At 39.0% G+C, this 72,089-nt stretch overlaps 2 protein-coding genes across 2 annotated transcripts; both read left to right on the forward strand.

Moving 5' to 3' along the window:
- The first annotated feature begins 206 nt into the window (after positions 1 to 206).
- On the forward strand, positions 207 to 1,476 carry LOC149382885 (L10-interacting MYB domain-containing protein-like). The gene is made up of 3 exons (XM_089628874.1): positions 207 to 474; positions 547 to 1,167; positions 1,381 to 1,476. Exons 1-3 carry the CDS (start codon positions 286 to 288, stop codon positions 1,474 to 1,476), a joined length of 906 nt encoding a protein of 301 aa, XP_089485000.1. The 5' UTR covers positions 207 to 285.
- A 27,364-nt stretch (positions 1,477 to 28,840) lies between these two features.
- Positions 28,841 to 29,482, forward strand: LOC149382886 (uncharacterized). Its single transcript, XM_089628875.1, has 3 exons — positions 28,841 to 28,958; positions 29,039 to 29,427; positions 29,477 to 29,482. The coding sequence occupies exons 1-3, from the start codon at positions 28,862 to 28,864 to the stop codon at positions 29,480 to 29,482; spliced, it is 492 nt and encodes a 163-aa protein (XP_089485001.1). The 5' UTR covers positions 28,841 to 28,861.
- The last annotated feature ends 42,607 nt before the right edge of the window (positions 29,483 to 72,089 follow it).

Here is a 72,089-nt window from a genome sequence, read left to right on the forward strand (position 1 = left end):
TACTTATTTTCAATATAGGTATGATTTTTAGCTTTTGAAAATTTTTTCAATACTTATTTTATATAGTACAAATAATTCCTGTTTTAAAGATTATTTCATTATTTTTGTAAAAATTTATATAAATTCAATGTATACTTGTAAATGCCTGAAAATTAAGAATCACGTCCTCGAACAAAAGCAGTCTGGGATAATGATGCGGTTGAAATTTTATGCGACGTATGTATTGCGGAGATTGAAGCTGGAAATCGACCGGGAACAAGCTTCACCAAAATAGGATGGGAGAATATGGTGAAAAATATTTCCGAGAAAACACAAAGAGGTTACGATAAAGCTCAATTGAAAAATAAGCTGGAGTTATTGAAAGGTGAATGGAAACTCTGGAAGCAATTGATCGGAAAAGAAACTGGCCTTGGATGGAATGGTAACAATAATACCGTTGACGCAAGTGAAGAGTGGTGGCGTAGTAAAATAAAGGTTTGTATCGATAATCAAATAAATTTACAAACTTCAAATTTAAATTATAACAAAGAAAAAACTTTTTTGTAGGAGAATAAAAAATTCGGAAAATTTCGCAAAGAAGGCATTTCTCCGGAGTTCGAAGATAAACTGGATACGATGTTCAAGGATATAGTTGCAACTGGAGCGTATGCATTTTCTTCTACAACTAACCCTCGCCATTACGGTGGTAGTGAGGCATTTCCTAGTGCTGACAACTTAGAAGAAAGAAGTGATGAATCGGAGGATCCGGTATGTCAGCCGAATCCTCAAAAGAGTTTGAATAACAACAACAAAAATCCCCTAGACATCAATAATTTTCCAAAGTTTAAAAAGGCTGGTGGACGGAGCAAAGTTAGTGGAGCGGCTAAATTATCTTCTCAAATCGAGCGTCTTGTGAAGGCAACAGAAGAGCGTAGCGACACCGTATACGTAGTACGCAAAGAGATGCCTGGTACTAGTATCGCTGAAGTAATGGAAGTTGTTTTGTCACTGCCTGGTATTGTAATCGGAGATCCAACGTGGCTTTTTGCGACCCAACTATTTCAGAGTCGCGAGAAGAGAGAGATGTTTGCAACGATGAAAGATCCACATATTCAAAGTTGTTGGCTCACTTACGAGTATGGTCTACTTTATGGCTCTAATCCAGGAGCAGCTCCAAATATTTTGCGCGTTTGAATTTTTAATCAATTGTATTGAATAAGTGTTCTTATATGAGAACACCATTCATTGTTTTGCATTTGTTGTTTATTTTGTTTTACTATAATAATCAAACAATACGAGAATGTTAGTCTCGTTTATATTCCTTGGTTACTTTTTTTTTAGCATAAATAATGTTTACATTGAATGTTATTTAATCTTATGATATCACATATTCGTTTTCAGGAACAAATGGATACCACATCAGATGATGAGTTCGACATTGTTGCCAAAAAGAAACATAACGAACGCAATGTTCTTATACGGAAATTGCTCATTTGATGCAAATTTATTATGATACATACATACATAAAGTTCCGTGTATGGATTAAAAAAAACGGGGCATATTTTTCTCAAGAGATGTTGAGGGGAAACAGAATTCGGTGCCAAAGAATGTTCAGAATGGAAAAAGAAGTTTTCATAAGTTTGTGCAATAACTTGGAAACAAGTTACGGATTCAAAGGTTCAAGACATATGACTGCATCGGAGATTTTAGGAATGACTCTAATTATTCTGGGACATGGTCTAGGAAACCGGTTAGTGCAAGAGATGTTTCAACATTCTGGTGAGATGATAAGTCGATATTTTTCGGAGACGTTGGATATATTATGTCTCATGGGAGCCGATGTCATAAAACCTGCTGATCCAGAATTTAAGAGTACTCCCAAAGAAATAGCAAACGATCCAAGATATATGCCACATTTTAAGGTATTATACTCATATTTTTGTTATTTATTTTCATCGATACTTTGTATAAATTAATTGAGATATTTGTTTTCTTTTTTAAGGATTGCATTGGTGCTATAGATGGTGTTCATGTTCCAGCTTCTTTACCTCAAGCAGATCAAATACTGTTTATCGATAGAAAGAAGATTCCTACTCAAAATGTTATGGCTGTATGTGATTTCAATATGAAATTCACTTTTGCGTATGCTGGTTGGGAAGGTAGCGCTCATGATTCAAGGGTATTCTCTGCCGCTCTTCGTGATACTGAGATTAACTTTCCAAAACCTTCAGAAGGTATGACTTAAATTTTTTTTGCTATAGCTTTGTCTTGTATACAGTTTAAACTAAATCATTATATTCAACTTGATATGTCACATGAAAGTATTATCTGGTTGACGCTGGTTATCCTAATTTTCCTGGATATCTTGGTCCGTATAAAGGTCAAACATACCATCTGGAGCATTTTCGTGCAAGAAGAACTCAACCTACTACAAGCAAAGAAATCTTCAATCGTGCACATTCTTCTCTGAGAAGCGTCATCGAGCGGAGCTTTGGAGTGTGGAAAAGAAGATGGAGAATCCTGAATGTCATGCCGAGTTATCCATTCAAAAATCAAGTAAAAATAGTTATCGCAACTATGGCACTGCATAACTATATTCGAATGCATGCAAGACAAGAGATGGATTTTGAAATATTCGACGAGACAGAGGGCGATGTCGAGGGGGATGAAAACGACACAACTGAAGATCAAGATGAAGATTGTCAGACTTCTTCGAGTAGTATGGACAAGTTAAGAGATGAGATTGCTGCAAGTTTAGTAGAAATGATAAATTTGTAGTTTACATTTTTGTCAATAATTAAAAAACTTTATATTAAAAATAAAATAAATTTGTTTCGTCCATATTTTTCTAGTTTGTAATTATAATTCATATATATGCATATGAATAAGCATATAAATAATTATTATTTAATTTATAAGACCATGTCTATTTTAGTCTTTTGACCATAATATATTTATTTTACCAAACGCTAAATCAGCTTTTGTTACCAGCAACAACTGTTTTATAAACAGTTTACCAAACACCTGTCAGTTTAAAAAAAAAACAGTTTTTTTAAAAAACAGAAACTAAAAGCACTTTTAAAAAAAATAAATCTGTGTCAAACGGTGCCTAAATTAGTACTCCAGGTACTAAGAAGTGTCTACCATATAAATAATATTCTCGTATACAAAATCACGTCAAAATCAAGTCTTTGTGTTCACAATACAGTTTAGCACGAGACATAACTATTCTCTTGAAACACCTTCATCATTAATTGATAATTGAAAAATCTCGCGAGAAGAAGAGCGAACGGTGTGGGGCGACACAAAAATCGCGAGATAAAAGGGCAAATCGCCAAGAATGGACTCAATTGGAGAGGTTTTATTTATTCTTTAGCGGCACTCGATGAACGAGCGCCACTAAATGTCTTCCGCGATGATTTAGAGGATCTTCTTTAATACACCACGAAAAAATGATTTTTGTAATAGTGCATGCTTTTCATTATCTTACCATTCGAGTTAGCATCTATTAATGTTGAAGATATAGAAGGCATAATTGTAAATCAGATTAACATTAAATTATAGTACATAGAAAGCTAGAAATCCGTGACTTCCAAAATCTTATGTTTTGTTTTCTTCAGAGTTTATGTAACTATTAAACTTGTTCAGCTATTGTAATTTTTTTTTTGTTTAGTCTAAACTAATGCGAGCTATATAAAAAAAATATATGAATTTAGCGCACAGGTAAACAACATGTGCAAAGTAATTTTGGAGCCACATATAGGTAAAAAAAAAAAAAAAAAAATACAGCTAGTAATGTATAAGCTCAATGATAGGGATAAAGATACATATATATATATATATATATGTATATAAATGTAATGGAAGATGTGTAAATTAAAAAAGTGAAAGGAAGTGAAATTATAGACTTTTCGGCCGTAAGTCATAAAAAATTCAAATTATGGTTCTTTAACAATGAACTGCAATCCATACGTTAAGTGAAACAATTACATGATAAGGGCAAATTAAACAGTACGTAGTTAATAATACAGCTCTTATAATGACCATAATTGTGGTACCTAACATAGTCTAATTGATATTTTAACACCACTTATAAAGTGAAGGTTGTGGATTCAATTCCGACTTTAAGCAAAGCTGCTTTTTAAAAAAATATAATGATCATTGATGATTAATACGAGCTCCTTACGTATAATATGTTAAAAATATTACTTCAAAATATTTATTTTTCGGGAAAAATAAAACCGACAGCTTAGAATAAAGAAAATCAAAATTACAACACAACAATATTATGAACGAGAAAAATAAACAAGATGGAAAAGCAAAGGCCGAGGACCGTTCGACGGTCTCCTTAAAGTAATATTGCCCTCCCCGTGGGTGCCGGAAATGACGAGCAATTTACCTCCCAGGATACAACGGCGGAAGCGAGAAGAGGTTTGCACCAAACGGACTTCTCCGGCGAACTAAACCTGTAACAGAACTGAGCACCGACTACAAAAGGAAAAAACAATTTCTGGGAGAGAGAAGAAGTTGAGAGAAGCAGTGGAAAACCCTGTATTTTCGAATGAGATGAGCAAGCCTCTATTTATAAAGGCCAAGGCTACGTCGGTTGAAGTTCAACAACGTCCAGCCTTAAAAAAAACATTTAACGCAGGTCATTACAACCATTTAACACACCGTTGTTGAAGTTCAAAGCCATGCGAACAGTCCAAGGTTTTTCCAACCTTAATGGCATTATTACACAGCCATAATGCGCACTTAAAGCTCAAAACCATTGAACTGAAGAATACAAACCGTTGGCTTCAAGTCTCAGACTTATACTTCGTCACTTCGTCCGGTCGAGCTCGTCCAGTCGAACTGGAATGACTTCGTCACTTCGTCCAGTCGACCTAGCCCAGTCGAGCTGGAATGACTTCGTCACTTCGTCCAGTCGACCTCGCCCAAGTCGAGCTGGAATGACTTCGTCACTTCGTCCAGTCGACCTCGCCCAGTCGAGCTGGAATGACTTAGTCACTTTGTCCAGTCGACCTCGCCCAGTCGAGCTGGAATGACATAGTCATTTTGTCCAGTCGGTCACTTTCTCAGTGTGTCATAAAGCATACTTCAAACATCAATTTCTCATTCATTCTATCTCCGATTTTGGAAAAATTATAATCGTTATTATACCCCATTCCGCAAGGAAGAATAATACGAAAGAATTATCAAATTCCGTTGAGTGGACCCCACTCAAACCTTTGCCTAAAGTCAGCAGCTTAATAGACAATAAATACTCAATATTGTCCATTTTCCTCTCTAATATTCCAACAATCCCCCACATGAATGAAATTGCATGACGACAACAAAAAGACTCGACACGACTCAATATGGTGATCAGTTCTACGGTCAATACCAGTATAAGATAGGTAGACAAAGTCCTTGAACCTTCCCTTGTAGAAGTATGTCATGTTTACGGACTACTCAGTAGACACGATGTCCTTGAACTGTTAGTTGTTTGTATATAAACGATGAGCATATATCTCGCTGATATCTTCCTGCCACAGGTTTTAGTTCTCATGGTTATGTTCATTTCGGCCCTGAACATGCGCCTGATTCTGTAAGAGTTTCTAAAGAATTACGCCCCTTTAATTCTCTTTCGAAGCGGCCTCACTTCTCTCTCACATAGGTGATCCTTACGCCAAAGAGTAATCCCGCATTACTCGTTCGGAATCTCAAAGATCCGATTTCAAAGATTCATTAAAAGCACAATGCTTAGCCTCGTACGGGTGTCACCGTTTTTATCATAGGAATAGGACCGGGGTTTTTCCCCACAGTGACCTCACTTCATTCTAGCAGTTAGGTTGTCCCTTTGAACCAAGTTCTTGGGATCTCCAGTCATCATGGTTGGGTTTCCTTTGCTAAAACTTTTATATCATGGGCTTTAGTCTCATTCCTATTGACATCTTCTCTACTTGGTCCCTATTTAACCCCTTGGTTAGCGGATCCACAATATTGTCTTTGGACCTTACATAGTCAACACTTATGACTCCAGACGAGAGAAGTTGTCTAATGGTATTATGTCGTCGACGGATATGTCTAGACTTACCATTATACATAACACTTTGTGCTCTACCAATTGCAGATTGGTTATCACAATATATACATATTGCAGGCACAGGTGTTGTCCAATTTGGAATATCCTCTACGAAGTTTCTTAGCCACTCAGCTTCTTCACCACACTTATCCAAAGCAACAAACTCAGATTCCATCGTGGATCTAGTTATCACGGTTTGTTTTGAGGATTTCCAAGACACAGCTGCACCACCTAAAGTGAATACATATCCACTTGTGGCTTTAGAGTCTTGTATATCCAACTCGCGTCAGTGAAACCTTCAATGACTTCGGGATGTCTAGTATAGTGTAGACCATAATTACGAGTAAATCGTAAATACCTCAGTACTTTCACGATTGCTTTCCAGTGCTCAGAACTTGGATTACTCGTGTATCTCGCAAGTCTACTTACAGAGTAAGCTAAGTCAGGTCTAGTACAATTCATCAAGTACATTAGACTTCCTATTATTCTAGCATACTCGTTTTGAGACTCTCTATCTCCTTTATTCTTAGACAAATGGTAACTAGTGTCGATTGGAGTTCTAGAGACTCCACTATCATCCTTTGCAAATTTGTCTAGAATTTTATCAACATAGTGTGATTGACTCAAAACAAGTCCATTAGATGTTCTTTTAATCTTGATCCCCAAGATAACATCGGCTAATCCCAAATCTTATATCTTTTGTGGATTTAATCATGCTTTCATTGCTCCCAACAATAAGCATATCATCTACATATAGACACAAAATCACATAACCGCGTTCGGTCGTTTTAATGTAGACACACTTGTCACACTCATTGATCTTGAAGCCATTTGACATCATGACATTGTCAAATTTTTCATGCCATTGTTTTGGGGCTTGTTTGAGTCCATACAATGACTTAATCAGTTTACATACTTTCCTCTCTTGCCCATGTGCAACACATCCCTCGGGTTGGTCCATGTAGATCTCTTCTTCGAGATCACCATTTAGGAAAGCAGTTTTGACATCCATTTGATGGATTTCAAGGTTGCGCAAAGTGGCAATGGCTATAATCAATCTTATAGATGTTATTCCCGTCACAGGAGAATAAGTATCAAAATAGCAAGACCTTCTTTTTGTCTATAACCCTTAATTACAAGTCTCGCCTTGTATTTATCAATTGAGCCATCCACTTTCATCTTCCTTGAGAAGATCCACTTAGAACCAAGAGTTTTACTTCCAGGAGGAAGGTCAACTAGTTCCCACGTGTGGTTATGCATTATCGAGTCAATTTCACTTCTTATGGCATCCTTCCATAAGTGACCCTCGACTGAATTTACAGCCTCTTTATAACTTAGAGGTTCGGCCTCTAACATATAGGTAAGAAAATCAGATCCAAATGACTTCTCCACCCTAGCTCGCTTACTTCTTCGAGGTTGTTCAGATTCTATCTCATCCTCGGATTCCTCATCAAAATCTTGAGATATTTCTTCTATATTCTCAAATTGTTGATTTGACGAACTCGGTTCATCTTTCTTAGTCTTATACGGAAATACATGTTCAAAAAACGATGCATTTTTAGACTCAATAATAGAACCTTTGTGTATATCAGGATTCTTATATTCGTGCACAATAAAGCGATAAGCATTGCTATGATGTGCATAACCAATGAATACACAATCTACGGTCTTCGGACCGATCCTCATCCTTTTAGGTGCGGGAGCCAAAACCTTGGCCAAGCACCCCCACATTCGCAAGTATTTATAGGAAGGCTTCGTTCCTCTAAATAATTCAGACGGGGATTTATCCTCTTTCTTTCGAGGTATCTTATTCAAAAGATAATTCGCAGCCAAAATGGCTTCCCCCCACATTTCTTGTGGTAACCCCGAGCTTAGCAACATCGCATTCATCATCTCTTTGAGAGTACGGTTCTTTCGTTCGGCAACGCCATTCGATTGAGGAGAATATGGTGGAGTGACTTCATGAATAATTCCATGTTGAGCACAAAACGCATCAAATGGTTCCACATATTCACCTCCACGATCACTACGCGCCATTTTAATCTTTTTACCAAGTTGATTCTCAACTTCCAATTTGTACATGGTAAATTTCTCAATTGCCTCATCTTTGTTTTTAAGCAAATACACATAACAATACTTCGTACTAGCGTCAATAAAAGTCACAAAGTATTTGTTGCCGCCTATCGTAGGCATGAATTTCAAATCACATAGATCGGTATGGATTAATTCAAGTGACCCACTTTTCCTTTCAACACTATGAAAAGATGTTCTCGTTAATTTGGCTTCAACACATATCTCACATTTGTGTTTAGAATCAATATTAAATTTTGGTATACAATCCAAATTAATTAATTTGCGCAAAGTATCATAATTCACATGACCAAGTCTACCATGCCACAAATTAGATGACTCAAGCATATAAGCAGAAGAGGAAGCATTCTCATTATTATTCTTGCCAGTAATGGCGATTACATTCATCTTCCACATATTATCTTTGATATAGCCTTTACCCACACACTACTACAAATGTTGGATTCCACAACGGATATTCCACAACGAAACGCTGTCCCGTTGTGGAATCATGACGTTTCCACAACGGGACAAGAGTCCCGTTGTGGAATCTTGACGTTTCCACAACGGGACAACTGTCCCGTTGTGGAATTTTGATGATTCCACAACGGGACTCTTGTCCCGTTGTGGAATCCTGCTGATTCCACAACGGGACTCTTGTCCCGTTGTGGAATTTTAAAAAAAAATTAAGGTTAAAACAACGGGATGGTGACCCGTTGTGGGATCTCGCCGCGGCGAACTGTTTCCACAACGGTACGATAAACCGTTGTGGGAACATGTGTAACCACGACATTTAGCCGCGGCGAGATGTTTCCACAATGGTACAATTACCCATTGTGGAAACATCTCGCCGCGGCCAAGTATTTCACTCGCCGCGGCGAAATGTCGTAAAAAAATTTAGGTCAACACTATAAAAGCCTCATTTCGATTTCTTTCTCCATTTTTTTTACTTCCTCTCGCCTCAGACCTTTATTTCGGCCGTTTCTATGCAATTTCCTCTCCTAAACCTACCTTGAAACTTCGCCGCTTTCTCGCCGACGCCAAATCTCGCCGCGCCTCCTCGCCGAAGCAAGTTCTCGCCGCCATCTCTTTCTCTCTCTCGGTCTAGCCTCCCTTGCTCCTTCTCCCACCAACCTAGATGTATGTTTGTAACTCAATTTCATATCAAAATCTTAAATGTCATGAATGTTTTGTGTGATTTATAAACTAATTTAGGATTTTGGTTGATTTTGGTTGTAATTTATGATATTGGATTGTAGATTTTGCCGAAATTAGGGTTTTTATTTTTGGGTTTTATTTTGTAGTTTATGATTTTATGTAGAATGTTATTTTTAGGTTGAATATAATGTGTTTAGTGTTGAATTTTGATATTTAGTGTTGAATTGAGTTTAATTTTGTGTTGAAAATGATTTATTGTTTGAAAATGTTGTTGAATTTGAGTTTGGATTCATATGTTCAATTAGAAAATTGGCCGATCAAAAACTCCCACCGGTTACAAAGAAGCCGCCCCTAGCACTTCTAGGCCTCCCACTAAAAAAAGTAAGAGGCCTCATCAATCCGAACCCGAACCCGAAGTGAACTATAATAGTCGGATATTCACTAGTAAGGCCGCGGAAGATCGATATAACATTCTCGTTCAACGAAGTCCGATCTTTGAATGAGGGTTGAAGGTGAACTCAAGCACGCCTATAGGGGGTCAAATCCACAACACCATCGAAGGATTCTCGTGGAGAAAATTTTGTGCCACACCCGAGCACAAAGCAAACGTCACTCTCATGTACGAATTCTACGCGAACTTACTTGATCAAGTGGATGATGTGGTGACGGTTTGAGGTGTAGAGGTCGACTGTAGTGTCGGAGCTATCAACGCGTTGCTAGGAACTCCGGACATCGATTTCGAGAATGAGGGTTACCGACAATGGTTGAGAGATCCTAACCTCGACGAAATGTTGAGTTTGTTGACTACTCCTGGAGAGAATTGGGTCATGGACAGAGGAGTTAGAAAGCTTCTCCGAAAATCGTTGACGAGGTTAAACTTTTCTTCTTTTGTGTGTGTTGTTGGAATCGATCTAGGGTTTAAGAAAATAATTAACGCTTCGGGAAGCGGCGGAATTTTAAAAATTATCTTTTACAAGTAAAAACGGTTTTTACTAACCTAGACAAGTGCAAGTACATGTAATTAAAACTAATATGAGCTAAGAAGTTTACTAACCTTTCTTGAAGCTTGAACCTTGAAGAAGCTTTTGGAAAGTTGCAACGCTCGTCTCCCCTCGCAGCACGTCTCTCTTTCTTTCCTCGGCACCTCGAGCAACTACGAAAGTTTCTATCACTAAATCACTCGAAATAAAGGAATTAGTGAGTGGGCACTTTTAAACACTACGACTTAAGAACGAGTCTTGAAGTCGCAGAGCTAAACACTAGGTCGAGTGAGGACCTAGGTGCCAAAACAAGAAAAATCGAAAATAAACTAGAGAGAGAGAGAAGAGGGGCGGAAACCACAAGTTCTAGAGAGAGAAGCTCTCAATCTCTAACTTATGTGGAATGAGAAAAATGAGAAGAATGAGGCTCCTATTTATAGGAGAGGTCTCACCTTCAATAAGGTAGTTTCCTCTTCTATAGAATATCACATATTCATGAGCCAATTTCCTCTTTTCCTCTATGATGCACTCGGCCAAGGTGGGCTTCATTAAGCCTTGGATTTGTTTCCTTTTTTTGTTCCTTGCCTTGCTTCTTTCTCAACTTGGGCGCCTACCTCTTATTTCCCTTAGAGGAAATTTGTTTCCTCTTTTTCTTTTGGCAAGTCTCTTCATACATTTATGCACAAAATATTCTCTCTATCTCTTGGGTATGTTGGGCGCCTATAGCCTTCTAGAAAAGGCTTCTAGAAGCTTTTCCATTTGTTCATGACAACATGAAAAATGCCCATTAAGAATTTTCAATAAAATTCTTATGAAATGAAATTAATTCACCAGGCCCAATTATTTCAATATGGCCGAGTGACATTAAGTCATCAAATGAACTTGTCAAAATTTATTGACATTCATTTCATCCTTTGTCTCAAAAGACAAAAATACCTTTTTAACTATTTTCGTTCTTGTTTTGACTTAGCTTCCAGTTTAACTATTCCTATCGATGTGATTCGTGACAGTGACCTCATGGACCCAAATGAAAAAAGCTTGAGCTAAACACTTGGACTCAAACGTTCACAAACCTTTTCCAAGTTTAGCTTAATGCCAACTGACTCCACTAAAGAGCTGACACTGAAAATCTCTCGGTTCAAATGAATTTATTTTCTACTCAAGAATTCACCTAATTATAATGAGCGGATCCACTGAATATTATCTATGCTACCCTTCATGAATGTCATCAGCTAGTCGGGATTTACTAAATTACCATTTTACCCTTCTAGCTGTTATTTCCTCAACTCCTTTGTCGCTTGTGAATAAGTTAGAAACAATGTATTGACGAGGAGCTAACAAGTCACATTGTTTCATCCAAAAGAGTCAGGACTCAATTTGGACACTGGCCAGTTCATTTATTCACACTCCAAGGAACAAAGCATGAGGTGACATACATTGCATTTCAGCAATCTTGTACATGAATTCCATATCTATGAGAACTTCACAAAGTTACTCATGACATTCTCACAACTTAGTACTTCACCAATAGGCCATGTTCGGAATCACATAGTGAGTCCGAACTCTGACTTTCTCAAATGAGAATACTAAGGTGTGAAATGACATGTCTCATTTCAGGATTAAGGTAAGCATGATGCAATTCATACATAGTGACTTCGAGACATAAGAGGTTAAATGGTTTGTTCTTATCTTGTCTCTAGAAGTGCACTGGTCAATTCAGTACCTTCGGAAGATACCTAGAAGAACTATAGAGTCTCCAACTCTCAATGCCTCATAACCAGACATCATAGATTCTTCTAACAATCGTACTGAGGTCAATAGTCCTTTGACCCTAAGATTGCGAATATATCGTTTTAAGCAAACTACGAAGAGTTTGTTCATGCAAATCTACATTTGTCTTTTCGTATGTTGTTAAGTTTGTTTATGGACTAAAAGACTAAGGTTTTATCATAAAGCTTCAAACAAAGAAAGAATGAATGAACGTTTCAAGTTTATTAATGAATGAATAGGCAATTACAAGCAAGAGTCTTCATGAGACTTTATTACATCAAATGTACAAAATAAAGATTACAACTCTTCTTGTGGGCACCATTGACAACAAACTCCCACTTGACTCAAAGAAGATGTGTGTAGTCTTTCATGCCTAATCCCTCACGATGTTGGTCGAAGACCTTGTTCGCTAGGGCCTTGGTGAATGGATCTGCGAGGTTGTCCACCGTTGAGATCTTATTCACTTCCACGTCTCCGCGCTGCACGATCTCTCGAATCAAATGGTATTTCCTCTCAATATGCTTAGAGCGCTTATGGCTTCTAGGTTCCTTTGAGTTAGCGACAGCCCCACTATTATCACAATAAAGGGTCATGGGCTCGTCGACGTTTGGAACAACTTCCAAATACTTAAGGAATTTTCTAAGCCATACAGCCTCTTTGGATGCTTCACAAGCAGCCACATATTCTGCTTCCATTGTGGAGTCAGCAATGCAAGATTGCTTAATACTTCTCCACACAACAGCTCCACCATTAAGGATGAACACAGATCCCGAAGTGGATTTCCTGGAATCCTTATCCGCTTGAAAATCGGAGTCGGTATATCCCGTCATAGTCAGGTCAGTACCTGAGTATGTAAGCATCAAGTTCCTAGTTCTTCGAAGATACTTAAGAACATGCTTAACAGCAATCCAGTGCTCGGGTCCAGGGTTCGATTGGAAACGGCTAACTACGCCAACGGCGAAACATATATCAGGTCTAGTGCAAAGCATAGCATACATGAGGCTTCCTACGGCAGAGGCGTAAGGAATTTTCCTCATGTCTTCAATCTCTTGTGCAGTCTTGGGAGACTGGTCCTTAGAGAGTGAAACTCCATGCCTAAAGGGTGTTTGGCCCTTCTTGGAGTCTTGCATCGAGAAGCGATCCATTACCTTATCAATATAAGATGCTTGAGAGAGCGACAGGGTCCGGTTTTTCCTATCTCGAAAGATTTGGATCCCCAGAATGTACGCGGCTTCTCCTAGATCCTTCATATCGAATTGCTTTGCCAGCCAGACCTTAACCTCAGATAACTTACCCACGTCATTACCAATGAGTAGTATATCATCGACATATAGTACCAGAAACACAACTTTGCCTTCGTGTATTAACTTGAAAACACAAGGCTCATCTATTGACTGTTCAAAGCCAAAGCTCTTTACAGTTTCATCGAATCTAATATTCCATGACCTAGATGCTTGCTTTAATCCATAAATGGACTTAAGCAAATCACAAACCTTGGTCTCTTGACCTTCTTCCACGAAACCGTCTGGTTGAGCCATGTAAATGCGCTCGTCAAGATCGCCATTCAGAAATGCTGTCTTGACATCCATTTGCCAGATCTCATAGTCGAGAGCTGCAGCTATGGATAGGAGTATGCGGATGGATTTAAGCATCGCGACTGGTGAGAAGGTTTCTTCATAGTCAATCCCTTCTTGTTGGGTATAACCCTTCGCCACAAGTCGTGCTTTGAACGTCTCGACGTTCCCATCAGGACCCATTTTCTTCTTGTATATCCACTTACACCCTACGGGTTTAATCCCTTCAGGAAGGTCTACAAGTTTCCAGACATTGTTGACATACATCGAGTGCATTTCAACTTTCATGGCGTCAAGCCAAAGGTTTGATTCAGAACAAGCCATAGCTTGGCTATAGGAAACAGGATCATCCATGTCAGAGACGGCTACAATAGAGTCTCCATAAGACATGTACCTGTCAGGCTTTTGAGTAGCCCTCCCACTACGTCGAAGTACTACTTGACGAGATTCTGATGAGTTAGGTTGTGTTTTAGTTGGGGTAAGAACAGTTCTTACAGATGAGGTAGAAGCTTCCTCACCCAACTTTTCTTCAAGCACAAATTTGCTTCTAGGTTTTGCATCTTTCATAAAGTCCTCCTCAAGGAAACGAGCATTCGTGCTAACGAAAGTCTTATCGTCCTCGGGACTATAGAAAGTAAAACCTTTGGTTTCCTTTGGATATCCCACAAACAGGCACAATTCTGACCTACTAGCCAACTTGCTAGTCTTTTGCCTCAGCACGTGTGCAGGGCAACCCCAAATTCGGATGCGGCCAAGATTCACTTTACGGCCAGTCCATCGTTCATAAGGAGTACCAGGAACCGTTTTGGACGGAACTTGGTTCAGAATATAGGCGGCTGTTTCAAGGGCATATCCCAAAAGGAAAGCGGGAGTGATGAGTAACTCATCATTGATCTAACCATCTCCATAAGAGTTCGGTTTCTTCTCTCTGACACTCCGTTTTGTTGAGGTGTGCCAGGTGCGGTAAGCTGAGAAGCGATACCTTCTTCTTTAAGAAAGTCATCGAACTCTCCAGACATATACTCACCACCTCGATCAGATCGAAGGGTTTTGATCACTTTGCCAGTTTGCTTTTCCACTAAAGCCCTTAAATACGTTAAAGGTCTCGGATTTGTGTTTGAGCAAATAGACAAACCCATATCGTGAGTAATAATCGGTGAAGGTAACGAAGTATTCGTATCCTCCACGTGCCTGTTGGTTGAGCGGACCACATACATCAGAATGTACTAGTTCCAGCAACTCAGTGGCTCTTCGACCCTTATCAGAGAAAGGTCGCTTAGTCATTTTTCCTTCTATGCAGGATTCACAAGTACGTAGTGAACCTATTGCAGAGGCTTGGAGTGGACCGTCCCTCACAAGTCTCTTAATCCTATCTAGACTGATATGACCAAGTCTTAAGTGCCATAGGTATGTTGATTTTGTTAGATCGGAGGATTCAGAAAGTTTGATCCTCTTTGGCTCCCTAATTAGATCGTTATCTATTTCGGTGTCTAAAAGAGAAGGTTGAGTGGGATAGATGTAAAAAAGACCATTCTTCATACATGCATCAGTGACAAAAGAATTAGAAAAAGAAATACGAATTCCATTCATTATAAACTTTAAACAATAATTTTGCTCGAAAAGTTGAGCAACCGATATTAGGTTTTTCCCAAAGGAAGGATCATAATAAACATTATTCAAATTTAAAGTTCGATCTTCAAAAGATAGCGTCACGGATCCCACAGCCTTCGCAGACACCACGCTCCCATCACCCCATTTGAAGCAGAAGTCGCCATCCTCTAAGCTTTTGCTTTTCCTAAAACCAGTCAAGGAGCAGCAAATATGGTTAGTAGCAGCGGAGTCAATAATCCACGATGATACATTATCAGCTACTAAACAAGCTTCAGTAACAAGTACAATACCTTTTACTTTGGTTTTGAGGTAGGCAGGACAGTTCCTACGCCAGTGACCAGGCTCATTGCAGTGGTGGCACTTGTCTTTAGACTTGTCCACCTTCGGAGCCTTTGGCGCCTTCTTCTTCGTTTGAACCTTAGGTTGGTTCTTCTTCTCGGCATTGCGAGGTCTCTTCTTAGATCCAGAGGTGGAGGCAGTAGCATGTACTTCTCCTTGAGCCCTCTTTTTCTTAGTGAGTGCCTCAGCGGTTTGAAGTTCCTTCATGAGCTCGGTAACAGTGTACTCTAGCTTGTTCATGGAATAATTCAAGTTGAAGGTATCAAAGGTTTCGGGGAGAGTTTCCAAGATCATATCTATTTTAGTCTCCCCATCAATCTCAGATCCAAGGATCTCCATCTCGTTGAGATAGCTAATGATCAGCATCATATGATCTCTAACGGGAGTTCCAGCCTTCATACGACAGTTCATGAATTGTCGGACCGCTTGTTGCCTAGCTTGACGTCCTTGCCCTCCAAACATCTCATGGAGATTGTAGAGCATATCGGTGGCAGTTTCGTAATCACGATGTTGTTGTTGCAACACATTGTTCATCGATGCCAAAATATAGCATCTCGCAATCTCATCGGATCGAAGCCAGGCCGCCAGGGCGTCTTTCTCCTCTTGCGTCGAATCATCATTCGTTTGAGGACAGGGGGTGGTGAGAACCCATTTGTGCTTGTCGACAGTAAGGACTATGTCGAGGTTACGTTTCCAGTCGACGTAATTGTCGCCTTCGAGTTTATTCGAGGAAAGAATGGTTGAGAGACATATTGCCTATAAAAGTTGAAACAAGTTTATGATTAGTCTTTGGTTTAGGATTTAAGTTTTATTAAGACTTTTATAAAATCCAAAGGTGTTATAAACCAAACGATAATTTACTCCCTCAAGAGAAGGCCACATAAAATCTCCTTTTATAAGTAAATGACACATCATTAATGCTATGCCAAGATGTCAATACATCTATTTTGACTAGCCACCTTTTAAATTGGTTTGATCACTCACATCTTTTCGCAGAGCCTCAAGGGAGGATTACTAGGGATTGAGCCTAAGTGTGCAACCAACCACTTAGTCCAAAAGGTCAACTTTGAAAAACAATCCCCCAAGGGGAGGCCTTGCCATCATCGTCTCACTCTCGGACGTAGCTCATTGAGCAATGATCGAAGCAATAACGCCTTGGAGTACTCCCATTTAAGTGAGGGTCGCAAGAGCGGCTCTTAGTCCCACGTTAATTGCTTCTTTCATTAGTGTTGGGGATCGTGGGTTACAAACAACAAGTATAACCCTCCCACTTAGTTTTTGGAGTTGGTTCATCGACTCTTATAAGTTCGGAAACAAATTTCCTAGTTAGAGAGCGACAGAGCGGACAACTAGAAGAGAATCCTAGATCGACATGTTCAGAGTAGTATTAGTCCATAAAGGCACAAGGTACATACTCGATCTTTTCCTATTTTCTATTTCGGGAAAGTGCATGAGGGAAGTGTGAACTTCAACTCACTCGAACACTTGAAAGTTTGAGATTACAAGTCTTTTTATTTTTCGGCTTGTCTACAAGGAGACCTCCCACTCAAATTTTCAAGAGCATATAGATTTTGAACATATGTGATATAGATATAGTTTTGAAAATATTTTGAAAACTTATTTGATTTGGGTGACAAAATATTTTCAAGTTTGAAAGTGATAACGGTTTTTCAAAATTCAAACTAGTTTTGTAAAAACTCAATTTCAATTAATCTTTCAAAAATCAAAACTTTTAATCTTACACATCATGTTTATAATCATATGAAAAACATTTTTGCTCAAGAAAATTTTCTCATTAGAGTTCTATAACTCATGGTAGTGGGGTTTGAAAATCCGGATTTCTAAAAAACTGGAGTTTCACACAGCCGCGCACCTCGGAGTAAAATCACCATATCTGGCGGCTCCGATATCCTTTTGAGCCGAAACCGGTGGCATTGGACAGAGGACAGACAGAGCTTTAATTTGATTCAAGAATAATTAAATTTCGATTCCTGAGCAGAGAGTTATGCCACTTTTAATGCGGGTTTACTCTAGCTCGAAGAAAAAGAAATAATTAAAGCTTGGTCCTTTTTAGGTGCGAAAAAGAATCGAGTGTAACGGAACGTTTTATGAAGGTTGTTAAAGCTTTTATTTGTGTTTTATTAGCAAGGTAATAACAAGGCATAAAAGAAATAACAACAAGCATAAAACGATTCAAGTAAAAATAAGAAACTAGTAAGACAAGAAAACTAGTCACAAAATTTTACTCGAAATTTCTCAAACCTTTAAAACACGTTTTTCAATATAAAAAATTCAAAACTTTTAGAACTGATTCTAATGTGTTTTAAAAACATCCCAAACTCATAGAAAATCAACATGGTTTTTAATTTAAAGGCAAGAGCAATAAATTAAAAAAAATCTAAGATTACAATTCTAACTTGTCACAAAATTAGTAAACTTTCGAAAACGATTTTCAAGCTCATAATTTTAAAAACATGTACATGCATCTCTTTGACCATAGCTCTGATACCATTTGTTGGAATCGATCTAGGGTTTAAGAAAATAATTAACGCTTCGGGAAGCGGCGGAATTTTAAATATTTTCTTTTACAAGTAAAAACGGTTTTTACTAACCTAGACAAGTGCAAGTACATGTAATTAAAACTAATATGAGATAAGAAGTTTACTAACCTTTCTTGAAGCTTGAACCTTGAAGAAGCTTTTGGAAAGTTGCAACGCTCGTCTCCCCTCGCAGCACGTCTCTCTTTCTTTCCTCGGCACCTCGAGCAACCACGAAAGTTTCTATCACTAAATCACTCGAAATAAAGGAATTAGTGAGTGGGCACTTTTAAACACTACGACTTAAGAACGAGTCTTGAAGTCGCAGAGCTAAACACTAGGTCGAGTGAGGACCTAGGTGCCAAAACAAGAAAAATCGAAAATAAACTAGAGAGAGAGAGAAGAGGGGCGGCAACCACAAGTTCTAGAGAGAGAAGCTCTCAATCTCTAACTTATGTGGAATGAGAAGAATGAGGCTCCTATTTATAGGAGAGGTCTCACCTTCAATAAGGTAGTTTCCTCTTCTATAGAATATCACATATTCATGAGCCAATTTCCTCTTTTCCTCTATGATGCACTCGGCCAAGGTGGGCTTCATTAAGCCTTGGATTTGTTTCCTTTTTTTGTTCCTTGCCTTGCTTCTTTCTCAACTTGGGCGCCTACCTCTTATTTCCCTTACAGGAAATTTGTTTCCTCTTTTTCTTTTGGCAAGTATCTTCATACATTTATGCACAAAATATTCTCTCTATCTCTTGGGTATGTTGGGCGCCTATAGCCTTCTAGAAAAGGCTTCTAGAAGCTTTTCCATTTGTTCATGACAACATGAAAAAGGCCCATTAAGAATTTTCAATAAAATTCTTATGAAATGAAATTAATTCACCAGGCCCAATTATTTCAATATGGCCGAGTGACATTAAGTCATCAAATGAACTTGTCAAAATTTATTGACATTCATTTCATCCTTTGTCTCAAAAGACAAAAATACCTTTTTAACTATTTTCGTTCTTGTTTTGACTTAGCTTCCAGTTTAACTATTCCTATCGATGTGATTCGTGACAGTGACCTCATGGACCCAAATGAACAAAGCTTGAGCTAAACACTTGGACTCAAACGTTCACAAACCTTTTCCAAGTTTAGCTTAATGCCAACTGACTCCACTAAAGAGCTGACACTGAAAATCTCTCGGTTCAAATGAATTTATTTTCTACTCAAGAATTCACCTAATTATAATGAGCGGATCCACTGAATATTATCTATGCTACCCTTCATGAATGTCATCAGCTAGTCGGGATTTACTAAATTACCATTTTACCCTTCTAGCTGTTATTTCCTCAACTCCTTTGTCGCTTGTGAATAAGTTAGAAACAATGTATTGACGAGGAGCTAACAAGTCACATTGTTTCATCCAAAAGAGTCAGGACTCAATTTGGACACTGGCCAGTTCATTTATTCACACTCCAAGGAACAAAGCATGAGGTGACATACATTGCATTTCAGCAATCTTGTACATGAATTCCATATCTATGAGAACATCACAAAGTTACTCATGACATTCTCACAACTTAGTACTTCACCAATAGGCCCTGTTCGGAATCACATAGTGAGTCCGAACTCTGACTTTCTCAAATGAGAATACTAAGGTGTGAAATGACATGTCTCATTTCAGGATTAAGGTAAGCATGATGCAATTCATACATAGTGACTTCGAGACATAAGAGGTTAAATGGTTTTTTCTTATCTTGTCTCTAGAAGTGCACTGGTCAATTCAGTACCTTCGGAAGATACCTAGAAGAACTATAGAGTCTCCAACTCTCAATGCCTAATAACCAGACATCATAGATTCTTCTAACAATCGTACTGAGGTCAATAGTCCTTTGACCCTAAGATTGTGAATATATCGTTTTAAGCAAACTACGAAGAGTTTGTTCATGCAAATCTACATTTGTCTCTTCGTAAGTTGTTAAGTTTGTTTATGGACTAAAAGACTAAGGTTTTATCATAAAGCTTCAAACAAAGAAAGAATGAATGAACGTTTCAACTTTATTAATGAATGAATAGGCAATTACAAGCAAGAGTCTTCATGAGACTTTATTACATCAAATGTACAAAATAAAGATTACAACTCTTCTTGTGGGCACCATTGACAACATGTGTATTATTGTCTATTGCATGTTTTCAATATAACGATGTTTATTTTAGAGGCTCGCAAAAACGTGGATTTATTTCATTTGCTCTCGTCTCTTTCCGATAAAGCATTTCACCCGTCTCGACGAGGAACATGTCCACCTTCTGTTTTGTGTCATACGTGGAAAAACCATCAATGTCGGTCGATTCATCTATAATTGGATGAAGAGAATCGACTACAAGAATATCAAAAATGGGTTGCCGTATCCGTCAATCATCTACGGCTTGTGTCCGAATGCCGGTGTTGGAGGCTCAAAACACGACACAACCAAGAAGTGTGTGACAAAACGATCGAGAGATACATAGTAAAAGAACCGGAAGAGGAGGAAGAGAATGAAGAAGAGGAGGACGAAACGTCACTCAACGAGCCACTGTTGTGCTTACAACCACCTCCGGGGTATGATCCCGCCATCCAAGACTACATTACTCGGTGTAATCACTATCTCGTCGGCGGGTATCAACACACCCAAGACTACATGCACCGACAAGGAGAATATGGCGCCGCGGCTTCCGAGGGATTAAACGAGCTCATAGGTCGGTGGGACATCAACCAGGAGAATCAATTTCAGTTCCCTCCATATCCTCAATACACATACTATCCGGCCCAAGCACCGCAATGGCCTCCGCATATGGCACCTCCTCAGTACCCGGGACCACCACCACCACAACTACCTGGGAATAACAACGACAGCAACGAGTAAATTTTTTTTAATGTGTTTTTTGAACTCTTCTTAGTTTAATATTTGTTTTCAAGTTTTTTTATATGTGTGAGACTTAAATATTTATGTTTTTATGTGTTTTATGAGATTGTATGATACTCGGTTCAGCTTTTATTTGTTTTCAAGTTTTTTTTATGTGTGAGACTTAAATATTTATGTTTTTAGGGTTATTTGAATTTGTTTTTGCTGTTATTTGTAAGTAAAATAACTCAGAAATCATTTCCCGGTGGACTTTGGAACTCTTTCGCTGCGGCCACATATAGATTTCGCCGCCGCGTAATAGGTTGGCCGCGGCCAACAACATTCATGGCCGGGCGACATGAATCGCCGCGGCGACCGGAAGACGTTGCCGCGGCGATACATGCACAACGGGACGGTTTGACCCGTTGTGGAACACATTTCGCCGCGGTGAAATATATACTTAGCCGCGGCGAGATGAATTCCAAGAAATACACGACCTCTGGAACTCAGTTCGCCGCGGCGACGTATTATGTTGGACGCGGCCATATTACTTCGCCGCGGCCAATACTGTACGTTGCCGCGGCGAAATAGTTACAGACTCTCGGGATTTCTGGGGAGCAATCTTGCCGCGGCGACGCCTTATATTCGCCGCGGCAAGATGAGGTCGCCGCGGCTAAAGGTATACGGTGCCGCGGCGAAAATGCACAACGGGACGGTTTAAACAAAACGAGCTCGCCCAGTTCGGAGCTCGCCCAGATCGGAGCTCGCCCAGAAGCTCGCCAGCTCGGAGCTCGCCCAGATAGGAGCTCGCCCAGAAGCTCGCCCAGCTCGCCCAGCAGGTCGCCCAGCTCGGAGATCGCCCAGATAGGAGCTGGCCCAGAATCTCGCCGCGGCCAAGTAGTACACACGCCGCGGCGAAATGTTATGGCCGCGGCCAAAGGTATACGGTGCCACGGCGAAAATGCACAAGGGGACGGTTTAAACAAAACGAGCGTGCCCAGCTCGGAGCTCGCCCAGAAGCTCGCCCAGTTCGCCCAGCAGCCCCCAAGCTCGCCCAGCTCGCCCAAAAGCTCGCCCAGCAGCTCGCCCAGCTCGCCCAAAAGCTCGCCCAGCAGCTCACCAGATAGGAGCTCGCCCAGCAGCCCCCAAGCTCGCCCAAGCTCGCCCAGCAGCTCACCCAGAAGCTCGCCCAGCAGGTCGCCCAGCTCGGAGCTCGCCCAGCATCTCGCCGCGGCCAAGTAGTACACACGCCGCGGCAAAATGTTATGGCCGCGGCCAAAGGTATACGGTGCCGCGGCGAAAATGCACAACGGGACGGTTTAAACAAAACGAGCGCGCCCAGCTCGGAGCTCGCCCAGCAGCTCGCCAGATAGGAGCTCGCCCAGCAGCCCCTAAGCTCGCCCAGCAGCTCGCCCAGCTCGCCCAGCAGCTCGCCTAGCTCGCCCAGCTCGCCCAGCAGCTCGCCCAGATAGGAGCTCGCCCAGCTCGCCGCGGCCAAGTAGTACACCCACCGCGGCGGATTGTTATGGCCGCGGCCACCATAATACGTCGCCGCGGCGTAGTTTAATGTTGGCAGCGGCCATACTACTTAGCCGCGGCGAAATTATACTTGGCCTCGGCAGGTTGTACAATTGGTCGCGGCTATGTGCAGTGTTGGTCGTGGCGAAATAATATTTACACAAATAAATAACCTTACAAAATATACATCATAGAAGAAAACATGAATGTATCATAATCTGAATCTTAAAATACATATAGTTTTTTGGTGTTCAAACAAAAATAGGATTGATATCCGAACGAAGTAAATGAGAAACATCATCATCATCAAAATTTTCAATCTCTTCATCAACAAGTGGTAAGCCGGATGTGAATGGGGGTATATTAGACATGTCTTCGTCTTCATCTTCGTCAATATTTCTCGCTTTCATGTGAACTACCAATGACAAGTCTGGATTGACGGGTTCTGATACGTAAAACACTTGAGTTGCTTGTGAGGCCAAAATAAATGAATCATTCTCGTAACTTGTACGCCGAAAGTCAACAATTGTAACTCCGTCTTTATCAACTTTAATATGATTGTTGTCGGCCCATTTGAACTTAAACAAAGCGATTCGCAACCCACAATAATCAAGTTCCCAAATGTCTTCAATGTAACCATAATAGTTCATGAAAGCTTTTTTTGGATTTTTATCCTTTGCCGAAGAAACATGTAATGCTTCAGCAAGTAATGTGACACCACTATTTTGAACGGGATGTTTGTTGTCTCTTTCTTTGGTGTAAAAAGTAAAACCATTAACAGACCAAGCAGTGTACCTTGTAACCATTGAGGAAGGCCCGCCAGATATTTTGCTCAACGTTTCCGAATGTCCAGATTCTCGAAATAATCGTTTTCCAAGCCACTTCTGAAACAAACGATTGTGCTCTTCTTGTAACCATTTTTCATTTTTAGCTTTTTTTGGATCATTTGCTCTTAATTCACCCAAATGAATATCCACAAACGGCGTGACTTCGGAAACGTCATGCAAAACATGGAGACTGGCTTGCTCCCACTCTTTCCGATTGACGCTAGAATAAGTACCTACAAATAACCACTCATATAAATAGTTGTCCTTTCATTAATAAGTTAAATACACAAAAGAAAGTGTCACAAAAAATACCTATAGACAGAGCTTTTGATTCATGACTTGTGTTGTTTGGCAACCCAATCGCGTCTGCATTAGCTAAATACTCTGAACAAAATTCAACGGACTCCTCTGCTATATAGTTTTCCACTATGCTCCCTTCGGCCTATTGTAGTTCTTCACATAACTCTTCAACACTTTCATGTAACGTTCGATTGGATACATCCAACGTAAAAATACAGGCCCACATAATTTCAGTTCACGTACCAAGTGAACAGTTAAGTGAATCATGATGTCAAAAAACGAAGGTGGGAAAATCTTTTCTAGCATGCAAAGGGTTTTAACCAACTCCGATTGCAGTGAATCCAAGCAAATAGGATCGATAACCTTCGAGCAAATCGAGTTGAAGAATACACATATCTTGGATATTGCAAATCTCACATCGGGTGACAAAATCCCACGCAAGGCGAGAGGTAACATTTGTTGTAGAAGCACATGACAATCGTGAGTCTTCATTCCAATAAGTCTCAAATCTTTCATAGATACAAATCTCGTATAGTTTGAAGAATGACCATCGGGAACTTTGATAGACGCAAACCATTTACACAACTTCTTCTTCTCCTTCCGATCTAGAGTGTACTTTGCCGCTGGTAATTTTGTTTTTTTTCCGTACTCCTCGTCGGCATGCAAAATACTTCTTATGTTCAGCTCCTTGAGATCCATTCTAGATTTTATTCCGTCTTTCGATTTATGTGGATCATCAAGAAGCGTACCTATAAGGGATTCACAAACATTTTTCTCGATATGCATAACATCAAGACAATTCCGAACGTAGTGCGTCTTCTAATACGAAAGGTCGTAGAATATCGATTTCTTCTTCCAAGGATTCTCTTGAAACGACTCTTTAGTACTAGCACGACGCTTTCTCTTTCCAAGGACTTCATTTACGTTTTTTACCATCTCGTACACATCTTCACCAGACAAAATTCGAGGAGGAAACCGTTCTTCTGTGTTGCCATCAAATGCTTATTTTAACCTTCTAAACGGGTGGTCTCTTGGTAAAAATCTTCTATGCCCGAGAAAAACAGTCTTCTTCCCATGCTTCAACCGGAGGGAAGATGTGTCTGTCATGCAAATAGGACAACCAATCGAGCATTTCACAGAATATCCTGACAAATTCCCATAGGCCGGAAAGTCGTTAATAGTCCACATTAACATTGCCCGTAAGTTGAAAGAATCTCCACGATAAGCGTCTTTGACCTTGACACCCGTCTCCCATAACATCTTCAAATCATCGACAAGCGGTGCCAAATAGACATCTATATCATTACCTGGTTGACTCGGTCCTGATATTAGAAGCGTTAACATCAAGAACTTTCTCTTCATACACAGTTTTGGAGGGAGATTGTAGTTCACCAATATAACCGGCCAAACACTGTATTTACTACTCATCATGCTAAACGGGTTCATACCATCAGTGGCTAAACTAAGACGAAGATTACGGGGATTAACACTGAAATCCTTATACTCTAAATCAAATGATTCCCATTGGGCAGCATCGGCAGGATGTCTGAGAACACCATCATTGACACGTTTTTCGGAGTGCCAAACCATGTTCTTGGCGTGTTTGGCACTATTAAACATTCTTCGGAAGCGTGGCATAGGAGGAATGTACCATAACGACTGTAGTCATTAAAAAAACAATAAAAAAACATATCATTATAGACTATATATGTATTTGATAATAGAGTAGTAAATACATACCTTAACTGAAACTCCTTTGACCCCATCACGTGGCATTTTACCCTTCTTCCACCTCGACTCTTTGCATGTCGGACATTCATCTAGATTTTCATGCTCGTGTCTGTATAGAACACAATCATTCGAGCACGCATGAAACTTCTCGTACTTCATACCTAATGTTCCCAAAGTTTTCTTTGCCTCATACATACTTAAAGGAACTTTATTGCCTTTCGGAAAGGCTTCTTTAAGCGTTTCCAATAATTTTGTAAAGCTAGTGTTTGTCCAACCACCCGACGCCTTCAAATGGAACAATGTGACTAAAAACGACAACTTCGAAAAGCTTGTACACCCTTCATATAATGGTGTCTCCACATCCATCATCATCGACTCAAACAACTGCGGGCGGTCAACAAAATCGTCTTCCAAATCATTCATCATCCCGGGCATATCATCAATATCATCTTCCATATCATTGTCGCTATTGTTTATCGTTGAACGAAAAACCTCACCATGGTAATACCATCTTTGATAGGAGGTCATTATTCCGTAGACAAACAAATGAGTTCGAACAACATCAAGAGAAAAATGCCTATGATTTCCACATCGAACACAAGGACAACGAATAGATTTCACGTCCTCCATATTCTCTCTAACGAATTTACAAAACTCATCTACACCTCCTCGATATATCTCATTTAATCTATTCTCCCACATCCATTTTTTCATCTTCAATGATAGAAAACCCTAGATTTTAAAACAAAAACCCATTCTAATTACCATATTATACTAGAGAAGCATATTCAAAGCAAGTAGGAGATAATTACTTACAAGACTTGGATGTGTAGTTGAGAGTAGTAACCAAGGATGGCGCAGAACGGGTCGGAATTGTGTTTGGAGTGATTTCCCGAGTTAGGTTTTGAGATAAAAAAGTGAAAATGATGACAAAATTTAATTAATATGACCAGCTCGCGAACTTTCGCCGCGGCCAAAGTCATACCTGGCCACGGCGAAATATTACACAACGGGATAACTGGCCCGTTGTAAAAAGTAAGGAAAAAGTCTCGCCGCGGCCAAGGCTTACTTTGGCCGCGGCACGAAACTTTCGCCGCGGCCATCCATATACGTTGCCGCGGCGAAATAGTTACAGACTCTCGGGATTTTTGGTGATCAATCTTGCCGCGGCGACGCATTCTATTCGCCGCGGCGACATGATTTAATATGATCAGCTCGCTCTTGCGCCGCGGCCAAATATATACCTGGCCGCGGCGAACTATTACACAACGGGACAACTATCCCGTTGTAAAACTATGGAAACAATCTCGCCGCGGCTACGTATGATATTGGCCGCGACAAGATGAGTTCGCCGCGGCCAATACTATACGTTGCCGCGGCGAAATAGTTACAGAGTCTCGGTATTTCTGGGGTGCAATCTTGCCGCGGCGACGCCTTATGTTCGCCGCGGCAAGATGTGGTCGCCGCGGCCAACTATATACTGTGCCGCGGCGAGATTGCACAACGGGACTGTTTGTCCCGTTGTGGAATACAATTCGCCGCAACTACGTCTGATGTTCGCCGCGGCGAAATGTCGCAGACTGGACACTTATACATTTCCCTCTCGATTTTTTTTCAAAAATTTCAGAAATTCTTTCTCTCTCTTTCTCTCTCTCTCTCTCTCTCTCTCTTTCTCTCAGACCCAAACCCATTATCTCTCTCTCCAACCCTTACCGCCGCCCCCTCCTTCTTCCTCCGCTGCCGTCGCCGCCCCCTTCTTATTCCTCTGCCACCGTCGCCGACATCACTCTCTCCTCTCTCTTCTTCTTCCTTTGCCGCCCTCACTCTCTCATCTATCTTCTTCTTCCGCCGCCCTCACTCTTCTTATTCCTCCGCCGCCATCACTCTCTCCCCTATCTCTTCTTCTTCCTCCGCCACTCGTCACAAACCCACTCTCCGTCTCCCTTCTTCTTCTTTCAAACCCACTCTTCACAAACCCATCCTTCACAAACGCCAAACATTACCACCTACACAAGCCGACGTCTCCGACCACAACACACAAACTCCATTGACTCCCACGCCCCGTGCTCGTCGTCTTCACTCCGGGTAAGTGTGTTTTTTTATTTAATTTGTAATTTTATGTTGAAATTAGGTTAGAATTGTGTATTTGTGTCTAAATTAATGTTGGATTTGAGTTAGAATATTTGATTACCTTGAGTATGAGTTGGAATTGAGTTAGAATATTAGATTGAATTTCGGTTTGAGTTTGTGTTGATTTATTTTGAATTGAAATTGAATTTCGGTTTGAGTTTGTGTTGGAATATTAGATTGAATTTCGGTTTGAGTTTGTGTTGATTTGTTTTTTCATAGATTATGTCTACTACTAGTACCGTTAGCGGTAAACGGAGATCCACCAATATCGATGGTCCCGGGAAAAGAAGAAATACTCTTATGCCCAAGGTTAATAAGTGTAAAACTCTTGGTAGGAAAATAAATGTATTATTTGATGAAAAAAATCAACCAATGAATAAGGAGGTAGATGAGTTGTCGAGTTATTTCGGCGTTTTAGCTAGAGAACACGTTCCGATTACGATGCTTGATTGGAGACTAAAAGAGCATAAACAACTAAAAGAAAGGATTTGGAATGAAATATGTGAAGCTTTTACGGTTCCTATAATATATAAGCATAATTGTCTTATGAGAGTTGGAGAAGCGGTGAGATTATTTCGACACGAGCTATACAACGATCATGTCAAAGATATCCTCAATGATCCAAGCGCCTTAAAGAGGCCGGAATACGTTTTAAAACGCTATGGAAATATCACCGAAGAGGATTGGATAAAATTCGTTGAGTATAGACGTTCCGAAGTGTTCAAAAAATCATCGGAAAATGGGAAAGAACTAGTTGGGAAGAACGTGTACAAATCTAGAACCGGTCGTAATGGATATCGCAAACTTGATAAAAAAAAAGGTTAGATTTATTACATGTTTCATTTTGTTATCCTTGTTTTGTAATATAGCATTTAATTAATTAATTTGTGGATTGTTTGATATATAATATATAGTACGAGGAAACGGGTCAATGGCCTACAAATGAGGTATTATGGGTTGAGTCGAGAATGAAGGACGAAATCAACTACAAGGATGATAAATATAAGTCAATGGGAGAAAAAATCGTAAGTTTTTTCATTTTGAAATCATCAATTAAATATTATAATCTTATTATGAATTATATGTGAAGGGAAAGTTAACTCAAGAAGTTACGGATGAGTCAATGGGAAGTGTCTTGCAAGACGCTTTGGGAACTAAGGAACATTCCGGTCGTGTTCGTGGACAATCTAAATACTCGTCAAGTTGCAATTCCGTATCTCGCCCTTCAAACTCGACCGATGAGGTAACTAAGTTACGTCGAGAAATGTGTGAGTTAAAAACTTTCATCATGAAAGCTTTAACTCAAAATGGTTTGAGCCTCAAAGATGCTAATGACGAGTTGCCGAGTGTTCTACGTCCCACAAATGAAGATTTTGAGTATGAAAACAATGTTGATGGTGAAGAGATGGCTAAAGGTGATGATGAAGAGATGGCTAAAGGTGGTGATGAAGACATGCCTAAAGATGGTGATGATGACATGGGTAAAAAAGCGACGTCTTTAGGTAATTTTAATTTTTTTTAATACAAGGAATAAAGTTAAATATTTTTGTACTTTTTTTAATAACATTAGTGAATTTATTAGATAAACAATCTCAACATGACGTTGCCGTGGATCTCAATGTTGGTGTCGTAGAGCGTTCGCGTGTCGATCCTCTAATTATCGACAAACCCGATAGTGTTCGAGCAAGTTGCTCAATGAATCCAACAACGCCGGTGACACCGTCTTCGGATGACAGCATCGAATGCCTTCTCCTCCTTGATGATTTTGCGAATGGAGGCACGGTTCATGTAGCAAATGGGCGAGCGTACATGAAAGCCGAATCCGTTCATTTCTCATCTTTGGAGGATGTAAACGTACGAGTGAGCGTTGCGGCGGCTTTGATTAAGAAAGCTTTTTTGCCGATCCCCACCGATGAAGCCAAGACTATTGAAGAAGCCGTAGGGGGGTTCGTTAAGTGGCCAAAGAGATTAGTAGAAATCAAAATTGCAAAAGAGAGTCGCGGCCTGGTGGTCACACAAGCGTTGAAGGTCGGTGGTGATAGTGAACCTAGCCCCGAAGACGATAAGAAGATTTCATACAAATTGATTAATCCAAAGTTTCGATTGCTAGCACAACATGCCAACCGAATAATGTTACCGAAAGGGGATTCAATCAATGTCAAAGTTTGTGCAAGTATCGCCGTAGTGCCTATTCCGGTGACGTTTGAAGATGTTAGAGAATTCCTTAGATACGAGGAAATTGGCGCGTCGTGCATCACAGTTTACATGGGGTAAATATTTCTTTTATATGTTTTATCTTCTATCAATATATAATATTTCATTTTATTAACTAATTCAATATTTTTTTTTCGTAGTTATCTACAATCCATATTACGCAAAAATAAGCGGAGTGAAGTAATGTGTTTTGTAGAAGCGGGTTTGAGTTGCTACCTTCAAACCAACAACGATGAGGCCCATTTGTCCGAACGAGTCAAGCAAATCGACAAAATGGTTAGAAATGTAAAACCAAGACAACTAGTTTTGATGCCGTACAATTTAAATGGTCATTGGATGCTTGTTGTCTTCGATCTTTGGAAAGATCAAGCGATGTTCTTCGACCCGTTGAAGAATAAAATCCCAACCGATTTAAGAAACTTGATAAAAAAGTAAATTAATAACATGTTATTTGACATATTTCATTTATACCAATATTTTTTTTCTAATTTTTTATTAATGTTGTGCGTATAAGGATTTTTTCGGATTTCAAGCTTGAGAACCAAGGCGCTCGAGACAACGGCCAATCAACTTTAATCACTTGTGCTTCGGCTCCTAGACAAATCGGAAACACGGAATGCGGGTATTATGTCTTAACTTATATGCGTGATATTGTTGGAGTTGGTCTAGATAAACTATAATTGAAGAAGTCATATACACCGGATAACTTAGAAAAAGTTAGAGAAGAGTGGGTATTTTACGTACAAACTTTTATAGAATGTGAATATTAGTTTGATTATGGATGATGTAGATATTTTTTTTATCTTTTGGATGTTTTTGGGTATATACTTTGTTTTGGATGTAATTGATATGTTTTGGATGTTTGGATATTTGGTTTTGGATATATTATTTCATTTTCAGGTCTTTTAATTGCAAAACTGTAAAAATAGCTCTCAGGTACAATTTGGCCGCGGCGTGTGATATGTCGTGCTGCGGCAAATTTTCCTGGGAATACAATTCGCCGCGGCAAAACATGTACCTTGCCGCGGCGAATTTTTTAAAAAAATCAACATTAACTCGCCGCGGCCACGTTACGTGTTCGCCGCGGCGAGATATTCCACAACGGGACAATTGTACCGTTGTGGAATACCTCGCCGCGGCAAACACGAAACGTGACCGCGGCGAGTTAGGCGAAAAAAAAACTTTATGTTGCCGCGGCAACGTGTATCGTTCGCCGCGGCGACAAATTCTACAACGGGACATTTGCCCCGTTGTGTAATAGTTCGCTGCGGCGAACAATACACGTTGCCGCGGCGACTGAAACAAATTTGTGGAATTTTTCCACAACGGGATAGTCCCGTTGTGAAATCATGGAAATTTCCACAACGGGACGAGTCCCGTTGTGGAATCATTACTTTTCCACAACGGGACGAGTACCATTGTGGAATCATTCCACAGCGGAGGATTCCACAACGGTACAGAACCGTTGTGGAAGCTTTCCACAACGGTTCTGTACCGTTGTGGAATCCCCTGTTTGTAGTAGTGACATATATCCCATTTTTACTAAGAACAATCCTTTGAGACTCAAAAACCATCTTAAACCCATGGTTACAAAGAAGAGTTCCATAAATAAGATTCTTCCTAATGTCGGGTACGTAGAGAACGTTGGTGAGCTTCATTTCCTTCCCAGAGGTCATTTTGAGGATGACGTGGCCAATCCCCATGACGTCGGAGGTGGCCAAATTTCCCATGAACAGCTTCTCCCCAGTCGGGCGCATGTCAAGCGAGCAAAACGCGTTTTTGTCGGAGCAAACATGGCGGGTAGCTCCAGTGTCTAGCCACCACTCCTTGGGGTTTGAATCGACCAAGTTTACTTCGGAGACCACGGCGACGAGAAATTGGTCATCTCCCTCGGTCTCGATGGCATTGGCCTCACTCTTCTTCTTCTTTTGCGGCTTTCGGCAATCCGCGGCGCGGTGACCTTCTTTGTCGCAGTTGAAGCACTTTCCAACAAAATTTTGTTGGTTCTTCTTCTTGAAAGCAGCCCCTTTAGCCCCAAGCTTGTTGGCGGGCTTCTTGCCTCTCGAGCCTTCACCATGCTCGACGATGTTGGCTCTCTCGGACGTGGTTTTGAACCTCTTGTCGGAGCCACGGTTGTCTTCCTCTATGCGAAGGCGAACCACCAAATCTTCAAGACTCATTTCCTTTCGCTTGTGCTTAAGGTAGTTCTTGAATTCCTTCCAACCCGAAGGTAGCTTCTCGATGACGGAGGCAACTTGGAAAGACTCGCTAATGGTCATTCCCTCGGCTTGAATCTCGTGAAAGATAAGTTGCAAATCTTGCACTTGACTCACGACCGTCTTATTGTCCACCATTTTGAACTCGAGGAAGCGGCCCACGATGTATTTTTTCGAGCCCGCGTTCTCGGTCTTGTATTTCCGATCGAGTGATTCCCAAAGCTCTTTTGAAGACGCCTTGGAACTATACACGTTGTATAGGGAGTCCGCTAGACAATTCATCACATAATTCCGACACAAATAGTCGGAATCCTTCCAAGCGAGAAACGCCATTCTCACTTTCGGATCGGTCACGTCCTCTTGGAGAATCAGAGGATCGTCGGTCAAAAACCGTACAAGGCCAATGGTGGTCAAATAAAAGAGCATCTTTTGAAGTTCAAACCATCGAACTTCCCCGGTTTCTCGGCCGGCATCATCACGGGAGGCCCTCGGACCGCGCCCGCATTTTGAACAGGACCCGCGGGTCCGTTCACGGCCATAGCCGCCATCGATTGAACAAGACCCGCGGGTCCGTTCCCGGCCGAAGCCTCCGCCGAATTTTGCACGACAATATTCGGGTTTGTGGCGTTGGTCGTCAATACCTCCATGTTGGAAGGCAGCGGGATGATCGGATTCCCCGACGCATCCACTCCGTTCACACTGTTGTTGTTGTTGTTGTTGTTGTTGTTGTTTTCCATTACTACAAACGAAAACAACCAAGTCAAAAATTGTTGAAAAGATCAACACAATAAAATATATTTAAATCTCCTTCCACGAGCGAGCTGTCTAAGAGCAGAGTTTTACTTTAAGATTGTTAGAAATATTACTTCAAAATATTTATTTTTCTGGAAAAATAAAACCGACAGCTTAGAATAAAGAAAATCAAAATTACAACACAACAATATTATGAACGAGAAAAATAAACAAGATGGAAAAGCAAAGGCCGAGGATCGTTCGACGGTCTCCTTAAAGTAATATCGCCCTCCCCGTGGGTGCCGGAAATGACGAGCAATTTACCTCCCAGGATACAACGGCGGAAGCGAGAAGAGGTTTGCACCAAACGGACTTCTCCGGCGAACTAAACCTGTAACAGAACTGAGCACCGACTACAAAAGGAAAAAACAATTTCTGGGAGAGAGAAGAAGTTGAGAGAAGCAGTGGAAAACCCTGTATTTTCGAATGAGATGAGCAAGCCTCTATTTATAAAGGCCAAGGCTACATCGGTTGAAGTCCAACAACGTCCAGCCTTAAAAAAAACATTTAACGCAGGTCATTACAACCATTTAACACACCGTTGTTGAAGTTCAAAGCCATGCGAACAGTCCAAGGTTTTTCCAACCTTAATGGCATTATTACACAACCATAATACGCACTTAAAGCTCAAAACCATTGAACTGAAGAATACAAACCGTTGGCTTCAAGTCTCAGACTTATACTTCGTCACTTCGTCCGGTAGAGCTCGTCCAGTCGAACTGGAATGACTTCGTCACTTCGTTCAGTCGACCTAGCCCAGTCGAGCTGGAATGACTTCGTCACTTCGTCCAGTCGACCTCGCCCAAGTCGAGCTGGAATGACTTCGTCACTTCGTCCAGTCGACCTCGCCCAGTCGAGCTGGAATGACTTAGTCACTTTGTCCAGTCGACCTCGCCCAGTCGAGCTGGAATGACATAGTCATTTTGTCCAGTCGGTCACTTTCTCAGTGTGTCATAAAGCATACTTCAAACATCAATTTCTCATTCATTCTATCTCCGATTTTGGCAAAATTATAATCGTTATTATACCCCATTCCGCAAGGAAGAATAATACGAAAGAATTATCAAATTCCGTTGAGTGGACCCCACTCAAACCTTTGCCTAAAGTCAGCAGCTTAATAGACAATAAATACTCAATATTGTCCATTTTCCTCTCTAATATTCCAACATAATATACAACCGCAGAGCAAACTAGGAAACCTGAAAGTCAATCATTAAGAAATTGAGTTGTGTACCAAATTAGTCATTTGAAAACGTATATTTTGTAATTTAATTAACGTTTACTTAATTTTACAATCTAGTAATTAATTGAAATAAATAGTAAAGTCTCATGTACTTACTCTTATGGTTACAAATCACAACTATACTTAGTAGCCCATGTTTAAACATATATGAACAAAAAGATAATAATGTGAATAAATAAATTTATTAAACTGAGATTTGAAAATCAAATTCGATTTCATATCCCACGTTTATACTCATTTATATCTATTCGTGTACTCCGATTCCCGATTGTTTTAGCTATTTAAACACACATGTCTCACTTGAATTTATGTAATAAAATGATTCAAATCCATCTGGTCATTAAATGTTAGTTTTTTTTTTTAACCATTTTTTAATTTATACCATTGATGTAATGTAATAGTCAATACTTAAATTCTGAAATATTTATATTATTACTAATCAATTCAGAGTTTAATTACTGAGATATAATAATAATAACAATACAAATAGTAATATTATTGATCATCAAATTTACAGGGTTTTTTTTTTTTTTTTGCTGAATTAAAAAGTGACTATTTCGAAATGCAGTTTTGTATTATTTGTAAAAGGAATCTATTACATCATAACATAAGGTAATTATGAAAAGAGCAAGAAAATCTAATACATCAGTTAGTGTAGCCAAATAGAAGAGCTACATAGAAAAGAAAAAATTGCAACCCAACATCCCACGCGGTGTTGATTGATTGGCCTTTACTACTAATTGGTTGATGCAATGGTGAACATCACGTATTTGTCTTGAGCTAAAGCTGTGTATGGAATGTGACATGTTTGGAGATTATTTGGAGATATCAATTGTGTTTGTCCATGCAACTAGTATTACTATATACGAGTAAGATGAGAATGAGAAAAAAACAAAGATAAAAGAGAGATATGAGAGAATCCTATCAATACGTGACAACGTATCAAGAGACACACATGGCTGTTCAATCAGGACATACTTTCAACGGAAAACAATCATATCATATACATTCAAAATAAAATGATCAAATGCAAAGGAAAGAAAAAAAAAATTATAGTGCCTTTCTGGACAAGACAATTTATAAAGAGCATTGTTTCAAATTAAATTCTATAATTCTCATTTATTCGCCTATATATTTATGCATGTACTACACTGTATTTTTCCCCCTAAGATGTTTTTTTTATTAGGTTTTGAATACTCCGAACACATATATGTTGATGGGACAGGCTAGGGAAAATGCCTCCACATCTGAATGCACTATTTTAGAATAGGTAATGAATATGGTTTTCCTTTTGAACTTTGACCCAAGCCCAATTATGTTCTCATTTTTACTGTAATCATACAGTCGGGTCATACATTTGCAAAGATTGCTTAAAGATAGGAATAATATATAGGACAAAATTTTGAATAGAATGATATGACATTTTAATCAATATGGTCAGTACTACTTTCAACGTATACACTCATTGTATGATACACAATTTTGAAACTAGTGAATTTCACTTATCAATGTTCTCTCTAGCTAACATACTAACTTTACAAAACGAAAATATTATAATTAGTTTAATAACCAAATAGTGTCCGGTTGAATAATAAGTTGAAACTCTGAGCAACAATAAGATATTTATAACACTGTATGGCCATAAAATACCGAATAGAACTTATTCGAGGAGTATATAATGTGAAAAACGATAAAAAACATAAGTTAAGTTTTGAATACCGACCAATATAACCCTAAGTAGCAAAGAAGCTCTCGATATGATATAAAAACTAGTCAAATTAAGCTTACAAAGGCCATGTAAGCACTAATAATCATCTTTTAACTCACTAACAGTTATCTGAACAGTTACAACACGACCAGGGCAGCTATTAGATAACCGCTCGGATGTGGGTCTGATCAACCCACGTCGAAACCTGACCCCGCGGAATGTGGGGAGACGGCCGGACGGAGAAATTACATCTACACTGTATAATTCTTCATTGTCATTTATACCTTTTTATAGAATCCCTTTGTAACATTGGCTTCCTGTATTTAGAGTCATCTAATATAAGATCAGTCCAATCTTTTTATTTAACATATTATCAAAACAATCGGTATTTATTATATAATCATCGAGACATGTATCTATTTTCTGACATCAACATAACTAAAATAAAATAAGAAATAAATAATAAATAACACAGAAAATCGATAATACAATTGAATAATAAGCACCTAATCTATGAGGTATTGTATGACCAGTGGTGGAAAGTTATTCACTATAGGACTTAAGTTATAGACTCCATCTTAAGCAACCTTCACCTTTAACTCCTAATGAATAATAATATAAACTCTCTCTCTCTCTCTCTCTCTCTCTCTCTCTCTCTCTATCTCTCTAATCTATCACAAAGATTATTTTAGTAAATAAATACAGTTACACATTACGAGCAACTCTTTGCTAGTGCAGTGCAACACAAAGGTTGTAGCGTAACTCTTTCACGCGCTTGTCAATGAAGAGAAAAATAAAATAGAATAAGTAAAAAAAAATAAGTCGGCTCGTATGATAAAATTTAATTGCTAATCAAAATTTAAGGTAGGTTTTGTTAGAATCAATTAAAACGAATCTTCCGCAATCAAAAGATTGGAAAACAAAATCGGATCGTATCTCTAGAGATCTCGAAACTAAAACATAAAGATGTACTGCTATGCTTGTACGTTGATTTTCTCATCCAATATCGCTTCATATAATATTCTAGAGATCTTGAATAATATAATATTTTTCTAAAACCACAAAACTATTCCACAAAAGAATTAACACAAAGCTAGAATATTAAAAATCTGCGTATCAAAGCTATGAAAATTAAACATTTGTATGTCATGAAATTTTAGAAAAGAGAGAATAAATCTTTGTGACAGTTGCTGAGGATGTACTGCTATGCTTGTACGTTGATTTTCTCATCCAATATCGCTTCATATTCATCTTTCTGTAAGGTTACTTATCGACTGAAAAATAGTGAGCTCGCATTCGGCTTCCACGTTAATTCAGTTTTCTATGTCGAGACGAGCATCAACATCTACTAGATACCTTAAACAAAATGTCAAAGCTTCTTCCACAACATACGTTTCAACAATAGAGCCCTTTGACCTAGCTCTATTCTTAACAAAATACATTAGCTAGCGTTCCAAGATATCTCTGCAAGGCATACATCCACCTCATATGTATCGAGCCTCCATTCAAATCTTTTTCTAGCAGATGCATTACGAAGTGTACCGTGATGCTAAAATGCATGGCTGGGAATATGGCTCTAATATACACAAGATCACTATGATGTCATCTTGCTCTTTCTCCGTGGCAAGAAGTTGTGACGTTCTAGAGCTCATGAATATAAAGAAATAGCAAAGTTCAACAATACAATTGCGTCTATGATTAATTTTTTTAAAATTTTGATGTGGTTAGTCTCATCTATCCTCGAGAGTGAAATTAATAAAAGTGGGATAATTCTCGTTGCAATCAGTTTTTGAAATTTTTTGGAAAAACAGACGCTATTAGACGTTGTGTCTAAAGGTGTAATATGAAATCAACAAACCGATGTTGAAAATATTAAGATATAATCTGTTAAAAATAGTTTCTGCATGTTTTAAAACATTGGGGTTCGAGTGTTTTCTGATACTTTGCATTCGAATTTAATAACTGGTAATAGTTGACAATAATGTATATATTTATGATTACAAATCTAGATAATGATTTATGTTTATCGTTGCTCATTAACATACAACAATGGTGAAAAAAAAAACATGTTAATAAAGCCCCCGCATCCAAACCAGAAGAAACTCATAACCAACATATGCCAAAGTATTCGTTGCTTAATATTTTTGATAAATAAATTGCAAAGTTAATTTTGTTACAATTAACACTAATTAACAATTATTTTCAATATGTGCAGAAAGGGTGTTAAAAATGGCATTAAAAAATCAGGCTATGAATCTTACAACCCATGCTAAGGGATGCAGCCCGTAGCCCTCTGATGGGAACACCATCGGCCAAGAACAACAGATAATATCCCGGCGTAGCCAGCTCCAGTGTCTCCGACACCTCAGTCCAGTGATCCATGAATTAAAGTCGAGGGTGGCCGAAAACTTATACATAATAAATAATTATCGGTAATTAAATTGTTAATACTTTTTCTTTTAAAATATTAATAAATTATTGGTGTTTTCATTAAGAAGAAAAAAAGTTGTATATATAAAAAATACATATACAATATTGAAATATCTTACACAAATTTTTTATTAAAATAATATATAACTAATTTCTAATTTTTAAATTAACAAATTATCAATCCCTAAACAAATCTGAAAAATATTTTTTTTAAAAATACCCTAAGAAATAAAAATAATCTTAATTTTCAACTATACATGGACAATGTCACTACCGTAACATACACCTCGTCCTTCCACTCAAGTTTCGACTTGAGATTTCCGGCCTCGCTATCTCTGCCACAACTCTGGTCGGATTGTATTTAGTTCTTAATATACCTTTATTGGTTAGTTATTTTTTTTAAAAATTCGAAATTAAAATCTCTCAAATTTGGATCTGAAATTAATCATCTCTCTCTCTCTCTCTCTCTCTCTCTCTCTCTCTCTCTCATCTGGATCTCTGAGATCCAGATGAGACAGAGAGATGATTAATTTCAGATCCAAATTTGAGAGGTTTTAATTTCAAATTTTTAAAAAATAACTAATCAATAAGGGTATATTAAGAATTCAATAATTGACTTTGCTTGCCACATCGGCTTAAAAGCTATTTTTTAAACAAAAATGAAACGTTGGTTAATTAGTTTATTTTTCATGAAATTATTAAATTAAAAAAAGTTCCTTTAGTATATGACTTTTATTTGTTACTCTAACCAGTTAAGAAATTATTTTTTTATATCGGAGTTTTTTTTTTTTTTTTTTTTTGAGAAATATTGGAGAGATCAAATAATTAAGGGTAATTTAGCAAAATAGTCAACTTAAACGTTGAGAATTGCTAAATAACCAAGGTTTGGTAAATAGTAGGTAAATAGCCATTTTTATATATTTACAAACGTAAATATCAAGTAAATAGCCACTGCCATATTAAGCCACGTCATCATTTATGGCTATTTACTTAATATTTACCAAACTTTGGCTATTTAGCAATATCAAACGTTTAAATTGGCTATTTTTCTAATTTTTTGAATAATTAAAGAGGTAGACAAAAAAAAATGGAGGCCCAGCGCAATGCAAGGCATAGTATGTCTTAAATAATATGTTGGAGGAACTAGGACAAGCCTAGTCCGCGGTGATTTTCTAACTAAGAAATTGAGAATCGATCTCCTTCTATTGAATCTTTTGTACAGCTAATTTTCCTTTTTGCATGGGCTCGTGTGATCATCTGATAGAGATAACGTACGTGTACACGTATGTACATATATATCCGCGCGTATAAAATTTAAAATTTGCTGCTTATTATTAATGTTCCGAAAAAGCATATATAGTGTCTCGTCTCCTGTTCGTAATTTTTAGTTCAATACGTATTGTTTTGGCAGTCTTACTATGATAAAAGGATTCCAAATTAATCCATCAAATCTATCAACAGAGATCTTAGTTGTAGGGAGCATAAGGATATATGTATTATTTATAAATATATATATATATATATATATATATATATATATATATATATATATATGTTTAATGTTTTACTGCTTGCATGGCTCAACGACAAACTCCCTCCATAATTCCTTGTCTCTCTCTCTCTCTCTCTCTCTAGCATTATGTTACTGCTTGGCTCTATAATGGAAATCATATTATTAAACTCACTGTTCTTTTGCATTATTGTTATTTTGTTCTTTTCTTTGCGCGAATATATTACATACGAGACCACATGAAGCACAATATGATGTTTTTGAGTGGTTTAGCCTATACACCCAACTTTGTGGCACGTAGTAATTTTGAATCAGGTACTTTAACTGTGTCGTAGACTTATAGCGTGAATAGTAATGATGTCCACACGTGCCACCAAATGGTTGCTTTTGTTTCTCCCACCTTTCTTTAGTGGATGAAAAGAAATCAATACTCATATGAAGAAAGAAAAAAGAAGGCTGTCAAAGAAAAAAAAAATGTATTCGCATGGAAGCTTATAATAATAATATTCGCAAGAGAAAGATTAAAAAAAATTACTATTAATATTATTAATTACACCGCTTAAGTATACATAGGAATATCAAAATCTATGATAAGCGCAAAATGAGAAATTCCGTGAAAATAAAAATAATCATGATTAATCGTATATTCAAATTCATAACTGGGGGTTTATGATGCGGACATCGAGCGGGCTTTGACGTTCCTCGAGCGCTTGGAGAAGTGGCGACTTTGATGCGGCGTATCTTTTGACTCGGACGTCAGTTTTCCTATTCGTACCATTCGTTTCGAAGCTACGGACGGTACGAACACCACACGTTTTCGAGTCTGTTTTCGCCAACCTTTCGGCTCCTAAAAACGCTGTTTAGTGGCCTTAATTCCGAGTTTAATATTTTGTATTAATTGTGTGTCTTTTGGCTTTCTTGTCCTTTGGTTTTTTTTGTCTTTTCGGTTTCCTTTTGGCTTGTATTTAAGTCCTCGTTTTCCAGACTTAGAGGCAGCTTTCATGAATGAAATATTATCAAACACAAATCCAAATTTCGATTTCCCTTTGAATTCGAATTTGTTGCCTAAGTTTTGGCATTCGTTCGACGAATCAACACAACTTGGAGGAGTTTTGGTTGGGCATTCGTGCGTCGAATCAACAATCAAAATTGTTATCTATTGTTTAAGCTTCCGCCTGCATCAGTTTAGATGTGATTTTACATATATTTGCTGGTTTTTAGCTTCCAATTATCATAGTTTTATATTAACCAAAGCTATTTATTTCAGAAAATTTCATATATTGATCTTGAAGTGTCATTTAGTTGGACTCCAAGAGTGATACTCTTATTTAATGTTTAAACTAAATGTTACTTATATACTCATTTTATTTTTTTCGTCGGCAATAATATCTTATGTTATGTTTTAGTTGCGCCGTAAATACTTCCTCCGCTATGTTGGATGAAATAAGATTTTAATCAAATTTTTATTTTATTAAAAAAATAGTCTATCAAGCGAAGACAATTAATATAACGAAATTAATAAGATAAAATTTTAGCTCTCTTTTAAAAAAAAATGTGGTTTATTGAGCTACTTACCTACTTGCCCCGAAAGAAATTCGTGTGGATATAAATTTGTTTTAAGTAAATTATAAATTTGTCAATAATAGTACATAAGAAGAAAAAAAAAATTAAGGTTGAGTGAAGAATGAAAAAGAGAAACGAGATGTGTAAACAAAATGGGGGTATATTATTGTAAACTGAAGATACTTTAATACGAAAAAAAAAATCAAATAGATATTGATAATAGAAGTTGTAAAATTGATAGTTATTTAGCTAATAATATTTGCAATTACCATTTCTAATAATTTTAAATTTATATATACATCATTATATGAATATTAATAAAATGAAAGTTAGGTTTCAAGAGTCATTGCATTTGTCGGTAACTAGCGCAACAAATTGTACGGGATGCGATAAATTGTGTCTTCCTCCTTCAGGCTTTTAACTTAATTACTTTTGAAGCTTTTAGTGTAAAGAATCACGTTGCAAAAGAATTGATTGTGTCAGCTTTGAATTCATATCTATTCCAGAGTTCATAATGATGAAGACGATAAAGTCTAAATGAAACGTATTTATTAATCATAATTTTTGGCATGTCATTGTTTTCTAAAAAAATTTGTTTTTAATTTCATCTCACTAAAAGTTATCCTAATTATATATTAATATATAGTATATTTTCTTTTCCCACAAATGATCACGCGTACGTAGCTATTATTTTTATTTTTCCTTACCTGCACTACCATTCATTTACCTATTCAGATTTATTCATATCTTTTTGTTTATTTCTTCATGTGTACAGATCTGAAATATCTCGTTTCCACTTCGTGTCCGATGGAAATAGTATTTCCCTTAGATAACAAACCGCTATAGTTTGTGTATCCAAAGAACAACGTTCAGTTTCTCCAAGTGAAGCTCCTCTTGTGTGGATTCAAGGTATTTTTGGTTCTGTCCTTATTCCCCGTGATGATTGAGAAAGAAAAGGAGGTTAGGGATGTTGATGTGATTGATGAGAACCCTGAACCTAGTGTTATGGATGAAGATATTGTAGAGAGTGATTGTGATATCTTGGGATCTCCTCTTGTTTCCTTTGATCCCCACATGCTGATGTTATCATTAGATTTCTTAGTCTATCACATTATGTTGTTGCTGACAATCCGGTCGGTGAGAAGGATGTCGCACAAGATGTCCTTGCATCTTTCGTGAAACTGAGGTAGTAAGTGTGCCTCCTAGTGATTCATCTATGGAGATAGCAGAAGAAGTTGTTGTTACTGGTATCGCTGATAAGGTTGTCTCTGGGACTGAGAGACCTTCTGAAAAGACCTCTGGAAAGAGGAAAGATGCTGGTGATGATGAAGCTTTGGCATCCTTTGTGGAAGAAGAAGAAGAAGAAGAAGAAGAAGAAGAAGCGTGTCGGGAAGAAGACTTTATAGGACAAGGGTCATGTGACATAAAATGAGTTTGTGAAGACTAAGACTCCCGAGAAGAAGAAGAAAAGCAAGCCTGTGAAGAAGGGTTTTGAACTAGAAGAAGCTGAGACAGAGGAATGTTGAGAAAGAAGTCACTGACATCCTGGACGACATTGAGGAAGTGGAGGTATGTGTTTCATAGGTTTGTGTTTCCTAAGAAAGAGCTTTCTAAAGAGGCTCTGAAGATTGATGTGATTATGAGCTTTTGAATGGTGCACAGTTGCACAAGACTGTCATAGAAATTGGTCCTTACTATCCCAAGGTGGTGAAGGAGTTTTTTATGAACCTGTATGCTTCTATTGATCAACCGCATTATCCATAGTTCAGAAAGGTTTATCTGCGTGGGCACTGCTTTGATGTCTCTCTTTCTGTGATCAACGACTTCTTGAGTCATGGGAATATTATTAATGCTGATCTTCTACCTTCCATGGATGTTGTTGGAAAGGCTCCGAGTAATCTATCTTTCCGTCACAAGCTGGGTGAATGGAAACATGCTCGTGATCTTGTAAGGCCTTTTGTCGCGACTTTTGTCGCCACCGGTGAATCTTTGAAGGTTGATGTTCTTTCCGAGATTGTGCAGAGTGATATCCTCAAGGCTCTTTTTCAGGAAGTCTCTGCTCTCAAAGAGATCCTTAAGACTTCTACTCGTCGGGAAGCTACTTGTGAGGGTCCTATTAAAGTGATGACCTCTCTTTCTTGTACTAATGGTGCTTTTACCTCACATCCGGCATAGACTGCTCAGCCTGCTCCAGAAGATGAAGAGAATTATGTTGAAGATGAGGATGAGGATGAGGAAGAAGATGTGGTCCATAGTGGTGAAGAGGAAGATAAAGATGACGATAATGAAGGTTCTGGCGGGACTTCTACTTTCTAGAGTCTCTCTTTATTTGGTCTGAACTATCTGAATTTTTGGTCACCTTTAGTTGTTGATGCTCTGGTTGATACACTCCTTGGCTTCTCTTGGTGATCAGCCTATGTTCTCCTCTTCGGTATGTGTATTCAGACTATGTTGATTGTGGTTATTATCTGCTGTTTGCTTTAGTTCTCATCTCCTTATTCAGGCTGTTATTTTTCTCCCTCTGTTTTGGTCGATCCTTGTCTTTGGTATTATTTTGAGGCAATCAGGGGGAGAGGCGTCATGAGGTCATTTATTTTGACTCTTTTCATCTGGTCATGACGCTTGTATGAGAACTGCTCCTGGAAGTGCTTGCCTAAAAAATAGCCAAAGGGGGAGATTGTTGTTACGTTATATGTTGGCTTTATTTTTTAGTGCAAGTTGTTTGGAAAGATGTCGGTCTTCATGCTCCATCTTTTGGTACGACATCCTTCCTCCTGTGTGCAGACAGTATTTCGGGCAAGTTTCCAGTTTTGCCAGATTGCCTCGCTGGTGTCTTTACTGCGTGATATTCTTGCGAGAATGGGTAAGGAAACCCTATATACACTTTCAGGTATTGTACAACTGCTATAAAAGCCATGCGCTCCCCCCTTAGCAGCCTTGACGCTTTATCAAAATACTTAGAGCTCCTAGATGTGCAAGACCGGCGAATTGGGAGGCTTTGTGTTTTGATAAGAGCGGTGTCATTCACCAAATACTATTCCAGAAAGATTGAGTGTTTGAGTGATTTGGGTTCTGTGTTTACGTGATTGAAGACTCACGTGCGTTTGAAGACTGAAGTCATCCGAGCATAGGCGTTTGCTCGAAGAGTGGAATTGAGGAGTATCTCAAATTCAGGGGGAGTCCCTGGTCTAGGTATTCACTCGTGGTAATAGTCTCTAGGGCGTTGATTTTGTGTTGTAATCATATAAGCCTTGCTTGTACTATTGACTACTATATAGTGAAATCCTTTCCACTGGCAGAGTGCCCCCAGACGTAGGTGATGTTGCACCGAACTGGGTAACCATATTGTGTGTCGTTTATTTGTCGCACTGTTTATTGATTATCCATTATCTGTGTGCAAGCAAGTTGTCAGACACATTGTCAACACATTGTGTGCGACATCTTGCCTTTGTGACTAATCAGAATTTCAAATATGTATAGAATCAAAGTATAGAAGCGTTGCATGGGGGTTTGATTATCAATATTAGAAGCGTTGACTCTTTTTTTTGTTTTTGTTTTTGTTTTTGTTTTTTTTTTTTTTTTTTTTTTTTTTACTTTTCCTATCACAAGGAAACAAATGTTCATGGGCGTCTTATCATATAGCTAGTGAGCACTGGGAAAGCAAAAAATTATTACTCTATTACTGCACATCATCTAAAAAAAAAAAAAACTTTATTTTAGCCTCCTCAACTCGGATTTTAGTTTAGTCTCTGAATCAAAGTAACTAATTTGATTCCAAAGTTGCACTTTTAACAACCTAGCATAGTAATAAATACAAATTAATAGAACTATAACAAAAAACTTACAAGAAGATGACGTTGTTCTTGTTCTGCAGAAGATGATTTGTTGAATTCTCCAAACACACACAAAAACACTAGAGTAGCTACAAAGATGCACGAAGACAAATGGTTCTGTATAGAATAGATAGATATACACAATGGTTAAAAATACTGGCAAGTCAAAGTGAGTATTAAACAATGCGCGGACGTCAATATGGATTCTTAAAAAAAATTAAATAAAATGAATATACAAACGTGAATTAAGATTCATTTTTCAGAGGACCTCTTCATAGCCTTGAGTTCAAATGCCATCAAACCGAACATTAAAACAAAGTTTAACATCATATTTGTGAATTGTGAGCATAAAGTATCGCAGTGGAGGAGGTTAACAAAGACTATAAAGAATATCATAGCAATTGAACGACCGTTGATTCTTATAAAGAATATCATAACAAAGACTATAAAGACTATTTTCTTTTCTTTTCCTTCTACCACGCGGAAAGTGAAACAATAATTAGTGTGACTGTGAGAGAAAGAAAGATGAGATACCAATTATATTCATTCTCTTTTTTTATTTTTTTATTTATTAAAGAAAGCATGCAAACATACACGGTTTCACATGAGAGGTTTGATTATAAATATTATAGAAATAGTTACACAAATACACCGTTAGATGATGATAATTCCATGAATACCTTACCTTTCATATATATCTCATTTTCTAATTTTCAGCTAATTTATCCATATTTTAAATAAAAGTTGTAAACAGAGATTCCAAACAAGACTTGTAGAAAAGAAGAAAGCAACGCTCCTCCAACCAACTCAGCCATTTCTATAACTTCCACAGATCAAGGTTTCACTATATTACAAAAGGTATAGAATCAAAATAAGACGATACTTTCCTTTAAAAAAAAGGTAAGTTCGTAATTATAGACTGATTAATTTTAGTCCAAAGTTGCCTTTAATTAGCAAACTACCATTACAATTAAAATAAAAATAAAAGAACTATAGAACTATATACAATATATAGGAAAAAAAAAAAAAAAACAAACTCACAAGGAGACTACGTTGTTCCACAGAAGATGATTTCTTGAATTCTGTAACAAAAGAAAAAAAAAAAAACACGAGAGTTGTAAATAGTGAGCAAAGTTGTAACACGAGAGTTGAATGAAAGATGAGATTCCAAACAAGACTTGTAGAAAAGAATAAAGCAACGCTCCTCCAACCAACTCAACCATTTCTATCACTTACACAGATCATGGTTTCTCTATTTCACAAAAGATGTAGAATCAAAGTATGATATGACAGTATTCATAGAGTAACTAATATGATGCCAAAGTGGCCTTTTTTAACAAGTTCTTATGGAAATTTTTTTATTTTATTTTATAGAACTATAAATTACAAGCAATAAAAAAAAATGAAAGACTCACCAGGAAGCTGTTATGCTGAAGAAAAGTACTATATTTGTGAATTGTGAGCAGAAAGTATCGCAGTGGAGGAGGTTAACAAAGACTATAAAGAATATCATAGCAATTGACAGAGCGTTGATTCTTATTTGCTATTTTTTCTTTTCTTTTCTTTCCCTTGTACCACGCGGAAAGTGAAACAATAATTAGTGGGACTGTGACGGAAAGAAAGATGAGATACCAATTGTTTGATTCGTTCGTGTTTTTTATTCGTTCTACAATTTCTTTTTGTTTGTTGATTCGGTGGATTTTTCTTTTGTTTGTTGATTCAGTGCTAATTCGTGAATCAGTTAATTAATTAACTGATTAAAATTTATAAGGTTAATTAATTAACTGACTGGTTAAATTAAGAATTAACTTAGGTTCTGAATTTTTTTGTGAGTAAAGTTAATTTACTAACTGACTGAATTAGGTTAATTAATTGAATGCTTTGAATAAGAATTGACTTAAGTTTTGATTTTTTTGAATTTTTTTTTATGAATTTCCAATTCAAACATTCAGTTAATTAATTAATAAGATTTATAAACAACTAGCCTACTTATAGAGGTGACTTTTAAATTATAGTCCAACTATCTATTTATTTAGATAAATAACTCATATTTCTCATACTTCCAAAATTGCTCTTGGTTTCATAAAACTTCGTTTTTATTTGTTTGTTAATTCTAGATTTTTTCCAGTTATTCATCATCGGATTTGAATCATGGAATCGTTCGCCAAATCGGAGACATGTATTTTGTTTTTTCGAATGGTTAATAATATTTACTATCGGATGGCCCGACTGTAAATATTATTTACCATTAAAATTATCCTGCGATTTGCAACCGTGATATTCGACAACTCATTTAGAATAGTAGGATCATCGATTTCGTAGATGTTCTTCTATTGTTCTTATATTATCTGTTCGTTTAGGTTAGTCATTTAATCCTTCTTAGTTTATGTTTGTCTAGTGTAGGTGTTTAGGTTCTTTAGTTTCTTACAACTTCGTTCTTATTTGGTTGTTAATTCCAAATTTTTTTCCAGTTATTCATCATCAGATTTGAATCATGGAATCGGTCGTCAAATCGGAGACAAGTATTTTGTTTTTTCGAATGGTAAATAATATTTACTATCGGATGGTCCGATAGTAAATATTATTTACCATTTGAAAAAGCATATTTTATAGTTAATCTAACAGAGAATTGATCGGAGATGCGGGGTAGGGTTTCGATTATGGTGTTCTATGGGTTAATCGAATTAGAAATAATATATACTTACCATTTTTTCCAAGTCTGAAAACGGAGACGCTTCGTCGGCTTCGGAAGTGGCAAAATCAGAAAATTGGTGGCAGAAAAGGAGGTCGGACGCAATATTGGAGGATTGAGGGATTCGAAATCGACGGAGAGTTCGGAGGCAATATCGGAGGATTGAAGGATTTGGAGTCGGATCCAAAAATTTTGGTGTGCATTTGATGAGGGGTAAGATATGAATATAATATTGTTTGGTAGTGGATTGGGCTAGTTACCTAATTTAAATAATAGTTGGGCTAAAATTTTAAAAGAGGTGATCAATTTGGGCTAGATACCTAACCGGCCCTTAATTAATCTAACTCAATTCACTCTGTTAATTAATTAACTGATTCGCAAAGGGTATAATTATCTACTAAGAAAAAATGTGCTATTTCCTTAATTAAATGAAACTTGAGCTATTCCCCTAATAAGAAATGTAAGATATGTTAGTGATTACAAATTTCAATATATATATATATATATATATATATATATATATATATATATATATATCTCATTTTCTAATTTTTAGCTAATTTATCCTTATATTAAATAAAATTTGTAAACAGAAAAAAAACTAAACGAAACTTTTAATAGTAAAAAAAAACCAAATATTATTTATAAACAAGTAATAAAAATAGGATTTCATTATGAAACAAAACCAAAAGAATTATATATATATATATATATATATATATATATATATACGTAGAGAGAGAGAGAGAGAAAATTAAGTTTAAAAGAAAGATACAGAACTTCTTCAATATGGGAGCGTTGGTTCCTTCTTCCTTTTTTGTCTTTTGCTTTCACAAGGAAACAAAGTGGCTGTTTGGTTTAGTCATTTAAATTTGTTTTTTGTTTTTAAATTATGTTTTTTTATTCTAATTTTAAATTAAAAAAACAGATTTAGAATTACGTTTCAGAATATTTTAAAATGTTTGATAATAAATTTATGCAGATAGCATGAGGGACGACGACTCGAGATAGACAAGGATTTCTTTATATTCTACCGAACAAAAATGGAATAAATTTAAGAAAGGATCCATAGAACAATTAATTTGATTTCAAGGTTGTCTTTTTAACAAGATAGAATAAAGGGCGGGTGTATAAAAATCGACCGAAAATTGGTTAAACCAGTAACCGAACCGATCCGGAACCGAAATTCGGTGCAACGTCATCGAACCGAAAATTCGGTTCGGTTAACCGATCCGGTTGAATATCCCAAAATTCGGTTATCGGTTGAATATCCGAACCGATTTTTTTTATAAAACGGATAAGCAGTCACTACAAGAAATACGACATTTAGCGACAAACTATTAACGACGATTTAATCGTCGCTATTTAATCGTCGCTAATCACCTATTTAGCGACGATATTCTCGTCGCTGATTATTTGGTGCCAAAAATATTAAAGTTTGGCGGCAAAGATATAATTAGCGACGACAATATCGTCGCTAATTATTTTTTATCGTCTCTAAGTTCGCGGGAAAATCTTTAGCGACGAACGAATCGTCGCTAAATAGTTGTGAATTCAGTTAGCAACGCTAATATCGTCGCTAATAATTTAGAATTAATTTCGAATTTTAAAGAGGGAAAAATCCCTCCAATTTAATTAAAACGAAATCATTTAGCGACGATTTTATCGTCGCTAAATATTTTTATGTCGTCGCTAGACATTTAGCGACGATTTTATCGTCGCTAAATGATTTCGAATTTTAACGAATTTTAAAGAGGGAAAAATCCCTCCAATTTAATTAAAACGAAATGATTTAGCGACGAGAAAATCGTCGTTAAATATGTACGAAAACATTTAGCGACGAATAAGTCGTCGCTAAATGCCTAGTTATGAACTGAAAACGTAAGTTCAATTAGCAACAAAATGTAAACATTCAGCGACGATAATATCGTCGGTAAATGTCTTTAAATACCAGATCGCGCGTTCAGTTTTCCCCATTTCAGTTTTACTCATTTCAACCTAAATCCCCAAATCAAAAACGGATTTTATCCCTTCCCCGTCCTCCGCCGCCGTTGTCCTCCACCGCCGCTATCCTCCGCGCCTCCGCTGCTGTCCTCCGCCGCCGCTGTCCTCCGCCGATCCTCTCCTCACGTCTCTCTCTCTCCTAACCGGCCTCTCTCTCTCCTCACGGTTTTCTCTCTCCGGCCGCGCGTCTGAAGCTGCGCTGTCCTCCGCTGGCTTTCTCTCTCCTCACGTCTGTAAGTTTGTCGCTATCCTTCTCTCTCTCTCTCACTTTCACTGCTCTCTCTCTCTCCCTTTTCTGCTCTATCTCTCTCTCTCCTCCGGTCCTCACGCCTCTCTCTCCCCATTTGCAGGTCACCCGAGTCCCGCCGCCATCCTCCGCCATTCCGCCGACGACGCCGAAGTCCGCCGTTGCGCCGACGACGTCGAAGTCCTTTAGTCTGCGATATATATATATATATATATATATATATATATTAATATTTACATAAATGTTTAAATTATGTATAAGTATAATTATTTATATATATATATATAAATATAAATTAGGATTAGATATATAAATATTTATATTATGAAATGAAATTTTGTTTGGATTAGTAAATTAGAGATTATTAAATTAAGAAATTTTGTTAGGATTAATTGAAATTAGAAATTTTGTTAGGATTAATTTTGTTAGAGTAAATTTGAAATTTTGTTAGGATTAATTGAAATTGTATTTAATTTTTGTTACAAATGAATAAATTAATTAGGTGGTTATGGATTTAAAAATGAATAAAAATGTTAAATTAATTAGTTGGTTATGGATTTAGAAATGAATAAAAATGTGAAATTAATTAGTTGGTTACGGATTTAAAAATGAATAACAATGTGAATTTAATTAGTTGGTTATGGATTATGTATTTTAATAATCGAACCACTGAGGTTCGATTTATTGTTAGTTTTAGGATGTTTCTATGCAGGTTTAAAAGTTAAAGGCTTGATGCCGGGTTGTTAAGTTTATAGGGGAGGTTCTGCCGAAATTTCGGCAGGATCGTGAAATTATAAAATAAAATCCGAAAACTACTAAATTTTGAAATGTTTAATCTATAGGTAAAATGAGTTATCCATATAGGAATTGGATAATCGATGACCAACGTTTAAGCGTTGAGTTTGCGGCTGGCATGACAGAGTTCATGGCAATGGCCCCGACAACACGTAAACATCGAAGGACAAGTTAAGTGTCCATGCAAGAGGTGTAACAACGTGTTGATGCAAAAAATTCCTGATATAGAGAATCATCTCTTTATCAGAGGATTTAAGAGGAATTACACGAGGTGGAACTTTCACGGGGAGGAAGAAGATGACGTAATGCAGTATCAGACGGATTACAGAGGAGGAGGTGGGATGTTTGATGTTGTACACAATATCTTAGATCACAACGACGTAGATGGTGACGATGACAGTATTGACCCGAATGCAGAATACCAGAGTGGACATTTCGATGACCTTTTCAGCGACCTGAACACAGAATTATGGCCGGGTTGTACGGAGTATTCGTCACTCTCCTTTGTTGTCACGTTGATGCATTTGAAAGTGATGAACAAGTGGACGAATAAGTCATTTGATCAGCTACTGAAAGTACTGAAAAAGTCTCATCCGATAGGCAACACGATTCCAGAGTCACACTATGAAGCAAAGGCGAAATTGCGTCGATTTGGTATGGGTTACGAGTCGATTCACGTCTGCAAACACGATTGCGCATTGTTTTGGAAGGACAACGCCAATCTAGACGAGTGTCCAGTTTGTAATGAGAGCCGGTGGCTGAAGAAAGACGGTGGAAAAAAAGTAGCGCATAAGGTGTTGCGCTACTTTCCACTGAAAGATCGACTTAAGCGATTGTACGCGAGTCGGCACACAGCTCTAGAGATGCAGTGGCACGAGAATGAACGCATTAAGGAGGATGGTGTACTGCGACATCCTGCAGACGGAGCAACGTGGTAGGAGATTGACCGAAAATATCCCATGTTTGCGCAGAACCGAGGAACGTCCGGCTTGGACTTGCCGCCGATGGTTTCAACCCATTTGATGACATGAGTTTATCGTACAGTATGTAGCCGGTAGTCTTGACTGCGTACAATTTACCGCCGTGGTTATGCATGAAAACATCGTACTTGATGTTAACATTGCTTATACCAGGTCGTAGTGCGACGGGAAAAGACATGGACGTTTTCTTACAGCCGCTGATTGATGAGCTGAAGGAATTGTGGGAAACCGGTGTTGTGTTGAGAGATGGTTCGACCGGTGAGCTATTCAGGTTGTTTTCCGTACTTCTATGGACGGTGAATGATTTTCCGGCGAGAAGCAGTTTGTCGGGATGGAGTGGTCAAGGGTACCTTGCTTGTCCGACGTGTAACAACGACACACCATCTTTCAAGGCTCGAAACAAGATTGTTTACTACGATAATCGTCGATTCTTGCCGTTGTTACACCCGATGAGGAAGAGCAAACTGTACAAGGTACGAAATGAGAAACGACCACCACCAGTGAGAAAATCAGCGAGCGACATACTTCGACAATTGCGATTAGTGGGAGATGCAACCCCGGGGAAGCACCCTGACTTCGGCGGGAAGAAACGAAAGCGCGATGAGAGTGAGCTGAATTGGACAAAGAAAATTATTTTCTTTGAGTTGCCGTATTGGTCGAGTCTTACGCTGAAGCATAACCTCGATGTAATGCATGTAGAAAATAATGTATGCGACAATCTTCTGGGTACCTTGCTGAATCGAGGGGAAGACGAAAGACACAGATAAGGCGCGGTTGACTTTGGCGGACTGGAACATAAGGCACGAGCTTCATTTGTACCAAGAAGGAGATAGATGGATGAAACCGCCTTCGTCATACACTCTGACACCTTCAGACCGGAAGCGGTTTACTGAGTTCTTGAGATCTGTCAGATTTCCCGATGGTTTTGCGGGGAATTTGAAGAAGAATGTTACCGCGGACGGGAGGTTGACGGGTTTGAAGTCTCACAATTGTCACGTGATTATGCAGCGCCTATTGGCTCCTGCTATTCGTCCTTTTCTGGATCAAACCATTCGAGATGCCATAATAGAGCTCTGCAACTTCTTCAGACTTATTTGCTCTAGAACGCTGGTAATTTCAGACATTGAGAAGGCGCAAGAGGATGTGAAGCTTATATTGTGTAAGCTGGAACGAATTTTTCCGCCTGATTTCTTCACAATCATGGTTCATTTGGTAATGCATCTACCGGAGGAGGCAATTAACGGAGGTCCAGTTCATATGCGGTGGATGTATCCATTTGAGAGATACCTTGGAACGCTCAAGAACTTTGTGCGTAATCGAGCTAGATCAGAGGGTTCAATTGCCGAAGCCTATGTTGTAGACGAAGCATTGACATTTTGCTCAAGGTATCTAGAAGGCGTTGAGAATCGTTTCAACATGCCCCAACGAAAAGACGTCGCGTCTAACTTCGAAGGTGTCGAACGAGAGTTATCGGTGTTTCAGTCATCAAGTTGTCGGCCTTACGGGAAGATGACAACGATACGCTTAGATGAGAATATACGATTGCTCGCTGAGTGGTACATTTTACGAAATTGTCCCGAAATTGACGATTTCATGGGGTAAATGAGTGAAATAAATGAACTTCAATTATTTATACGAAGTGATGTATTAAATGAACATGAAGTTTATTTCAGTGAACACATAGATCTCATGGAATTAGAAGGTCGGCCAGATGTTGAAGAAGCGCATCGACTTGAGTTTCCAAAATGGTTTTGGGAAAAGGTATTTGACTAACTAAAAGAATATGATTAAACTCGCTTCGACACTAACCAACTCGTTAATGGTTATATGTAGGTATTTCGCATGAGCCAAGACGGATTACCCGTATCCTCCGAATTATATGCATTGGCATTGGGACCACATTTCGCACCACAGACGTATCCGTGTTGTGTAGTGAACGGAGTTAAATTTATCTCCTGTCAACGTGATAGCAGAAGAACGACTCAGAATAGCGGGGTATGTGTACCAAGTGAAGGAGGTCACGACTTTTACGGTCAAGAAGAAAACGTAATTGTCTTGACTTATCAGAACAATTGTCGTGTCGTCTTATTTCAATGTCGTTGGTTCGGTGACCAAGATCCGAGGAAAAGGACACGCAACGACAATAACTTGATAAGCGTGTATGTGGCAAAAGAATGGTACAAAGACGAGCCATTTATTTTGGCAACTCAGGCGAAACAAGTTTTTTACTTGGAAGCACTACTACAAATGTTGGATTACACAACGGAACACAGTACCGTTGTGGAATCTATATGCTTCCACAACGGTACAGTTGTACCGTTGTGGAATGTCCGGGATTCCACAACGGTACCACAGTTCCGTTGTGGAATCTGTATGATTCCACAACGGTACCACAGTACCGTTGTGGAATCTTTATGATTCCACAACGGTACCACAGTACCGTTGTGGAATCCCAGACATTCCACAACGGTACGGTGACCCGTTGTTGGATCTCGCCGCGGCCAAGGCAAGAACTCGCCACGGCCAGACTCTTCCACAACGGTACAGCGTACCGTTGTGGGAGGGGTATAAAGTCAGAAATCGCGCCGCGGCGAAGTCAATGCCTCGCCGCGGCGAGTTGATTCCACAACGGGACAATAACCCGTTGTTGAAATTTTTTACGACATTTCGCCGCGGCCAAGGCTTCAACTCGCCGCGGCGAATTGTCGTAAAAAATTTTAGGGCTTCACTATAAAAGCCTCATTTCGATTTCTTTTTTCATTTTTTACACTTTCACTCGCCTCAGACCTTCATTTCGGCCGATTCTGTGCAATTTCTACTCCAAAACCCACCTTGAAACTTCGCCGCCATTTCGCCGCCGCCAAATCTCGCCGCCCTCCTCGCCGAAGCAAAATCTCGCCGTGTCTCTTCTTTCTTTCTCTCGGTGTCGCCTCCCTTGCTCTCTCTCCCACCGAATTCTTTTATCAAGGTATGTTTTTATCTCAATTTCAAATCAAAATCTTAATTTTCATGAATATTTTGTGTGATTTATAAACTAATTTATGATTTTGGTTGTAATTTATGATATTGGGGGTGTAGATTTGGCTGAAATTAGGGTTTTTTGTTCTAATTTATGATTTTGGGTATAATGTTATTTTAGATTGAAAATGAGTTGTATTTTGATATTGTAGTTAAATTGAGTTCGGATTTGAGTTTGAATTTGTGTTTGTGATGAGTTTTATGTTTTCTTTATTTGAATATAATGTGTTTTTATATGTATTTAGTGTTGAATTGAGTTTAATTTTGTGTTGAAGATGATTTATTGTTTGAAAATGTTGTTGAATTTGAGTTTGAAATGATTTGTTCAATTAGGTGAAAATGGGCCGTTCAAAGACCCCCGCCGGTCACAAAGAAGCCGCCCCTAGCTCTTCTAGGCCCCCCACGAAAAAAAAGAGGTCTCGTCAAGCCGAACCCGAACCCGTAGTTGATTATAATAGTCGGGTCTTCACTAGCAAGGCCGCAGAAGATCGCTACGACATCCTCGTTCAACGAACTCCGATCTTTGAACGAGGGTTGAAGGTGAGCTCAAGCACAACTATAGGGGCTCAAATCAACAACACCATCGAAGGTTTCTCTTGGAGAAAATTTTGTGCCACACCCGAGCACAAAGCAAACGTCACTCTCATGTACGAATTCTACGCGAACTTACCAGATCACGAGGATGATGTGGTGACGGTTCGTGGTGTAGACGTCGATTGTAGTGTCGGAGCCATCAACGCATTGCTAGGAACCCCGGACATCGAATTCGAGAATGAGGGTTACCGACAATGGTTGAGAAATCCTAATCTCGATGAAATGTTGAGTTTGTTGACTACTCCAGGAGAGAATTGGGTCATGGACAAAGGAGTTAGAAAGCTTTTCCGTAAATCATTGACGAGGTTAGACTTTTCTTCTTTTTTGTGTGTATTATTTTATCTATTGTATGTTTTAAATAGAACGGTGTTTATTTTTTTCTATTAATTGCATGTTTTAAATATAACGGTATTTAATTTACAGGCTCGCAAAAACGTGGATTTATTTCATTTTCTCCCGTCTCTTTCCGATAAAGCACTTCACCCGTCTCGACGAGGAACATGTCCATCTTTTGTTTTGTATCATTCGTGGTAACACCATCAACGACGGTCGATTCATCTACAATTGGATGAAGAGAATTGACTACAAGAATATCAAAAATGGGTTGCCGTATCCGTCAATCATCTACGGCTTGTGTCTGAATGCCGGTGTTGGAGGCGCAAAACACGACACAACCAAGAAGTGTGGGGCGCCTATTAATGACAAGACGATCGAGAGATACATTGTCAAAGAGCCAGAAGAGGATGAAGAAGAGGAGGACGAACCGTCACTCAACGAGCCACTGTTGTGCTTACAACCACCTCCGGGGTATGATCCTGCCATCCAAGACTACATTGCTCGGTGTAACCACTATCTCGTCGGCGGGTATCAACACACCCAAGACTACATGCACCGACAATGAGAATATGGCGCCGCGGCTTTCGAGGGATTAAACGAGCTCATAGGTCGGTGGGACATCAACCAGGAGAATCAATTTCAGTTCCCTCCATATCCTCAATACACATACTATCCGGCCCAAGCACCGCAATGGCCTCCGCATATGGCACCTCCTCAGAACCCGGGACCACCACCACCACAACCACAACCACCTGGGAATAACAACGACGGCAACGACTAAATTTTATTTAATGTGTTTTTTGAACTCTTCTTAGTTTAATATTTGTTTTCAAGTTTTTTTTTATATGTGTGAGACTTAAATATTTATGTTTTTATGTGTTTTATGAGATGGTTTGATACTCGGTTCAGTTTTTATTTGTTTTCAAGTTTTTTTTATATGTGAGACTTAAATATTTATGTTTTTATGGTTATTTGAATTTGTGTTTGCTGTTATTTGTAAGTAAAATAACTCATAAATCATTTCCCGGTGGACTTTGGAACCTTTCGCCGCGGCCAACAACATACGTGGCCGCGGCGAAATGAGTTTCTAAGAATTCGAGGTCTCTGGAACTCAGTTCGCCGCGGAGACCGTAAGACGTTGCCGCGGCGAGACTTGCACAACGGGACGGTTTGTCTCGTTGTGGAATACAATTCGCCGAGGCGAAAGAAATACGTAGCCGTGGTGAGCTGAATACACGACCTCTGGAACTCAGTTCGCCGCGGCGACGTATGAAGTTGGCCGCGGCAAGATTAGTTCGCCGCCGCCAATACTATACGTTGCCGCGGCGAAATAGTTACAGAGTCTCGGTATTTCTGGGGTGCAATCTTGCCGTGGCGACGCCTTATGTTCGCCGCGGAAAGATGATGTCGCCGCGGCCAACGATATACTGTGCCGCGGCAAGACTTGCACAACGGGACATTTTGTCTCGTTGTGGAATACAATTCGCCGAGGCGAAAGAAATACGTAGCCGCGGCGAGATGAATTCCCAGGAATACACGACCTCTGGAACCCAGTTCGCCGCGGCGACGTATGAAGTTGGCCGCGGCAAGATGAGTTCGCCGCCGCCAATACTATACGTTGCCGCGGAGAAATAGTTACAGAGTCTCGGTATTTCTGTGGTGCAATCTTGCCGCGGCGACGCCTTATGTTCGCCGCGGCAAGATGATATCGCCGCGGCCAACGATATACTGTGCCGCGGCGAGATTTCACAACGGGACGGTTTGTCCCATTGTGGAATACCCTTCGCCGCGGCGACATCTATACGTGGCCGCGGCGAGATGGATTCCAGAGAATGCATGACCCCTGGAACTCAGTTCAACGCGGCCAACTAGTACACTCGCCGCGGCGTAGTTTAAAGTTGGCCGCAGCCATACTACTTAGCCGCGGCGAAATTATACTTGGCCGCGGCTATGTGCAGTGTTGGTCGTGGCTAAATAACATCTACACAAATAAATAACCTTTCAAAATATATATCATAGAAGAAAACATGAATGTATCATAATCTGAATCTTAAAATACATATAGTTTTTTGGTGTTCAAACAAAAATAGGATTGATATCCGAACGAAGTAAATGAGAAACATCATCATCATCAAAATTTGCAATCTCTTCATCAACAAGTGGTAAGCCGGATGTGAATGGGGGTATATTAGACATGTCTTCGTCTTCATCTTCGTCAATATTTCTCGCTTTCATGTGAACTACCAATGACAAGTCTGGATTGACGGGTTCTGATACGTAAAACACTTGAGTTGCTTGTGAGGCCAATATAAATGAATCATTCTCGTAACTTGTACGCCGAAAGTCAACAATTGTAACTCCGTCTTTATCAACTTTAACATGATTGTTGTCGGCCCATTTACACTTAAACAAAGCGATTCGCAACCCACAATAATCAAGTTCCCAAATGTCTTCAATGTAACCATAATAGTTCATGAAAGCTTTTTTTGGATTTTTATCCTTTGCCGAAGAAACATGTAATGCTTCAGCAAGTAATGTGACACCACTATTTTGAACGGGATGTTTGTTGTCTCTTTCTTTGGTGTAAAAAGTAAAACCATTAATAGACCAAGCAGTGTACCTTGTAACCATTGAGGAAGGCCCGCCAGATATTTTGCTCAACGTTTCCGAATGTCCAGATTCTCGAAATAATCGTTTTCCAAGCCACTTCTGAAACAAACGATTGTGCTCTTCTTGTAACCTTTTTTTTCATTTTTAGCTTTTTTTTGGATCATTTTCTCTCAATTCACCCAAATGAATATCCACAAACGGCGTGACTTCGGAAACGTTATGCAAAACATGGAGACTAGCATGCTCCCACTCTTTCCGATTGACGCTAGAATAAGTACCTATAAATAACCACTCATATAAATAGTTGTCCTTTCATTAATAAGTTAAATACACAAAAGAAAGTGTCACAAAAAATACCTATAGACAGAGCTTTTGATTCATGACTTGTGTTCTTTGGCAACCCAATCGCGTCTGCATTAGCTAAATACTCTGAACAAAATTCAACGGACTCCTCTGCTATATAGTTTTCCTCTATGCTCCCTTCCGGCCTATATTGTAGTTCTTCACATAACTCTTCAACACTTTCATGTAACGTTCGATTGGATACATCCAACGTAAAAATACAGGCCCACATAATTTCAGTTCACGTACCAAGTGAACAGTTAAGTGAATCATGATGTCAAAAAACGAAGGTGGGAAAATATTTTCTAGCATGCAAAGGGTTTTAACCAACTCCGATTGCAGTGAATCCAAGCAAATAGGATCGATAACCTTCGAGCAAATCGAGTTGAAGAATACACATATCTTGGATATTGCAAGTCTCACATCGGGTGACAAAATCCCACGCAAGGCGAGAGGTAACATTTGTTGTAGAAGCACATGACAATCGTGAGTCTTCATTCCAATAAGTCTCAAATCTTTCATAGATACAAATCTCGTATAGTTTGAAGAATGACCATTGGAAACTTTGATAGACGCAAACCATTTACACAACTTCTTCTTCTCCTTCCGATCTAGAGTGTACTTTGCCGCTGGTAATTTTGTTTTTTTTCCGCACTCCTCGTCGGCATGCAAAATACTTCTTATGTTCAGCTCCTTGAGATCCATTCTAGATTTTATTCCGTCTTTCGATTTATGTGGATCATCAAGAAGCGTACCTATAAGGGATTCGCAAACATTTTTCTCGATATGCATAACATCAAGACAATTCCGAACGTAGTGCGTCTTCCAATATGGAAGGTCGTAGAATATCGATTTCTTCTTCCAAGGATTCTCTTGAAACGACTCTTTAGTACTAGCACGACGCTTTCTCTTTCCAAGGACTTCATTTACGTTTTTTACCATCTCGTACACATCTTCAACAGACAAAATTCGAGGAGGAAACCGTTCTTCTGTGTTGCCATCAAATGCTTGTTTTAACCTTCTAAACGGGTGGTCTCTTAGTAAAAATCTTCTATGCCCGAGAAAAACAGTCTTCTTCCCATGCTTCAACCGGAGGGAAGATGTGTCTTTCATGCAAATAGGACAACCAATCGAGCATTTCACAGAATATCCTGACAAATTCCCATAGGCCGGAAAGTCGTTAATAGTCCACATTAACATTGCCCGTAAGTTGAAAGAATCTTCACGATAAGCGTCTTTGACCTTGACACCCGTCTCCCATAACATCTTCAAATCATCGACAAGCGATGCCAAATAGACATCTATATCATTACCTGGTTGACTCGGTCCTGATATTAGAAGCGTTAACATCAAGAACTTTCTCTTCATACACAGTTTTGGAGGGAGATTGTAGTTCACCAATATAACCGGCCAAACATTGTATTTACTACTCATCATGCTAAACGGGTTCATACCATCAGTGGCTAAACCAAGACGAAGATTACGGGGATTAACACTGAAATCCTTATACTCTAAATCAAATGATTTCCATTGGGCAGCATCGGCAGGATGTCTGAGAACACCATCATTGACACGTTTTTCAGAGTGCCAAACCATGTTCTTGGCGTGTTTGGCACTATTAAACATTCATCGGAAGCGTGGCATTGGAGGAATGTACCATAACGACTGTAATCATAAAAAAACAATAAGAAGCATACCATTATAGGCTATATATGTATTTGATAATCGAGTAGTGAATACATACCTTAACTGGAACTCCTTTGACTCCGTCACGTGGCATTTTACCCTTCTTCCACCTCGACTCTTTGCAGATCGGACATTCATCTAGATTTTCATGCTCGTGTCTGTATAAAATACAATCATTCGGGCACGCATGGAACTTCTCGTACTTCATACCTAATGTGCCCAAAGTCTTCTTCGCCTCATACATACTTAAAGGAACTTTATTGTCTTTCGGAAAGGCTTCTTTAAGTGTTTCCAACAATTTTGTAAAGCTAGTGTTTGTCCAACCACCCGACACCTTCAAATGAAACAACGTAACTAAAAACGACAACTTCGAAAAGCTTGTACACCCTTCGTATAATGGTGTCTCCGCATCAATCATCATCGACTCAAACAACTCCGGCCGGTCAACAAAATTGTCCTCCAAATCATTCATCATTCCGGGCATATCATCAACATCCACTACTACAAATGTTGGATTACACAACGGAAATTCCACAACGGAACACAGTACCGTTGTGGAATCTATATGCTTCCACAACGGTACAGTTGTACCGTTGTGGAATGTCCGGGATTCTACAACGGTACCACAGCACCGTTGTGGAATCTATATGATTCCACAACGGTACTACAGTACCGTTGTGGAATCTTTATGATTCCACAACGGTACCACAGTACCGTTGTGAAATCCCGGACATTCCACAACGGTATGGTGACCCGTTGTTGGATCTCGCCGCGGCCAAGGCAAGAACTCGCCGCGGCCAAACTTTTCCACAACGGTACGCTGTACCGTTGTGGGAGGGGTATAAACTCATAAATCTCGCCGCGGCGAAGTCAATGCTTCGCCGCGGCGAGTTGATTCCACAACGGGACAATAACCCGTTGTTGAAATTTTTTACGACATTTCGCCGCGGCCAAGGCTTCAACTCGCCGCGGCGAATTGTCGTAAAAAATTTTAGGGCTTCACTATAAATGCCTCATTTCGATTTCTTTTTTCATTTTTTACACTTTCACTCGCCTCAGACCTTCATTTCGGCTGATTCTGTGCAATTTCTACTCCAAAACCCACCTTGAAACTTCGCCGCCATTTCGCCGCCGCCAAATCTCGACGCCCTCCTCGCCGAAGCAAAATCTCGCCGTGTCTCTTCTTTCTTTCTCTCGGTGTCGCCTCCCTTGCTCTCTCTCCCACCGAATTCTTTTATCAAGGTATGTTTTTATCTCAATTTCATATCAAAATCTTAATTTTCATGAATATTTTGTGTGATTTATAAACTAATTTATGATTTTGGTTGTAATTTATGATATTGGGGGTGTAGATTTGGCTGAAATTAGGGTTTTTTGTTCTAATTTATGATTTTGGGTATAATGTTATTTTAGATTGAAAATGAGTTGTATTTTGATATTGTAGTTAAATTGAGTTCGGATTTGAGTTTGAATTTGTGTTTGTGATGAGTTTTATGTTTTCTTTATTTGAATATAATGTGTTTTTATATGTATTTAGTGTTGAATTGAGTTTAATTTTGTGTTGAAGATGATTTATTGTTTGAAAATGTTGTTGAATTTGAGTTTGAAATGATTTGTTCAATTAGGTGAAAATGGGCCGTTCAAAGACCCCCGCCGGTCACAAAGAAGCCGCCCCTAGCTCTTCTAGGCCCCCCACGAAAAAAAAGAGGTCTCGTCAAGCCGAACCCGAACCCGTAGTTGATTATAATAGTCGGGTCTTCACTAGCAAGGCCGCAGAAGATCGCTACGACATCCTCGTTCAACGAACTCCGATCTTTGAACGAGGGTTGAAGGTGAGCTCAAGCACAACTATAGGGGCTCAAATCAACAACACCATCGAAGGTTTCTCTTGGAGAAAATTTTGTGCCACACCCGAGCACAAAGCAAACGTCACTCTCATGTACGAATTCTACGCGAACTTACCAGATCACGAGGATGATGTGGTGACGGTTCGTGGTGTAGACGTCGATTGTAGTGTCGGAGCCATCAACGCATTGCTAGGAACCCCGGACATCGAATTCGAGAATGAGGGTTACCGACAATGGTTGAGAAATCCTAATATCGATGAAATGTTGAGTTTGTTGACTACTCCAGGAGAGAATTGGGTCATGGACAAAGGAGTTAGAAAGTTTTTCCGTAAATCATTGACGAGGTTAGACTTTTCTTCTTTTTTGTGTGTATTATTTTATCTATTGTATGTTTTAAATAGAACGGTGTTTATTTTTTCTATTAATTTCATGTTTTAAATATAACGGTGTTTAATTTACAGGCTCACAAAAACGTGGATTTATTTCATTTGCTCCCGTCTCTTTCCGATAAAGCACTTCACCCGTCTCGACGAGGAACATGTCCATCTTTTGTTTTGTATCATTCGTGGTAACACCATCAACGTCGGTCGATTCATCTACAATTGGATGAAGAGAATCGACTACAAGAATATCAAAAATGGGTTGCCGTATCCGTCAATCATCTACGGCTTGTGTCTGAATGCCGGTGTTGGAGGCGCAAAACACGACACAACCAAGAAGTGTGGGCCACCTATTAATGACAAGACGATCGAGAGATACATTGTCAAAGAGCCGGAAAAGGAGGAAGAGGATGAAGAAGAGCAGGATGAACCGTCACTCAACGAGCCACTGTTGTGTTTACAACCACCTCCGGGGTATGATCCCGCCACCCAAGAGTACATTGCTCGGTGTAACCACTATCTCGTTGGCGGGTATAAACACACCCAAGATTACATGTACCAACAAGGACAATATGGCGCCGCGGCTTTCGAAGGATTGAACGAGCTGATAGGTCGATGGGACATTAATCAGGAGAATCAATACCGGTTTCCTCCATATCCTCAATACACATACTATCAGGCGCAAGCACCGCAATGGCCACCGCATATGGAACCTCCTCAGTACCCGGGGCCGCCACCACCACCACCACCACCACAACCACCTAGGAATGACAACGACGACAACGAGTAAACTTTTTTTTTTATGTGTTTTTTGAAACCTTCTAAGTTTAATTATTGTTTTCAACTTTTTTTATGTGTGTTGGACTTAAATATTTATGTCTTTATGTGTGTTTGATACTTGTTTCAGTTTTTAATTTGTGTTTGAGACTCGTTATGGTATTGTATGAATTTATGTTTGAGACTTGTTATGGTATTGTTATGATATTGTTATGGTATTGAATGGATGATTTGAGTATTTAAAATTTATGTATTGATTGTGTTTGATATTACTTTAGATTAATAAGTAATAACTAGATTCTCCCCGACGAAGAAGTAATTCGCCGCGGCCACGTATCCTCTTGGCTGCGGCGAGATATCATGGCCGCGGCGAAATGGGTTCCTTAAAAAATATAGAATCTGGAACTTATTTCGCCGCGGCCAGGTGTTCTATTGGCCGCGGCGCGACATGCTGGCCGCGGCGTGTATTATACATGGCCGCGGCGAAATAAGTTCCTTAAAAAACATAGAATCTGGAACTTATTTCGCCGCGGCCAGGTGTTCTATTGGCCGCGGCGAGACATGATGGCCGCGGCGTGTAGTATACATGGCTGCGGCGAAATAAGTTCCTTAAAAAACATAGAATCTGGAACATATTTCGCCGCGGCCAGGTGTTTTATTGGCCGCGGCGAGACATGATGGCCGCGGCGTGTATTATACATGGCCGCGGCGAGACATGATGGCCGCGGCGTGTATTATACATGGCCGCGGCAAAATGGGTTCCTTAAAAAACATAGAATCTGGAACATATTTCGCCGCGGCCAGGTGTTCTATTGGCCGCGGCGAGACATGATGGCCGCGGCGTGCATTATACATGGCCGCGGCGAAATAAGTTCCTTAAAAAACATAGAATCTGGAACTTATTTTGCCGCGGCCAGGTGTTCTATTGGCCGCGGCGAGACATGATGGCCGCGGCGTGTAGTATACATGGCCGCGGCTAAATAAGTTCCTTAAAAAACATAGAATCTGGAACTTATTTCGCCGCGGCCACGTGTTCTATTGGCCGCGGCAAGACATGATGGCCGCGGCGTGTATTATACATGGCCACGGCGGATAATTAAGTCTTGACGTTTTATAGTCTTGGCAGCGGCCATATTAGTATTTATCAACAAGATATTAACAATAATATTATAAAGTATATATCATAAAATAAACTACATGATCATTCATCTAAAACTTAAAATACATATTTTTTTTGTTTCACACTAAAATATGATTGATATCCGAACGATGTAAATGAGAAACATCATCATCATCAAAATCTTCAATCTCTTCATCAACAAGTGGCAAGCCGGATGTGAATGGGGGGATACTAGACATGTTGTCGTCTTCATCTTCTTCAATATTTCTCGCTTTCATGTGAACCACTAATGACAAATCTGGATTGACGGGTTCCGGTACGTAAAACACTTGAGTTGCTTGTGAGGCCAAAATAAATGAATCATTCTCGTAACTTGTACGTCGAAAGTCGACAATCGTAACTCCGTCTTTATCAACTTTAACATGATTGTTGTCTGCCCATTTGCACTTAAACAAAGCGATTCGTAGCCCACAATAATCAAGTTCCCAAATGTCTTCAATGTACCCATCATAGTTCATGAAAGCTTTTTTTGGATTTTTATCTTTTGCCGAAGAAACGTGTAATGCTTCAGCATGTAATGTAACACCACTATTTTGAACGGGATGCTTGTTGTCTCTTTCTTTGGTGTAAAAAGTAAAACCATTAACAGACCAAGCAGTGTACCTTGTAACCATTGACGAAGGACCGCCAGATATTTTGCTCAACGTTTCTGAATGTCCTGATTCTTGAAATAATCGTTTTCCAAGCCACTTCTGAAACAAACGATTGTGCTCTTCTTGTAACCATTTTTCATTTTTAGCTCTTTTTGGATCATTTGCCCTCAATTCTTTCAAATGAATATCCACAAACGGCGTGACCTCGGAAACGTTATGCAAGACATGGAGACTAGCTTGCTCCCACTCTTTCCGGTTGACGATAGAATAAGTACCTGTACATAACCACTCATATAAGTAGTGGTCCTCTCATGAATAAGTTAAATACACAAAAGAAAGTGTCACAAAACATACCTGTAGATAAAGCTTTTGATTCATGACTTGTGTTCTTTGGCAACCCAATCGCGTCTGCATTAGTTAAATACTCCGAACAAAACTCAACGGACTCCTCAGCTATATAGTTTTCTACTATGCTCCCTTCCGGCCTATATTGTAGTTCTTCACATAACTCTTCAACACTTTCATGTAACGTTCGATTGGATACATCCAACGTAAAAATACGGGCCCACATAATTTCACTTCACGTACAAAGTGAACAGTTAAGTGAATCATGATGTCAAAAAACGAAGGTGGGAAAAACTTCTCTACCATGCATAGAGTTTTTACCAACTCCGATTGCATGGAATCCAACCGAGTAGGATCAATAAGCTTCGAGCAAATCGAGTTGAAGAATACACATATCTTGGATATTGCAAATCTCACATCGGGTGACAAAATTCCACGCAAGGCAAGAGGTAACATTTGTTGTAGAAGCACATGACAATCGTGAGTCTTCATTCCAATAAGTCTCAAATCTTTCATAGATACAAATCTCGTATAGTTTGAAGAATGACCATCGGGAACTTTGATAGACGCAAACCATTTACACAACTTCTTCTTCTCCTTCCGATCTAGAGTATACTTAGCCACTGGTAATTTTGTTTTTTGTCCGACCTCCTCCTCGGCATGCAAAATACTTCTTATATTAAGCTCCTTGAGATCCCTTCTAGATTTTATTCCGTCTTTCGATTTATGTGGATCATCAAGAAGAGTACCGATAACGGATTCGCAAACATTTTTCTCGATATGCATAACATCCAGACAATTCCGAACGTAGTGCGTCTTCCAATACGGAAGGTCATAAAATATCGATTTTTTCTTCCAAGGATTCTCTTGAAACGACTCTTTAGTACTAGCACGACGCTTTCTTTTTCCAAGGACTTCATTGACGTTTTTTACCATCTCGTAGACATGTTCACCAGACAAAATTTGAGGAGGGAGCCGTTCTTCTGTGTTGCCATCAAATGCTTGTTTTAACCTTCTAAATGGGTGGTCTCTTGGTAAAAATCTTCTATGCCCGAGAAAAACAGTCTTCTTACCATGCTTCAACCGGATGGAAGATGTGTCTTTCATACAAATAGGACAACCAATCGAGCATTTCACAGAATATCTTGACAAATTTCCATAGGCCGGAAAGCCGTTAATAGTCCACAATAACATTGCCCGTAAGTTGAAAGAATCTCCACGATAAGCGTCTTTAACCTCATAGCCCTTATCCCATAACATCCTCAAATCATCAACAAGCGGTGCCAAATAAACATCGATATCATTACCTGGTTGACTCGGTCCTGATATCAAAAGCGTTAACATCAAGAACTTTCTCTTCATACAGAGTTTTGGAGGGAGATTGTAGTTCACCAATATAACCGGCCAAACACTGTATTTACTGCTCATCATGCTAAACGGGTTCATACCATCAGTGGCTAAACCAAGACGAAGATTACGGGGATTAACACTGAAATCCTTATACTCTAAATCAAATGATTTCCATTGGGCAGCATCGGCAGGATGTCTGAGAACACCATCATTGACACGTTTTTCATAGTGCCAAACCATGTTCTTGGCGTGTTTGGCACTATTAAACATTCATCGGAAGCGTGGCATTGGAGGAATGTACCATAACGACTGTAATCATAAAAAAACAATAAGAAGCATACCATTATAGGCTATATATGTATTTGATAATCGAGTAGTGAATACATACCTTAACTGGAACTCCTTTGACTCCGTCACGTGGCATTTTACCCTTCTTCCACCTCGACTCTTTGCAGATCGGACATTCATCTAGATTTTCATGCTCGTGTCTATATAAAATACAATCATTCGGGCACGCATGGAACTTCTCGTACTTCATACCTAATGTGCCCAAAGTCTTCTTCGCCTCATACATACTTAAAGGAACTTTATTGTCTTTCGGAAAGGCTTCTTTAAGTGTTTCCAACAATTTTGTAAAGCTAGTGTTTGTCCAACCACCCGACGCCTTCAAATGAAACAACGTAACTAAAAACGACAACTTCGAAAAGCTTGTACACCCTTCGTATAATGGTGTCTCCGCATCAATCATCATCGACTCAAACAACTCCGGCCGGTCAACAAAATCGTCCTCCAAATCATTCATCATTCCGGGCATATCATCAACATCATCTTCAATATCATCAACGCTATTGTTTATCGTCGAACGAAAAACCTCACCATGATAGTACCATCTTTGATAGGAGGTCATTATTCCATACGCAAACAAATGGGTTCGAACAACATCAAGCGAAAAATGCCTATGATTTCCACATTGAACACAAGGGCAACGAATAGATTTCACGTCGTCCATATTATCTCTAGCGAATTTACAAAACTCATCTACACCTTGATATATCTCAGTTAATCTATTCTCCTATATCCATTTTTTCATCTTCAATGATAGAAAATCCTAGATTTTACAACAAATACCCATTCTAATTACCAAGTTATAAAAAACAAGCATATTCAAAGCAAGTAGGAGAATAACTTACAAGATTTGGACGTATAGTTGAGAGTGATAACCAAGAATGGCGCAGAACAGGTCGGAATTAGGTTTGGAGTGGGTTTCCGAATGAGGTTTTGAGATTAGAAAGTGAAAATGACGAGAAATTTTAAGTTATAGATTCAGTGCGCGATGTTTCGCCGCGGCGAAAGATATACATAGCCGCGGCGAATAGATTCCACAACGGGACAGTCGTCCCGTTGTAGAATTTTCGCCGCGGCGAACGATATACATTGCCGCGGCGGAACGAGTTCCAGTAAATCTGAGAACTGTTTCGCCGCGGCTATACTATAATTTGGCTGCGGCCAGGTCCGTCACGCCACGGCGAAATTCATACGTGGCCGCGGCGAAAAGAGTTCCAGGGGCTATGTAAATCTGAGAACTATTTCGCCGCGGCTATACTATAATTTGGCTGCGGCCAGGTCGGTCACGCCGCGGCAAAATAGGTACATGGCCGCGGCGAAAAGAGTTCCAGGGGCTATGTAAATCTGTGAACTATTTCGCCGCGGCCACGTATGAAGTTCGCCGCGGCCAATTAGATACGTGGCCGCGGCGAAATATTCCACAACGGGACGGTCATACCGTTGTGGAATACACTCGCCGCGGCGACGTTGGACCTTGGCCGTGGCGAAATATCGCGGTCTGATCCTAAAACAGTTTTCCCACTCGATTTTTTTCAAAATTTTCATAAATTTCATTTTTCTTCTTCTTCTCTCTTTCTCTCCGACCCACACCCACTGCGTCGCCGCCCCCCACACCCACTCCGTCGCCGCCCATCTCTTCTTCCTCTGCCGCCGTCCCTCTCTCTCCTCTCTTCTTCCTCTTCCGCCGTCCCTCTCTCTCCTCTCTTCTTCCTCCGCCCCTCATCTCCTTCTTCCCCGCTGCCTTTTCTTCTTCATCCGCCCCTCATCTCTTTCCCCGCGGCCTTTTCTTCTTCCTCCGCCCCGCCTCTCCTTCCGACCCACATTCCGCCGTGGTCATGCTTCTTCTTCTTCTTCTTCACAAACCCCTCTCCACAAACTCACCAAACGCACTCTCCACAAATTTCTAAGTCCACAAAACCTTGCCTCCGACTACAACCCTCCGACCACAAGTCCCGACAACGTCATTGACATTTTATCTCTCCACCACGCCTCCGTGCTCGTCGTCTTCACTCCGGGTAAGTGTTTTTTTTATGTAATTTGTATTTTTATGTTGAAATTAGGTTAGAATTGTGTATTTGTGTTTAAGTTATATAGAAATTGAATATGGAATTTGATATTTATGTAGAAAATTAGTGTGGAATCGAATTTCGATTTGAGTTTATATTGAAATTGGTTTGAATTGAAATTGAATTTCGGTTTGAGTTTATATTGGAATTGGTTTGAATTGAAATTGAATTTCGGTTTGAGTTTGTGTTGGAATTAGTTTGAATTGAAATTGAATTTAAGTTTGAGTTTGTGTTGGAATTGGTTTGAATTGAGATTATGTTGAATTTTGTTTTCTCATAGATTATGTCTAATACTTCCACTAGTACCGTTGGCGGTAAATGGAGATCCACCAATATCGATGGTCCCGGGAAAAGAAGAAATACTCTTATGCCCAAGATTAATAAGGTTAAAACTCTTGGTAAAAAAGATAAACGTCAAATTTAATGATAGAGATGAACCATTGGATAAGGAGGGTGATGAGTTATCGAGTTATTTTGGCGTGTTAGCTAGAGAACACGTTCCAATTTCGATGATCGATTGGAGACTAAAAGAGCATAAACAGCTAAAAGAAAGGATTTGGAACGAAATATGTGAAGCATTTACGGTCCCTATCGAACTTAAGAATAATTGTCTTATGAGAGTTGGAGAAGCGGCGAGGTTATTCCGTCACGAGCTATACAACGATCTAGTCAAAGACAACCTCAATGATCCAAGCGTCTTGAAGCGGCCGGAATACGTTTTAAAACGCTATGGAAATATCACCGAAGAAGATTGGATAAAATTTGTTGAGTATAGACGTTCCGATGTGTTCAAAAAATCATCGGACAATGGGAAAGTAATAGCGAGGAAGAACGTGTACAAATCTAGAACCGGCCGCAATGGATATCGAAAACTTGATCAACAAAAGGTTAGATTTACATGTTTTATTTTGTATTCCATGTTTCATAATATTTATTAATTAATTTGTGGTATTGCTTGATAATAGTACGAGGAGACGGGTGAATGGCCTACAAAAGAGGTATTATGGGTTGAGTCGAGAATGAAGGGAAAATCATCTCAAGAAGTTACGGATGAGTCTATGGAAAGTGTCTTGCAATCTAAGGAACATCCCGGTCGTGTTCGTGGGCAATCTAAATACTCGTCAAGTTGCAATTTCGTATCTCGTCGGTCAAACTCGAGTGACGAGGTAACTAAGTTACGTCGAGAAATGTGTGAGTTAAAATCTTTCATTATGAAAGCCTTAACTCAAAATGGTTTAAGTCTCAAAGATGCTAATGACGAGTTGCCTAGTGTCCTACGTCCCACAAATGAAGAGGAAAATATTGGTGTTGATGAAGATATGCCTAAGGGTGATGATGAAGAGATGGCTAAGGGCGGTGATGAAGACATGGCTAAAGATGGTGATGAAGACAAGGCTAATGAAGTGACGTCTTTAGGTAATTTTTAATATTTTAATACAAGTAAAAAAGTTAAATATTTTTTTATATAATTTTTAATAACATTAGTGAATTTATTAGATAAACAATCTCAACATGAAGTTGCCGACAAACCCGATAGTGTTCGAGCAAGTTGCTCAATGAATCCAACCACGCCGGTGACACCGTGTTCGGATGAAAGCATGGAATGCATTCTCCTCCTTGATGATTTCATGAATGGAGGCACGATTCATGTAGCAAACGGGCGAGCGTACATGAAAGCCGAACACGTTCATTTTTCATCTTTGGAGGATGTAAACGTACGAGTGAGCATTGCGACGGCTTTGATTAAGAAAGCTTTTTTGCCGATTCCCACCGATGAAGCCAAGACTATTGAAGAAGCCGTAGGGGGCTTCGTTAAGCGACCAAAGAGATTAGTAGAAACTGAAATTGCAAAAGAGAGTCGCGGCCCGGTGGTTACACAAGTGTTGAAGGTCGGTGGTGATAGTGAACCTAGCGCCGATGACGATAAGAAGATTTCATATAAGTTTATTAATCCAAAGTTTCGATTGCTCGCCCAACATGCCAACCGAGTAATGTTACCGAAAGGGGATTCAATCAACAAAAAATTGGCTACGTAAGCCACTTAAACTATAGGAATTGTAAATTAACCAACCTTTGGATAATAATTTGTAAATAGCCAACTTGCATACGTGTCAGCCTACTAACTACCTAAAATATATGTTTGGTTGTGTTAAATAAGGTTTTTATTAATCTGTTAATAAGTTTACTTGGCTATTTACAAGAAATTAACCAAAGGTGGGCTAAATCTCAATCCACTATATCCGTGTGGCTATATAACTTAATAACCCTTCAATCAATGTCAAAGTTTGTGCAAGTATCGCCGTAGAGCGTATTCCGGTGATGTTTGACGATGTTAAAGAATTCCTTAGATACGAGGAAATAGGCGCGTCATGCATAACGGTTTACATGGGGTAAATATTTCTTTTATATTCTTTTTCTTATATCAATATACAATATTTCATTTTATTAACTAATCCAATAATTGTTTTTCGTAGTTATCTACAATCCATATTAGACAAAAATAAGCGGAGTGAAGTAATGTGTTTTGTTGAAGCGGGTTTGAGTTGCTACCTCCAAACCAACAACGATGAGGCCCATTTATCCGAACGCGTCAAGCAAATCGGGAAAATAGTACGAAATTGCAAACCAAAACACCTAGTTTTGATGCCGTACAATTTAAATGAACATTGGATGCTTGTTGTCTTCGATCTTTGGAAAGATCAAGCGATGTTCTTCGATCCGTTGAAAAATAAAATCCCATTGGATTTAAGGATGTTGATAAAAAGGTAAATTAATTACATGTTATTTGAAATATTTCATTTACACTAATGCTTCTTTTCTAATTTTTTTTTTTTTGGCGTATAAGGATTTTTTCGGATTTCAAGCTTCACAATCAAGAAGCCCGAAGTAACGGTCAATCAACCTTAATCACAAGTGCCTCGGCTCCCAGACAAATCG

This window comes from Urtica dioica, chromosome 10, assembly GCF_054948205.1.
Source record: "Urtica dioica subsp. dioica isolate 48M chromosome 10, U.dioica_male_clone48M_v1_H2, whole genome shotgun sequence".
Taxonomy (NCBI): Eukaryota; Viridiplantae; Streptophyta; class Magnoliopsida; order Rosales; family Urticaceae; genus Urtica; species Urtica dioica.

Excerpts from the sequence above, each read along its gene's own strand:
- LOC149382886 (XM_089628875.1), top strand. The coding sequence starts at position 28,862 with ATGGCTAAAGGTGATGATGAAGAGATGGCTAAAGGTGGTGATGAAGAC. Across the intron at positions 28,959-29,038 it reads TAAAAAAGCGACGTCTTTAG|ATAAACAATCTCAACATGAC; the intron begins GTAATTTTAATT and ends TGAATTTATTAG.
- LOC149382885 (XM_089628874.1), top strand. The coding sequence starts at position 286 with ATGGTGAAAAATATTTCCGAGAAAACACAAAGAGGTTACGATAAAGCT. Across the intron at positions 475-546 it reads GGTGGCGTAGTAAAATAAAG|GAGAATAAAAAATTCGGAAA; the intron begins GTTTGTATCGAT and ends ACTTTTTTGTAG. Across the intron at positions 1,168-1,380 it reads CAGCTCCAAATATTTTGCGC|GAACAAATGGATACCACATC; the intron begins GTTTGAATTTTT and ends ATTCGTTTTCAG.